General features: G+C 33.6%; 8 protein-coding genes and 1 long non-coding RNA gene across 13 annotated transcripts in view; 7 read left to right on the forward strand and 2 right to left on the reverse strand.

The window, feature by feature from the left end:
- The first annotated feature begins 2436 nt into the window (after positions 1-2436).
- On the forward strand, positions 2437-4352 carry LOC140958323 (protein FAF-like, chloroplastic). Of its 2 annotated transcripts, none has more exons than XM_073415738.1 (2): positions 2437-2630; positions 2779-4352. In XM_073415738.1, the coding sequence occupies exon 2, from the start codon at positions 2809-2811 to the stop codon at positions 4264-4266; it is 1458 nt and encodes a 485-aa protein (XP_073271839.1). In that variant the 5' UTR covers positions 2437-2630; positions 2779-2808; the 3' UTR covers positions 4267-4352. The 2 variants fall into 2 exon arrangements, with proteins under 2 accessions (XP_073271839.1, XP_073271838.1); XM_073415737.1 differs by having other exon boundaries at positions 2438-2618; positions 2766-4352.
- A 1244-nt stretch (positions 4353-5596) lies between these two features.
- LOC140960199 (J domain-containing protein spf31) lies at positions 5597-9959 on the forward strand. 3 transcript variants are annotated; one of them, XM_073418361.1, is made up of 10 exons: positions 5652-5781; positions 5852-5934; positions 6658-6748; positions 6848-6908; positions 7995-8072; positions 8434-8507; positions 8857-8970; positions 9047-9154; positions 9504-9571; positions 9642-9959. In XM_073418361.1, exons 2-10 carry the CDS (start codon positions 5876-5878, stop codon positions 9790-9792), a joined length of 804 nt encoding a protein of 267 aa, XP_073274462.1. In that variant the 5' UTR covers positions 5652-5781; positions 5852-5875; the 3' UTR covers positions 9793-9959. The 3 variants fall into 3 exon arrangements, with proteins under 3 accessions (XP_073274461.1, XP_073274463.1, XP_073274462.1); XM_073418360.1 differs by lacking the exon at positions 5852-5934 and having other exon boundaries at positions 5597-5781; XM_073418362.1 differs by lacking the exon at positions 5852-5934 and having other exon boundaries at positions 5597-5781; positions 9504-9542.
- A 7242-nt stretch (positions 9960-17201) lies between these two features.
- LOC140960284 (dnaJ protein homolog) lies at positions 17202-20473 on the forward strand. Its single transcript, XM_073418496.1, has 6 exons — positions 17202-17492; positions 18789-18954; positions 19067-19205; positions 19334-19610; positions 19684-19885; positions 19978-20473. Exons 1-6 carry the CDS (start codon positions 17343-17345, stop codon positions 20295-20297), a joined length of 1254 nt encoding a protein of 417 aa, XP_073274597.1. The 5' UTR covers positions 17202-17342; the 3' UTR covers positions 20298-20473.
- Positions 20474-20824: 351 nt separating this feature from the next.
- On the reverse strand, positions 20825-22870 carry LOC140960285 (uncharacterized). The gene is made up of 3 exons (XM_073418497.1): positions 22593-22870; positions 21745-21895; positions 20825-21567 (listed from the first exon to the last, which is right to left on the reverse strand). Exons 1-3 carry the CDS (start codon positions 22668-22670, stop codon positions 20966-20968), a joined length of 831 nt encoding a protein of 276 aa, XP_073274598.1. The 5' UTR covers positions 22671-22870; the 3' UTR covers positions 20825-20965.
- Positions 22871-23661: 791 nt separating this feature from the next.
- On the reverse strand, positions 23662-28938 carry LOC140960576 (uncharacterized). Its single transcript, XM_073418881.1, has 6 exons — positions 28577-28938; positions 28068-28150; positions 26955-27191; positions 25778-25936; positions 24722-24811; positions 23662-24093 (listed from the first exon to the last, which is right to left on the reverse strand). The coding sequence occupies exons 1-6, from the start codon at positions 28894-28896 to the stop codon at positions 23900-23902; spliced, it is 1083 nt and encodes a 360-aa protein (XP_073274982.1). The 5' UTR covers positions 28897-28938; the 3' UTR covers positions 23662-23899.
- Positions 28939-37343: 8405 nt separating this feature from the next.
- On the forward strand, positions 37344-39804 carry LOC140960091 (uncharacterized). Its single transcript, XR_012172105.1, has 2 exons — positions 37344-37533; positions 39612-39804. It is a non-coding gene; the product is annotated as an uncharacterized lncRNA (long non-coding RNA).
- A 2810-nt stretch (positions 39805-42614) lies between these two features.
- On the forward strand, positions 42615-45010 carry LOC140959969 (histone deacetylase 8). 2 transcript variants are annotated; one of them, XM_073418048.1, is made up of 4 exons: positions 42615-43331; positions 43754-44334; positions 44461-44575; positions 44660-45010. In XM_073418048.1, exons 1-4 carry the CDS (start codon positions 42974-42976, stop codon positions 44755-44757), a joined length of 1152 nt encoding a protein of 383 aa, XP_073274149.1. In that variant the 5' UTR covers positions 42615-42973; the 3' UTR covers positions 44758-45010. The 2 variants fall into 2 exon arrangements, with proteins under 2 accessions (XP_073274149.1, XP_073274148.1); XM_073418047.1 differs by having other exon boundaries at positions 42620-43331; positions 44461-45010.
- A 15838-nt stretch (positions 45011-60848) lies between these two features.
- On the forward strand, positions 60849-64259 carry LOC140958470 (receptor protein kinase TMK1-like). The gene is made up of 2 exons (XM_073415921.1): positions 60849-63277; positions 63498-64259. The coding sequence occupies exons 1-2, from the start codon at positions 60946-60948 to the stop codon at positions 64007-64009; spliced, it is 2844 nt and encodes a 947-aa protein (XP_073272022.1). The 5' UTR covers positions 60849-60945; the 3' UTR covers positions 64010-64259.
- Positions 64260-68392: 4133 nt separating this feature from the next.
- LOC140958315 (transcription factor E2FB-like) overlaps positions 68393-70203 on the forward strand; it is a 4049-nt gene continuing 2238 nt past the window's right edge. The window contains exons 1-5 of the mRNA XM_073415730.1: positions 68393-68808; positions 69504-69684; positions 69803-69862; positions 69961-70046; positions 70119-70203. The exon at positions 70119-70203 is cut by the window's right edge and continues 4 nt beyond it. Coding sequence (XP_073271831.1) covers positions 68647-68808; positions 69504-69684; positions 69803-69862; positions 69961-70046; positions 70119-70203 — 574 coding nt within the window. The 5' untranslated portion in view covers positions 68393-68646. The remainder of the gene's footprint in view (positions 68809-69503; positions 69685-69802; positions 69863-69960; positions 70047-70118) is intronic.

Genomic DNA, 70203 nt, shown 5'->3' on the forward strand with positions numbered 1-70203 from the left:
TGAATGGTAACCAAGGACATTGTAGGATGAATCAATCTTAGGCATTTGTATAATTTTATGGTAATAATATGGTGTATATAATATTAGTCATGTTTAAATAATTATGTATATCATATCACATTATTATAATGAAGTGTCGTAATGTATTTTGTTTAAAAATCTTATAGGCTTTTATGCTTGTCGTATCCCTTACCGGGAGTGTGGGATGTCGTCTTAACATCCTCCTAAGATTTATAACAAGTTTTTTGAAAAATTTATTTTTATTATTTCTGATCTTTATTATATAATAACATTATATTATTTAAATATATACACAATAAATAAATAAACAATAAAATAAATATTATTACTTTTGTTACCTTTTTCTTCTGTTTTGGAGCTTGGAAAAATATGGAGGACTTTTAGAGCTTCGTGCTGATAACGTGTTGTGAAAAAGTAAAAATTTACGGTAAAAAGTAAAAATCTCAAACTCTCAAAATTATCACATTACACACTTTATAATATTTTTCTCTCAACTCAATTGTGATTTTCTTCACAAATGAGAGATCTATTTATAGAGAATTTTGGAAATAATCCAAAAATAATTACATCATTACATTTATTATCACACACTAATTTTAAATATTTACAACTCTTATTTTCAACATTCAACTTTTTTATTTTCAACATTCAAATATTACAACTCATATTTTTCAACACTCTTATTATTTTTCAACAGATGCAATCACTTCTCAGATGATTTTTCGCACATTATTATTATTCTTTGTTAACATAGATTGATAATTTTTTTTAATAATATTATTTATGCTTTATTTGTTTTGTATATATTCATAAATAAAATTATTCTTATTTTTTTAATCGTAAAGTGGACGGTTGATATAATTTTTTAGGAATGCATGATTGCATGCCTATAGTTTAAAAACGAGTATTTTATTTTATTTTATTTTATTTTTACGAATTTGACGCATGTATCTATTGCATTTTATGATTCTCACACGTGATAAAGAGAGCTAAGAGCAACTCCAACACTTGCTCCACAATGGAGTTGCTCCATTGTGGAGCAAGGTTTTTCACTCCAATCCAGCACCAAAAATGGTGCTGGACTGTAGTTGTCCTAAAACCCACTCTAGATGTGGCGCAGCTCTTTTATTTTTTTTTTAAAATTTTTTTATTTGTTTTTAAATAATTATAAATATTTAATATTTTATTATATATTAATTATATAATTAATATTTTTATTTTTTAAAATTTTAAAATAATTTCCTCTTGAAACTTAAATATTAATTTAAATTTTTTTAAAATTTTTTTTAAAATTAAATAGATATTAAATTAAATAATTATTTTATTTATATAAAATAATTAATCGATTTTCTAATAAATAATGAAATAATATAATTATATTTATTATGTATAATTGTGTAATGGAATTATAAATAGTTATTATTGAATTAAAATTAATATTATAAGAATATTCTGAGAATATTTTTTTTTTAGTGTAGAATGTAGTGTAGATAGGTTGGAGATGAATTTAGTGTTACACTATTGTAGTGCAGAATATAGTGCAAAATGTAATGCAGTAGATTGGAGATGGTCTAAGTGTCCAATACTCTACGTCTATGAGACGTAAATACAAAAAAACCATGTTTAAAAACTATGGATGTTTAAAAACTATGGATGGAATTTGAATGATTGGATTTAAATGAAAATGATAGAATGTTAATTCAATAGTTATTTATTGGTTATAACTATTTAATGAATTATTATGCAGTTGGCATGTCAATATTCGATTGTGGCATTTGAAAGTAATAATTTTAATGAATTATTATTATGTAGAACTCAAATATAAAGCCAAAGATTTTTTTTCCCAAACGGTAAGAAAAGAGAAATGAGATGTTACTCTAGTATATTATCATAATATTCTATTTAACGATAAATATTTATCAATACATATATGGTTTATTTAGTTTCCAATGATCCGCACATTAGTTATTAAATATCCACAATTAGATGAACTCTTATGTCACATATTACATATATATAGCCGATGACTTATAAATCATCTGAAATCAAAATATAAGATTTCGAGACCGAGTTATAACAAGTCCCCAACTCGAAAGGAAAAAAATTCTGATTTTATAAAAAAGACTCTTACTAGTACAACTTTTAACAAATTATTAATTATTAAAATTTATGACTAATTTCAATCAAGAGTGATTGCCACCACCTGGTGTAAAAAGAAAGAAAGAATCTTTAGAGAAATGTTCAAACAGCACAAACCATTATACTATAGTAAAGAAAGAAAAAAAGAATCTTGGTAAAAACGCGAAATGACAATAACGATTACAGTTTAAAAAACGTGGAACCCGAAAGCGCGCTAAAAATGAAGTCAGTCAAGTTTACAGAATCCAGTAAAAAAGGTGTTTTCATGGTGGCGTAGGGGGTGTGGGGTCCATAGCCAGATTCCCATGAGCTCCTACAAATAGTGAATTCCTTCCCTTTGCATTTGCAATCAAGCCAAATTTCTCACAGCCTCTCGCTGTTACGCTATCATCCTCATATCGTATCCATTTTCTCAATCTGTGCAAAGACACTTGGATACTGTTTTTGGATTGATTGAGGTATGATTGATTGTTTCAAGATATTTATGTCATTGGTACTGATTTTGCTTGCATTTGTGGTTGAAATGCTGATTTTTTATCTGGGATTTTGTTTTGTACACTTGTTTATCATCCGAACAATAACGGGAATTATACTGATATCTGTAGAGGGGAAAGCAAGCAATCGGTTTTGATCTTCAATAGTGAAGATATGCCGATGAGGAACAAGAGTTTTCATTACCTTTCTTCTTCTTCACCGATAAATGAACTCGAGGAGGAGTCACCAACAAAACAAGGCATAGGCACTATTCTTACCTCAGATTGTGAGAGAACTAAAAATTCCTCTTTGAGAAGAACTCTATCGGCCGACATGTCTTCCAAGAAGTGGCTTGAACAAAACGGCTTTTTCTCCCCTGTCAAGAAGATTGCATCCTCTGGGGAACTAGGTAATTCGGTAGAGTCTTCTTCCGTCTCATCATCGGAAGATGAACAAGGATACGAAAAATGTCCGGGGCAAGACGAAGTTTGGGCGTCGATTTTGTCGCATAAAGTGCGAAACGGGATTCAAAAGCCAGAGCAGATGGATGTTTGGGGTTCAATTCTGGTTCAAAAGAGTGAGACTTGTTCTAGTGTTCCACCACCTTACGTCCATCCACTCGTGAAGAGATCAAGCATCACTTTGAGTGAACAAAGTCTTGATATGTGTACTGAATGTATTGGATCAGAAACTGGATCGGATGGATTTTGTTCAGAAATTCTGAGTGATGTAGGCCAAGAAGAGGTGAAAGAATTGAACTCTGTTGGAGATTTCCATCTCCCAAATTCTAGAAAAGCAATGGCCACTCCTTTACCGCCCCCACTATCTTTCATTTCTAGTGATGGTGCTTCGATTTACATGCGATCCCACCGCAAGAACGGTAGGTTGATTCTTGAAGCTGTGTCTGTTCCTTCAAGAAACTGTTTTCAAGCTCACAGGGGAGATGGACGCCTTGTTTTATCGTTTATGGATGATCACACCCCACAAGAAGGTAGCGAGGATATGGAGGATAATGAAAGTTGGATTGATGAAGTGTTTGATAATACGGAAGAAGCTTTTGATCAAGGAATTGTGGATAGTGGCAGTTGTGATGGTGGTGAGGAGGAGAAGGAAGAGGAACGGGTGGCAGAGGAGAAGTTTCAGGTTAACAACGCCGGGAAAGTAGTGCACTTTGTGGCTGATCAGAGCTCAACATCATTGCCAAGATTGGTAAGTGTGCAGAAATCAGGCCTAATGATGAAAAACATGATGGGATTAAGGAACAAAGCAATGAACTTGGAGGCTGAGGTGCCGGTGGAGGAGCTCCAAATTCCTGAGCCTCTCCCACTACGGCCTCGTGTTCCTCGTTCAATCTCATATCCGCAAATCCCCCCTTCCTCATTCAACACTTACGAGTACTTCTGGCGGAACAAGGCCGCCGTTTGTGATGGTGTCGTCAACTCCATTATCGCCACCACACAGTCCACACCCATCAAAACCAACAACAATTGCAAGGCAAAAGGCACAAAGAGTCAAGATTTGGTGCTAATGAGAGGAAACAAGACAGAGTATTTTGTTCCATATTTGAAGGGATGCAAGGAGTTTCCAAGATCTTTGCTAATATGGGAGCCATGTAGCATTGTCACATCCTAGTTGTTTAGCCAAGTCCTTAGTCCCTCTGTATTGGAATTGCCTATCTTTGGTAATGAAAACTCCAATCTCAAAGCAAATGGTAACATCGATTAACATAGATACACTGCAAAAAGTTAATTGTTTTAACTTTGATCAATTATTTTTTTAAGAAAATGATTTCTCTGTTTAAAAATTAATATGATACCATAAATGATGTCTCACATGACTTTCCATGTGAATAATTCACAAAAGCCTCCACCTTCGATTTTAAAGAAAATTTGGGATAAACAGGAATATATATTGAACAACAAATCCACAATTAGATGGACGGAATGATTGATTAGGAGCTCGAAGTTTGCAGCAAAGGATTTACCGAACACAACCGACTCAAGAACTAATGAATCAGTTATAGTATGCCTAATTTTTAAGAGTAGTCTCTTGTGAGACGGTCTCACGAATATTTATCTGTGAGACGGGTCAACCCTTTCGATATTCACAATAAAAAGTAATATTCTTAACATAAAAAGTAATATTTTTTCATGGATGACCCAAATAAGAGATCCATATCAAAAAATACGACCCGTGAGACCGTCTCACGTAAGTTTTTATCAATTTTTAAAAACCGTACACGAATGGGACAAATATGTCTAAATTTTAAAAACATGGGTTTCAAATAATTTTAATTGATATGAGATTTTATGTTTTTTTTAAAAATTATTTTATAGGGGTGATAAATGTAATTTATCTTGGACAATTTAGTGAATCTTTTGTTAACAATTGTTTCGGAGTTGGACCTCATTCAGAATTAGAGCGATAAACAAGTCGAGTCAGTTCGCGAACTTTTTGATCCGACTCGATAAATATTTAATTTGTATCCGAACTCGAGTCGAACTCATTTTTCGAACTCTTTTCAAGCCGAACTCGAGTTTTAATATTTTATAAATATAATATTGTTATATTTAATATATATATATATATATATATATTTCGAGCCTTTCAAATGTTATGAGCTTTTGAAATTCATTTTCGAACCTTAATATCCGATTAATAGTTCAAAGGGCTCGCGAATAAGTTCGAACATTTCGAGCCGAACATGAACTTCATTTTGAGTCAAACTTGAACCACAAAATTTTAAAATTTCGAACTTCGAATCGGACTCAAACTCGAATATACTTAATTCGAGCCAGATTCAAATTTTTTATTAATATTCGACTCGATTCGATTCATTTATGCTCTTATTCAGAACCTCAAAAGGCCAAATGGAATTAGATGTTACTAGGAGTTTATTTTGGGCCTAGTTCTGAACCCCTTCCAAGCCCAAATATTATACATAGTAGGGTCATTTGTCCATATCTCAAGGCAAATAGGCCCATTTATTGGAGGCCTCTACTAACTACCTCTTCCATATTTGGTGAGAAAAATCCCGATGGGCGAGACTGCCACCTCCGCTGCTGCTCCGACACCTGACGAAGATCAGCTGCTTAAAAATTTCCTCGCGGAAGTCAGCGAGGTCGAGCGTGACAATGAAGTTAACAGGTTATTTATAATGACTTATAAGTATCAATTTCGTAAAATTATTTTATTTTAATTTGTTTCCTTTGTTTAGTTATAGGTTTGTGTTTATCTGGATATGTGTTTGATTGAAATGATGGCGAGGAGGCAAAGAAATGTCAGAGTGGAATTTTGTGGGTAATTTTTTAGGTTTCAGGGCTATATAAATTGATGTGCGGCCGTGTTTGCGTGTATAATTTTTAGATTTGTTTTTGGGTGATACACAATGATTAGGTATTGATGATTCGACCGTAAAATTGGGAATCATTGAATCCATTTATGCAAATAAAGGTAACTTGTGGGTAAACACGAGCTTTAAGCTTTAAAATGCAGAGGTATAGGTGAGTGCCATTTGTTGCTGAGAAAAGTTTGGTTAAGGCAAGATACTTATCACTCTATCCTGTTTGATTACATGTATTTTTAATATTCTTCATCATGTAGTCTATTGATTGACCATTTGTGTCGTGAATGGTGTTCAATTACAACTATAAAAAAATTAAGTACCGATGACTCTATTGGATTATTCTATGCTATATCTGAAGTATTTTTCCCCTGTAATGTAGTCAAATGTTAGTCGTGGAATCATCAACATATATGTCAACTTCAATAAAAATGTGAGGGCTCATAGGCTAACCTGACTCTACTTGGGACTCCCTTTAAGAATAAAATATTCGTGAAAAATCTTTTTGGTTTCTTTGATAAACTCTCCTCCTTCCCTTCTTTTTTTAATTCCTTTTATTTGTGATTTTTGCGCATGCTACTGGCGCAGAACCAAATGTTCCATACTAATAAACTGGACTTAAATGAGGTTTTGCTTCTGCTGCTGACCTTTCTTATCTTGTTAATTCTTGGCTTCTGTAGGATTCTTTCATGCTTCAAGTTAAATTCATTTGAACATCTTAACCTACCATTTGATTCATCACCAGATGATGTAAAAAAGCAATATCGCAAGGTGATCTTTTGCATTTACCAATATATTCAACTATATATTATTATTATTATCTTTGATTTTGATGAAGGGAGTTTTTAAGGTTACTTTCTCCTCTTTCAGTTATCGTTGCTAGTTCATCCTGATAAATGCAAACATCCACAGGCAAAGGAGGCATTTGCTGGTAACAAACTCTGACCAAAATATGTAATTTTCTGCACGCAACATTTTACACTTTTATGCATTTGGTGACAAGTTTGTTTCATAGCTTGATTCTTATTCTACATTTCATTGGTTTTATAGAAGCATTATTGTTATGGTAGTTTGTTAAGATGGTATCTATTTGAAATAACTTGAATACTCTATGCCCATTGGATCCTGTTAACCCATTTGCTTCATGTAACATTATATACCACTACTCTTTTGGCAACATCAGCATCCCCGAGGTTTGGTCTTGTTCGATAATAACGACAGTATGACAACTCCCTGATCCTTGAGGTATTTGGGGTGTGTAGTAGTTCTGGCACATAATATTAGTAGAACAGGACTTAAAAGATTATAAAGTTGAATCTTTCATTTTGAGAAAAAGTGAATGCTTTCGAAATTTTTTTCATAAAATTTGAATTTTTTTATTCAACGTGAACGACTACGTCTGCTCATTCTCGTCTAATTCCCCCTAAGTAGTCAGTATTTGGTCTTTTTGGTGGAAACAATTTTCGTTCTAATTATATGCCTATAATGGCACCATGGGAGGAACTATGGCCGTGTTTATTATAAGCTCCCTCATGTGAAATATGGTCGTGTTTAGTATAAGCTCCTTTGTGTTTAGTAATTTACTATGTTGTTTGAAAATTATCCAATCCTTCATCCTGTTTTGAGCCTAATATATATCTGAGGATGTCTAGATTTCAGTATAGAGGAAAATTCTGTATTTCATACAAGGGAATTTAATAATTTTACGATTGGAGTATCATTGCAGATTTATATGTTTCCATGGTTTCTTGTTCGATTGTGAAGCTCCCGCTTAAGAAGGTGGATAAGGTTACCTTTCTCATGGGATTTGGCAATCATCTTTTAAGTAGAAAGCAGTTTAAATCAATTCTCCTATTATTTCTCAAACAATGTGTTGTAACATTTTGTGGGTTATTTTTTTTGGTTAAAAATCACTGCATACTTGGTTTATCAAATGAAGGTTTGGTGCTCTGGTTAACTTCATGCTTAGAATTTTGATTCACATATTTCTTTGAAATTATTTTTCCCTACCTTGTAGCCTTGGCTAAAGCTCAACAACTACTACATGACCCACAGGAGAGGGAGTATCTTTTGAACCAAGTTAATTCTGCAAAAGGTTTGTGCTTAAGCTTCTTTTTTCTTAAGGACCTATTTCCTCCAATTTTTCTTGCCTATATATAGTTATTTAAAAATATGATTGTTTGATTATACCAAAAAAATGGTTTTTTAAATTAAAATTGCTTGTGGTTAGCTTCAAATAAAAAAAAAATCTTGTAGCTTGATATTCAGTTCTACAAGTGGATCAACTACCAATTCACATTTTTCTCTTTCACATCTAATATTTTTGCTGCATTCTTTTATGGAATGTCTTTTATGATAATAGTATAGAGCTATAAAGAATTTCCGTCATATGCTTATAAATATGACCTTTCTACAGTACATCTGTAAAGCACTTATCTGTTCTTAATGTATTGCAGAAGAACTTAGAGCAAAGAGGAAAAAACAGTTGAAAAAAGACACTGCTACCAAGTTAAAGTCATTAGTAGATGAGGTAAAGGTTCTTTTTTTGCATCCACTTTCTTGATAATTCTTGGTGCATGTGTTGTTAATAGTCCCCTGTCCGTTGAAATTTGCAGAAATAATATTTCCTTCTTCTTTCTGTGGATGTCTTTTTCATTTCTTCACCTTCCATCCCATTATTTGTTTCTGTTGATATGCGATCTTTAATCTTTTGGTCGGTTTGACCTCATCTTTTTCCTGTGCATCACACTGTTTGCTTCTGCTAAAATGTGAATGAAAATACATATATTCCCTTCATGATTGAAATTTGAACTTAATATCAGTTGATATGCAGGTGAAGAACAGATTATAAGTTTCCATACTTTTTAATAATGATGCAGGGAAAGTATGAACAGGAATATGAACGATCAGATGAATTCCAGCAGCAGCTCAAGTTAAAGGTTCGAGAACTTTTAACGGATCAAGAATGGAGGAGAAGGAAGATGCAAATAAGGGTATGCGGCATCACTTTTTCTGTGCCGATTGCTATAATTTCTCTCTTCACATCCATGCTATCTTTGAAACTTGTAGATATCAGAGGAGGAAGGTAGATTAAAGAAAGATGAGGAAGAAACTAAAGAGTTGTGGAAACGGAAGCGTGAACACGAAGAGCAGTGGGAAGGCACAAGAGAGAATCGGGTTTGTTGTTTATACATGTCATCTGACATAATGACACTTGTTAGGCGTGTAGAAAGATGGATGGATAGGTCGACAAAAGTGAGAATGAGAATGTATTTTAAAGTCTGGTGATTTTAAGTCATGAACATCAAGCTACATAATCGATATTTTACCCCTCCTTTGAGCTTGAAATTGGAAGTACAAGTGCCTGTTGGAAACTCTGAGAAATTTAGTGTGGACAGTTTCGTTAAAACCAGCCATGTGATGAAAAGTTGAAGACACCAAATTTTTAGTTTATTGGTTTCATCGTGCACTAAGAACCTCGTTTTCTTGTACTAACATTGCTAACAGCTGATTTGGGATCTTTCAGGTTTCCAGCTGGAGGGACTTTATGAAGGGTGGAAAGAAGGCAAGATTTCTCTGTTTCATTTTGTTACAGTAAGATGTATTTTTTTTTTTATCTAAACCCCAAAAGTGCAAGTCGATGCAATTTTTTTGACATTTGTAGGTTAAGAAAGGCGAGCTTCGACCTCCAAAGCTCAAGACAGAGGATCCTAATAAATCCTATGTCCAAAGGCCGGTGCAACGGTGAACCAAGGCTTTTATTGTCGATCAATCAACTATATTGTTGGCACAAAATCTGTGAAGGCATAGGTTGAGCAGGGTTGGTGTATGGCGATGGCGTTAATTTGTATCTGTTATAAGCTCAAACTTATACTAATACAATCAATCGTAGTAGTTAAAGCACCAGTAATTTCAAGTTATGTGAAGCTCAGAGCACGATCGGATTCGAAAAATTCTCTCTTATTTGAACCAAATTGCTTTACGACGTACTAAGCGGAAACACAAAATTGCAGGAGGTGAATGACCAAAGAATTCCCAAAAATTCAAATAAAAAATTCAAAAATCAAAAGCCAACACTCTTCAATTATCGAAGTTTTAGGGATAGGAGGTGTGGAAAAATCAAAAGCCAAATTCTTCATAAGACATCGAAATAGGTCAAGTTGTGAGTATTTTAACCATGAACTTCATTTGTAAGTTGAATGTTAATGCTCGATGATAGCTAGTTGAGGAGCACACTGAGGATTGCCTGACAGTGCGATACATCAGGCCATAGTTTAAGGGGGGAGTATGGTTGATAGCGCGTTGCAGAGCATTATACAGAGATGATCCGAGCTAGTAAGTATATATGCGGTAGGTAAGCCGAGTGTTCCAGTCACTTATACTAGCACATATATGCCCCAGAAAACACCACCACCAAAGAAACCAAAGTTCCAGCAAGAGCCTAAGCACCACCACTAAGAAGCGAGGAAAACGACCCAACTGCAATAATAGAAGGTACCGTCAATTTACTTTAAAAAATTAGGAAAGTTTTATTTGACCATGGGGCTACACGTTCTTTCGTTTCTCCTATTTTTGTTCATGATTTTTCATTGCCATCAGAACACTTACCTTATCATCTATAAATCAGTCTGCCAATGGAAGTAAGGTAACCTCAGACATCATCTACAAAATTGTCCCATAAGGTTTCATGACACGAATATCCAGCAAACTTGATCAAATTACATCATATTAGGCATGGATTGGTTGTTTATGCAACAAACTCAGTTAAATTGTTACACAAAGAAAGTGACACTTCTAGGTCTCACCTCATCAAATTTCAATGATACCAATAATCACGAAAGATCCGTAGAAACAATGTCTGCTTCTCAAGCTAGGAAAATTAAGAGAACATGAGGGCAATAATTCTTAGCTTGTATCATAAACAAACCAAAAGAGCAGTCTAGGTTATCAGAAATTCTAGTTGTTCAAGAATTTCATGAGATCTTTCCTGAAGAAATCAGTTCCTTATCTCCTGATTTAGATAGAGTTCACTATTGAACTCACTCCCGGAGCCACTCCAAATCCAGAACCACTTATAGAATGGTATCTGCTGAATTAATGGAACTAAAGGTACAACAAGAAGAGTTGATCAAGAAGGAATACATACGACCGAGCTCATCATTATGGGGCGCTTTAGCTTTATTTGTAAAAAAACGGTACATTAAGAATGTGTATCGACTACTGGGAACTTAATAATCTTACTGTAAAAAACAAGTATCATCTGCCTCGAATAGATGAGTAATTTGATGTTTTGCAATGATTCGAGGTATATTCCAAAATTTATTTGCGCTAAGGATACTATCAACTGAATATTAGAGAAGAGGACATACCAAAACGAGTTTCAACACTGGTTACAGACACTAAGAGTTTGTGGTATTGTCATTTGGTTTGACCAATGCTCTAGCGGCTTTCATGGACATGACACATCGAGTGTTCCAACCATTTTTAGATAAATATGTTGTGATTTTCATCGATGATATCCTAGTGTACTCAAAGAGTCGGGAGGAATACATGCAACATTTACAACTTATTCTCCAAACTTTAAAAGAAAATAAGCTTTATGCAAAGTTTAGCAATGCAAATTTGGTTAGAAAAAGTAACATTTTTGGGACATATAATTTCCAAGAATGGTCTGGAAGTGGATCCCGCAAAAATAGAAAATATTGAGCAATGAAGGAAGCCTAAAAATGTCACAGAGATATGAAGCTTCCTAGGATTAGCTGGATATTATCGAATATTTATCGAGGATCTCTCAAAAATAGCTTCCCCACTTTCACCTTTAACCTGTAAAAATCATATGCATGGAAGGAAGAGTGCGAAAAAAGTTTTTCAGAAATTAAAGAAACTATTTACGACTGCTCCATTACTCACTTTACCCAAAGGAACACTTGTGTTTGTGGTTTATACAGATGCATATAAAGAAGGACTCGAGTGTGTGCTGATGCAAAAAGACAAATTCATTGCTTATGCATCTCCGAAATTGAATCTCATCCATGATATGGAATTAGGAGATACAATGTTTTCCCTAACCAAATGACAACATTCTCTATACGAGACAAGTTTTAGCATCTATACAGATCACCAAAGTTTGAAGTATATGTTTACAACTCAACATAAAATAACAAAGATGGATGGAATTGATGGAAGATTACGATTGTTCCACACTCTACCAACCAGGTAAAGCTAACGTGGTAGCAAATGCCGTAAGCCGAAAAATTAATCTTGCTAGTTTTGGTATAAAAAAGGATAACAATTATAAGGGCATCACATCTAAGGAGGGTTACACATTTTATCCTATGGGTATCTAGCGAGTTTAAAAATTGAACCCGAATTCTATGTCATAAAAAAGCTAGTCCAAAATACAGATTCTGACATTGTAAGGTAAAGAGAATCGGGAGAGCAACAACTCAACTTCACCACTAATTCTAGTAATGTATTAATGTTCGAAACCGTGTTAGTGAACCTCATTCCATGAAAAAAAAAATCATGGAAGAAGCCCACAGATCGTAATTTATCAACCATCCAGGAAGGTCCGAAATGTATAAGAACTTGAAGGATCAATTTTGGTGGAAAGGAATGAAACGAGATGTTGATTTTGTGAAACAATGTCTTTCACGTCAGATGATAAAATCAGAACATCAGAGATCGTGGGGGCTTTTACAACCTTTATCCAACTTGAGTGGAAATGAGATCCTATTACGATGTATTTTGTAATGGGACTCCCAACACTCCAAGGAGGCATGACAGTGTGTGGGTAGTGGTTTTTACCAAAACAGTTGACTTCATACCTACTTGCTAGAAGTATGACGTAGAAAAACTAGCGGAAATCTATCAAAAAGAAATAATCTGCTACATGGAATTCCTATCACCATAACCTCATATCCAGATCCAAAGTTTACTTCAAGACTACGGAAAAAATTACAAGAATTTCTAGGGACCAAGCTCAATTTCAGCATATTCGCACATCCAGAAACCGATGGTTAATCTGAACGAACCATTCAATTTTATAAGACATGTTGCGAGCATGTGTATTGATTTCTGAAAAAATTGGGAATAACATTTACCTTTTGTGGAATTTTCCTACAACAACATTCATCAAACCACATTCCATATGACCCCATATAAAGTTTTATATGGACGGAGATGTCGATCTCACTTGAATTGGGACACATAGAGATGGCGAAGTACCAAAAACGGTAAGGAAAGATTAATATCGCGTGAAGTCATACAAGAAGCCATTGATAAGGTAAAAATCATCAAACAAAGATCAAAATTGCTCAAAGTCCGTAGAAGAGTTATGCATATAGAAGACTGAAGGATTTGGAATTTGAAATTAGTGATCATATACTTCTAAAGGTATCGCCGAGAAAAGAGATTATATAAACAGAAGAAGAGGAAAATTATAGCCACAGTTTTTGGATCTTTTCGAATCATCGGCCGAATAGGGCATGTGGCATACAAGTTATTAATACCAGAAAGTATTTCAGGAATACATGATATTTCTCATGAATCACAAATTCGAAAGTGTTATGTAGATGCAGATAAAATAATTGACCCTAAACAAGGTAAATTAGAATGTGATATGTCTTACATAGAATGACCAATAGAGGATATCAGAAGAATAAAGAGCTTCGCAACAAAAAGATTCACCTGATAAAAGTGTTATGGCGTAATTACCACATTGAAGAAGCTACTTTAGAAAAAGGGAGAGAAAAGAAGAAAGCTCTGCCCCAAGCTATTTGCAAAGAACCAATATTGGGACCAAATCCTTTAAAAGGGGAGAGATTATATATATTAATAATAATAACAAACATAAATAAATAAAATAATAAAATAATGACAAGAAAACAGATTGAAAGTTTTACGCATAGGAAAATACTCATTGGTGGTGGCTAACCAATGAGAAATAAACTTTTAGTCAATTAAGCCAAGTATGCATCAAAAGCTAAAGTCACACTTGTCAAATATATGGAAAACTTTCTTATGCAATCTGTCCAGTCTATAAAAACTCAACTAAATCATCAGACATAGGCCGTAATTTTTGTGATCCACAAGTTAGTTTATAGGAATAAGTTTGTAAAAAATGAGTGCATTTTGAGAGAATTATTGTGAAACCTATTCAAATTTTCCCAAAAATTCCCAATGCTCTTCAAATATCTAGAAATCTTTTGGAACAGGAGGTGTCGAAAAATCAAAAGCCAAATTCTCTAGAAAAATTTGAAACCAGGTCAAACTGTGAAGGTATTTTAACCAAAAATTCATTTGCAAGTTGAATGTTCATGTTTTCATTTTATAACTTTGCACATGATTTCCGTTTTTAGATATAAAAGAAAAGTTGATATTTATATTCTCTAGTAAGGATGACAATAGGGTAGGGTAGGGAGGGGCTTGGCAGGTTCCTGGAGACGGAGATAGAAGCTAGTGAGCGGGGTAGATTGAGTTTTCTTTGTTTCAAACACTTCAACAAGTTACTTGCAGGACTCATAAAATCCAAAATTTCATATTCATATCCATATTCATATCAACATATTCATCACATCATATTCATATTCATGTTTGTTGAATTCAGATCGTGATTGGATGCGCATATGCGCGAGAGGTGCTGAATGAAAATTGTGACACATGGCAAGCGGCGGGGGCGGGTTTGCCATCCCCATCCTCGAATTTCATCCCCACACTCCTATTGCCTCGATCCTCGTTTCCTCGAACCCGAAACTGAGGGGTTCAACTTTTCATCTCCGTCCCTATCCCCGTTTCAAAAATATTAATAGGACAAGACGAGGACGAGTTCGGAAATTTTCTAAAACCAAAATTTATTATTATCTATTATTATTATTGGTAATATCAATATTAATAGTAATATCAATATTAATAATAATATTATTACTAATATTTTAAAAAATAATATTATTATATTATTACTAATAATAATAATATTATTTTATTACTGATATTACTTTCGGGGTGGGTTTGGAGATAGGAATAGTAATTTTATACCCACCTTGAACTATTTCGGGAATTTTAAAAAAATCCCCGAACCTGAATCTGAACCTGAACCCGAACCTGAACCCGAAAAATTCGGGGATCCTTGTCCTTGTTTTGGGTTTTTCCCGCGAGGCCCCAAACCCGTGTGGAAATTTGCCATTTATATTTTCTAGTTCATCCCAATGTTGTCCGGTTGCCCAAAATGTCACAGGAAGTAGCCTTTTCCGGCAACTACAAACTTATGAAAATCATTTAAAAAATACACCATGAAAATAATTTCAAAAATACACATTATGGGCAGTATCGACTAAGATTTTCGAAAAACAACATAACGTTCCACAGTGGTTTCACCTCAAAATCTTGGCTGTGCTTGGTCGCCGGGGAACACCCTCCCGCTGTCATGGTGGCGTGTGCTTTCCACGCGCCACGTTGTTTTTAAAAACTTACCATGGCCGAGGATTTCTACAGTGCTTTTAGGCTTCCGTCCAAGTTTCAGAGTTTTTAAGTTAGTATATGATTTATTATGAATTTGTTTTGAAAACCAAATGTCTATCACTTGTTTTTTTTAAAGTTCTAGGAACTGTTTTAATAATTATATTTTACTATCATGCACATTGTTTTTGGATATAAATATAAAATAAAATTTTTTCACCATGATGTCTAGTACACAAATTTCCGACCTATGAATGGAAACATTCACGGAAATCACCTTTTTTCGACAACCAAAACCCTTTGGTAGTGTCTAACCAATGAGAAATAAGCTATTAATCAATTAAAAGCAATTAAGCTAAGTATGTGTCAAAAGCTAAAATCACACTTGTCAAGCATTTGGAAAAATTTCACGTAATCTAGACTATAAAACACAACTAAATCATCCATCATACATGGGCTGTAATTTTCGTGATCCACAAATTAGTCTATAGGAACAAGTTTGTGATATTATATTGCACGGTTTCTTCTTACTATATAGCTTTTTGGCATTTAGCTAGACATTTATAATAAAATTACCATTCTCTTTACTAAATATTGCATTGCATCATATTAAAACTTCACATTTATGATATTGTAATGCATGTTTGATACCGTGAGAATACTATTGAATTTCAATCATTCATGAACTACTGTCAATGAATGGATGAATGACTGTTTATTGGAGTCCTGTACAACGATCATCGTACCAAAAATTGAGTATGCTGGACAATGCGTCTTTGGCCCAGAAAGTGAGTCCAATGAAAAACGAGTGATCGACCCGAGTATATTGTTCATTTAAACAACGTGACTTTGGTCCAGAAATGTGAGTTAACTTTGGCTCGAAAATGATTAAGTATACTGAATCTGTGTCAGCACGCAAGGAAAAACGCTACACCAGATATTGGTGAGAACCATCTCTTTAGCCTATGATATTCATTCTAGAAACCAATATAATTATTACATTATTATTGATTTCACATTGATTTATAGGAATTTTACCATTTTCATTTCATTATACATCATATTAAAATATTACGCAACTATATCATCTTTCGACTTGTTATATTAAATAAATCAAATTTATGTCCTCATTAAGTTCTAAAAGAGTTCACCTCTATTATCTTTTATGTTATTATAAAAGTCAGATATCGAAGTACCGGAGTTTGAACTAGAGAAAATAGGAAAATGAAAAGTATTATTAGTTTGATCTTTTGTGATATCATATCTAGTCCAAAATTTGTACCTTATTATATCAAAGTTATGGATTGTTTTATTAGTATGTTTGATTGTACTACTATAGTTAAATAAATTGCAGTAATGTTTTCTCTATTAATATTAATTATAATAACGTTGTAATTATGAGTCGGGAGCTCACAAATTTACATTCGAAATAATAATAATAATTTCTGATATATCATAAAATTTAGTATGATGTAAAATATTTTTTTTTTTTTGAGCATGTAAAATAAAATATTGCTTCTTGTGAAATGGACATTCTCATATTGGGAATGTTCAAGAAATTTGGGAGTGTTGTTTAAATTGGTAAAGTCGAGTAAGAACGAAATAGAAATCGTGGGTTAAAATCATGGAAACATCTGGAAGGAAAATCTAGTCCGTCAGTTTTCGAATCGACGGCTCACATCATCCCAATCACCAATTTCACAACCGACGGTCAAGATCTTATCACCACTCAATCTCTATCGTTTGCGATCTGTATTTATAAACCCTAGTTAGTTAAGTTCGCCCTCTTCGAACGTCTCGCTGGTTCTCTTCGCTGCCCCGCTCTCCAAATATCCCACGGAGGATTGATTGATTTGCCGACCAATTGAATCTGTTGATCTGGGATTAGGGATATTTGAAGGAATTCAAGATGTTTGGGAGGGCGCCGAAGAAAAGCGATAGCACCAAGTATTACGAGATCCTCGGGGTGCCGAAAACGGCGTCGCAGGATGATTTGAAGAAGGCGTACAAGAAAGCAGCCATCAAGAATCATCCTGACAAGGGTGGAGACCCTGAGAAGGTACAATTTAGAAAATCATGAATTGTTTTGTGTAATTTGTGGGGTGATTAGTTTGGTGAAATTTCTAGGTAAATTTTCTTGGATGTCTTGCGAATTTTATATTATTGTCTGGTTTATTTTCATGGATGATTGAGTGAAGTTACATAAGATCTGATGCCACTTTATGAGGAGGCTTCAGAGTCTTATAAATCAGTTCTTCTGAGAAGAAACCCATTTAACTTATAAAATTTGGGGTTTTTTAATAGTCATGGGAACAATGCAATCTGTTGAAGGAACAATTTTGTTATGATAATGATAAAATTTGTAACTTTGAAAGATATGTTTAGTTTTCTCTGGTGAAACGAAAGGGTACGAACTAGATCAGTGTTATTGGGCGGTGAATAATGAATATAGAAAGGATGGAAATTTATGTTATGTAGTATATAATGTTGATTTTCTAAATTATATGGCGATTTCTCAGTTCCGATTATTAAAATAATCCAATTTTGATTTCAAACCTATTGCAATTGTGGTTTGTAGTGGAGAGTGACCACTGTCTTCCATTGTTGTATCTAAGGTTGCACTTGGACGGAGGGATTTAAAGTTATGGATTTCAAATCCATTGATTTTAAATCTGTTTGATTGCTTTGATGTATTTATGTTGGATGAATTTCAAATCCACTCTCTATAAATGTAAATGTAATGGTAATGGTGATTATGATGACTTTGAAATCCACACAAGACGAGTGTCGTTTCAAATTCCTCCCTGAATCAAATCCCTCATCCTATTCAAATCCTTCCATCCGAGCACAATTTGACTGTTTGGAGCTACTTCACACGGTTTGATGAGTTTCCATAAGAATCTGTTATAATTGCTAGTTTTTGAGTTGGATTATGCTTGTTTAATCTGTAGTTTTCTCTTTACTCTTATTTTGAATCAAGTGATACTTCATTTTGTTTTCAAGGGTTGTTGAAAACTTTAGGTTCATGAAGTTTGATGTAGCTATACTGTCATATGTAATGATTATTAACTTTTTTCGTATGTTGAGTTGGTTTGTGTAAATGAATTTGAGTTTACCCCAATTCATGTCCAAGTTATGGATTAGATAGAGTTCTTGACTGAGTCTTTTAGATTTCGGGTGCTGTTGATTGTTTCATATGATGTGAAGTTAAGAAATTTGCAGAATGCTTTTGCTTTTGTATATATATGAAGTACAAATACGACCGTCTATGTGCACTGTATTTTGTTCAAGCATTGCCTGGTGATGCATTGTTTCTTTGAATAACTAAAAGCTTATGAACCGGTTTCTGCTGCAGTTTAAGGAACTTGCTCATGCTTATGAGGTTTTGAGTGATCCAGAAAAACGTGACATATATGACCAGTATGGTGAAGATGCACTTAAGGAAGGAATGGGTGGAAGCGGTGGCATGCATGACCCATTTGACATTTTCTCATCCTTCTTTGGTGGAAGCCCATTTGGTGGTAGCTGTTTTAACTTTAATCAACTTTTTTCTTAATTTAGGTTAGTTGCCTTTCTCGTTGACCCTTGTTCGTAGAATATAACTTGATTAAGGAGTTGTTTGTTGATTACCAGGAGGTAGCAGTAGGGGACGAAGGCAGAGAAGAGGAGAAGATGTAGTTCACCCATTGAAGGCATCGCTTGAGGATCTATATATTGGGACCACCAAGAAACTGTCTCTGTCACGTAATGTAATTTGCTCAAAGTGTAATGGGTAGGTTCACATCCGTGCCTCATGTTATGTATAGTTGATAGCTTGTTTTACATTCCTGATTGTTTTGAATGTTCTCTTTTTCAGTATAATTTTCCTCATTTGTTTGGCTTGTGCTACTTTGTTGGCAGTAAAGGATCAAAATCTGGAGCTCAATTGAAGTGCTCAGGGTGTCAGGGATCTGGTATGAAAGTTTCGATCAGGCAGCTCGGCCCTGGTATGATCCAGCAAATGCAACACCCTTGCAACGAGTGTAAAGGGACAGGAGAGACGATCAATGATAGAGATCGATGCCCACAATGCAAAGGTGAAAAGGTGGTTCAGGAAAAGAAAGTTTTGGAAGTCCATGTTGAAAAGGGCATGCAGCACGGGCAGAAAATCACGTTCCCTGGGGAAGCTGATGAGGCGGTATGTCATACCCTGACAAATAAGCAGTAATTAATGGATCCATGTGTTCTTAATGTTATGTGTCATGCTGCAGCCTGACACTGTCACTGGAGACATAGTTTTTGTACTCCAGCAGAAGGAGCATCCAAAATTCAAGAGGAAGAGTGGTGATGACCTTTTTGTGGAACACACACTTTCACTCACCGAGGCATTGTGTGGCTTCCAGTTCGTATTAACTCATCTAGATGGCAGACAGCTCCTTATCAAATCCCAACCTGGAGAAGTTGTGAAGCCCGGTCTGTGTTTCTTTATACTTTTACTATCTTGAATCAGCGACCGACCCATTTTTGCAGTCCTCTAATGTTCTTTCCTTGTGTGAAAATTTTAGATTCCAACAAGGCTATCAACGATGAAGGAATGCCCATGTACCAGAGGCCATTCATGAAGGGTAAACTCTATATTCATTTCAATGTAGAGTTTCCAGATTCCTTGAGTTCAGGCCAAGTTGGAGCCTTGCTGAAAGTTCTTCCTCCAAAGCCACAATCAAAGCAGACTGATGTAGAAATGGAGGAGTGTGAGGAAACAACCCTGCATGATGTCAACATTGAGGAGGAGATGCGAAGGAGACAGGCTCAGCAGCAGGAAGCTTATGACGAGGATGAAGATACGCATGGTGGAGCTCAAAGGGTGCAATGTGCCCAACAGTGATTGGTTCAAGTCCAATGTCTCTTATTTGAGGTGGTTTTATTTGAAATATGGAAAAGCGTGGAAGGTGCTTTTTGTTTCTAGGGTGATGTTACCTACTGATTTAATTTAGTTTTATGGAGTTATACTTGGAGATAAGATTGTTCTATATTTGGAAATTGCATCGTCTAGTTTTGTGATACATCCAGCGTTTATTTTTGTGCTTTTGAGTATGCTCTTATCTATTCTGTAAAAATATACTTTCGTTTACCCCCCAACCTTTTTCATTTTAGGGTATGATTATCATCTATGCTCAGACTGCTCAGTCGTGACCTTGTTTTATAATCTCATCTATTTCTATTCTGCTAAAATACCCTCATTTTAGCCCCCAAAATCTTTTTCATTTGAGCGTATTATCTATCACCTACGCTATACATGAATAAACACCCTAAATACAGCTTATATAATTGGAAACATGGTTGTATTTATGCATGTATATGTTGGTTTTGGTAATATATGTGTAATTTAAACAATCAAAACCACCCAATGGCTAATACATCACATGAAAGGTATAAGCATCATGTTGCAAGAAATCACAAAATCTACAATTACCAGTTAAAACGTTCACTAAATTATAGATGCTATATTGCTATATTAGTGACTGCAAAAAAATCCAGCAGAATCAGGAAGGCCTAGTTACCTACAGCTGGCTTATCTGGAATTTCTGCTGCTTGTTTCTCCTCTGCATTATTCTGATTTACATCAATCTTTTCTGCATCATCAACCTTCTCATCCGGTGTTCCCTTTTTGGCATGGTATGCATCCTTGATTTCGTCACCATTTGCACCTGCGAACTCCTTAGATTCCTCAGTTTTTACACCTATCACCTCAGTAGTTGCTTTCTTTGATCCCTCTGCATGAGCATCCGCACTCTCAGTAGCTGTATTTTTTGTAATTTCCAAATCTGGCGGTTCCTCCACAACATCGTCTCCCTCAGTTTTCTCCTCTGTTATTTCAATATCAACCTTCTGTGGAAGAACTTCATCGGTGATAACCTCTGCATTACCAGCATCTTCTCCGCGTGCCATAGAAATTTCACCGCTTTCTTTAGCTTCTTCTGCAGCAACATTGTTGTTTTCAATGGCTTCATCTTCTACTTCTGCATTATTATTCTTATCTTTGGCTTCTTTCTTTAGACTAGATTTTCTTTGCTTTTTCTTGGGAGATTCACTTTCAGCTGCCTCTTCTGCCTTCAATTTCTCACTCAATCTTGCAGAACGCCTTGGGCTGTCACCTGCAAAATACAAAAGCTGGTTGATGTCTTATAGCGCCTAAAAACATTCAGATGACCAAGCAGGCAAATATTTACCTACTTCCTGTATCCTAATTGAATACATCCATTTGTTTTAGCATCACTTCACAATGAGAATTCTTCTGTGTGTGAGAGGAAATAACAGGCAATTGAAAGTACCTAAACCCCAATCAAACTCAGAGATAGCGGGACCGCCAGTATGAGATTTGAGGTATCGCTCCAACTGCCTCTTATGCTTGATCTCTTCTCCAGTGGGGGATATGAAAACAATGTCATTTCTTCGAGGTGTACCACCTTTCCTCGGAGTGAACTGATTATTTTAGAAACGAGAAAAAAAATGTACTCATAGATACAAAAATTTCTTCAAATCAAAGTGTTTTTTCCAATCCAAAAGATAACAAAGTAAGTTCAGAGTATTCAACCACAGTGAAGGACAGGCACTTTGGTGTCCGAATATCAGTTTCACTCTACTCAGCATTCTTATCAACTTTTGATTCAGTTTTGACCATTCTTACCACTCAAACTTCTACACATTGATTGTGGTATAGATATAATCTGGTTAATTTAACTTTCATAATAAAATTTTAATCTGTAGGAAGGGAACACCACAAAAAAGGTACTAAAACCAAAGCTAAATATTCTCAATCACACAACATGACAGGCAATCTTGATGATATCCTCCTACACTGAAACATATTAATTTCTGATACATTGATCGAAAATAGCCTTCACTTAACGCAGCCATGGAGTCACAACAATCATTCCAGATCACTAAGAAGTGAAATTCTCAGTAACCAAAAACCTAGTCCATCGTCAATCACCAATCTCGCACTCAAATCCTCACAGCATGCGGCAACAGCACCAACGAACCACATTTCAGGATTAAACTCGAAAAACGATCAATCCCGTTCAAAATACACCAAAAATCCAAATGCATAATAAATCAAAATTCCAGGAAAAAGAAAATAGGAAGAACAATTAACGATAAAAAGACGAAAAACGCAGACCTTCTTAATCCAGCCTGGTGGAGCAGGAAGCTCTATCACAAGGACGTCAACTTGCTCGTTCTCCCGAAAACTCGCCATGTTCCGAAGTTTTCCACTCTCTGTCTCTCCCTATCTCTCCTGAAAACTCGCCGTATTTGATATTTCTCAACGAGTAGAATGAAAAATTCATTTCTATGGCGCACTGGATTCCGAGCCGGGGGGGAAAGCGTGACAGGTGGACGTCACAGGTTTATTAACTGATTTAATTATTCCTTTTCGCGTCCGCATTGATTTTTGTCGGCTTTGGTTTCTCAACACAATAAGTTTAGTAAGTTTAGGACATCCAGTCATTTAAATGAATTGGAATACTCTCCTGTTTGAAATCGTCTTACGTATTTTTTACGCAAGGTGATCATATTTTAAATCTTATATATAATGTCAGATAAATTTGAAAAGTTGTAAGATGAAACGAGATGAATCTCGTATAAAAGTGCACATTACTAAGTGTTATGTTTTCAGTCACAGTATAAGAACTAAATCCTATTTAAATATACTATTGAACCCGTGTACGCGTATACCATTTTTTTTAAGTAATTTGATTGATATTAAAATAAGAGTTGAAAAGATAAATATTGAACACGAGTAATAGATTTTATTTGAATAGTACTATCCACTCGACTTAAAGATCAATATGCTAGAACTTCTTTCGAAATTGTAGATCGTTCTCTCGCGAAAACAGTTGCAATGCTTCAAAATTTCGCAGAATGAAAATGGTGTCACTGACTGAAACTTGTTGCAACATAATGTTATCAGTTCAATTTTTTTCTTTATTTCTCGCACACCAAGAATGACGACTCAATACTTCGATATATCCAAAATATTCAAGGTTGTATCTCCAACAAAATTGGCTAGATTTTCCTGAACATCATCATCAAATTTAAAAGTTGTAGTTTATAGCTGACTTTTTCAGTTTTTCGATATTCGAACACGTTGACTTTTGAAGATATAAATTCATATAATTCAAGATCAGTGTTCGTGAGACAGTCAACCAAACGGAGACAGCGGGTGTGAAGCTTCAGAATCAAATGAAAATCCTTCAATCGAGTACAAAACAACAAGAACTTGATCGTCTATCTTTTGATTTTTGGATTTTCCATCAAAAGTTTTTCACATCACTTGCACGTAAAATTACCCTTGATTTTCCAGGGTAGAGCCGTATTTAAAACTGTAATTCAAAACAATATATTATCAATCAAGAATCAATTCAAATGCCCAGAAATCAGTGAACAAACCCATCCTCTATTTTTAAGATTAAAACCACCACCTTTCTAATTTTCATCAGCTCCCCAGGCATCATCCCTCATATTTTGCCTTGAAAGAATCCGGTTTTTTCGAGCCACTTCCTGTTTCCTCAGTTCAGTTGACCCGAAATTCGAATGCAACTTTATTCCCATTCCCTGTGCGATCATTCTTTGTGCGGTTCTTGCAGACGTTTGAGGCCTTGGGCGTGGAGGCTCCAACTCTACAACAAGATATAAACTCTAAGGATCAAATATGGATGTTTCCCTACACCTGGAGTTCATCCTAATCATGGTTTAATGGGATGCAATAATCATCGTTGATCGTTTCTCTCTATAACAAGATTTCATCACAACAAATGTTTAATACAAGTATCCGAGGCGTATCAAATAAGAAAAAACATTATGGGTTGTATCTCCGTACCAACATTTTCATCACAATCATCTTTAATCAGAATATTTTACCATGGAAGGCATGGTAAATACGAAACAAGATACATCGTATCCCTTACCCAGATTTCATCCTAACCTATAAAACAAAATGGGGTTTACCCAGATTTCATTCTAATCATCTTTTACCCGAAGATCATCATTCGATGTGACTGTAAACAAGGAAAAACATACAGATCATTTATGTCTATAACAGGTGATCAAGCAAAACACATTTACCATAGTAAAATGCGTTGGATTCATTGGAACTAAGAATTATACGTGTTCGTTTAACTAATAAGGAAAATAACCATTTCCGTCTTAACTAGTTGCTACAAAAATTCTATGACTGCATGCATAAATATCGAACAAGGGATGTTCCATAGTTCATAACCATCTAGAAAAATAATTAACAACTGTTACCTTTTGGCTGGATTGAGCTGAGAAGTTCGCTGCTCTGATCAAGTACGTTTACAGTAAACGAGCATTGGATTGAATTGTTAGCCTCAAGAGCTACATCAAGAAACAGAAAGTATAACTCACCAGTATTAAACTTCCCACTCAATTTTAAAATTAGGAATTTGCTAATTTAAAAAATATATATATTTGTACTCCTAGGGGAAACTATTTGCAAGAGTATATTTCCTTATATATCCTCGAAGCAATAGCTGAAACAAAGGTTTATTTGAATTTTGAACACATCATGTACAAGGTCAGCATGGGAAACTGTATTTAGGAGCTGAGGAACTAGCATGGGGTTAAAACATATTTATTAATTTTATAGAAAAAATCTAAAATTTGAAATTCTTCTCCACCAAAATCTCTTTTATATCCCCCGTGATCCAATCTCATGCTCTCTCCCTAATTCCTAGACCCGCTTCTAAAAAGAGAGAGATCTATCGAACATTAATAAATAACTTGCATGTACTAAGTATGATGGCATCATATGGTTACTAGTTTTGGTTAGTAATACATAACTACTATACTAGGAGACAGACGTGCAAAGCAAGTAAAATGCATTGCTTTTTTCATTCATAAGGTATGGGTAGATTATAGCCAACAACCGGAAAAATGTATTTTATTTTTGAAATTTCAAAGGCAAGGTTTGATTGAAGGGTTAGAAATTCAAATACTGACGACGCACTTTGTTTTACATCAAGGAAATGTTTTTGTGGATGGACATAATAAATTCGACATTCGACATTATAATACATAATGAAGAGAGAATGCAACAAAGAAGTAAATACTCGAGCAAATGACGGTATGCTTGTGTTTAATACATTTTTAAAAAATGTAGGTGGGTATCAGATCAAGGAACATCAAAGTTCACCAAAATAATACATACAAAACCCCACTTCCAAAATTCCCCAACAATGTGTTTGCCCTCTAATAAACTAATTTTTTCCCCTGAATCCTAAACATTTAGTCAATTGAATACCACAAAACTCAAAGAGCCTTAAGATGCATGAATGTCATTACCGGCAGATGGTGTTCCGAACACTGCAAGAGCTGTTGTATCGTTCACCCAACGAATCACAAAACGATCTTTGAATTTTTCAAAAGCCTTTTCTAAGTCTGTTGTCCTAGTGTTTGGAGAGAAGCCAGCAAGAACTAGAACATGACGTGTACCGTATATGACTGAAACAAAAAACCCCACGTGGCGAGTTAGAAACAAGAGGGTACCATTATCAAGATATATTAACAAAAACATACCTAAAAAACTGAACAAGGAACAAATAAAAAAAATCGTAAATGTTTATAAGTTGAGTGGGGTTTCCAAGCCATTCCAAATTTCATAGCTCAACCAAAGCTTGATTAATCATAGTTCAAATTCATGTCCAAGCTTTACTTTCTCTTTCCCTCCTTCGTCATGTACAACCCTACTTTCCAAAAAACAAAAAGTTCCCAAAGAAAAATAATTGGACAATAAATTTTGGATTCTCCATTAGTGTGCTGAGATAAATTTGTTTCATTCAGATTTCAGGTACTTAGCAAAGAGATTCGTTCAGATTCCAGGTACTTAGGAAATAGCTATTAATAATATGGATGAACTCATTCAAGCATCAATTATCATTAAAAATGATCATTCAAGTATCATGAAAGAAAACTGAAATCCGGTACACATTTAATTAGTTTAATACACAAAACACCATTCGGTGATACATAACATAAAGTAAATTGATAAAGAACATGGGAAAAAATAATCAAGGAAACAACGCATGATACGCCAATGGAACGTCAAATATGATACCAAGCCACAACCTCTAACAATTCACATCCATTAGCCTATATGACTAGCAATATTAATACATGAACTCCCAAATGAGTATCATGGGATACTGAACAGATAAAAGAATGTTCCTAATTTCATGATTTGAGAATGTATCCATGCCACACCCCTTTTTTCAGATTTCCCATTATTCCAAAAGAACTAACCTTTCAATGGATGGAATCAATCAGTCGTGATTCAAAAGCAATGCAAAAATTGGAAAAACAAAATGCACTCATAAATGACAAACTGAAGAACCATTTAACATATTTTGTAGAGATAAACCCAAGAAACGACAAAAGGCGACACTAAAATAGAACGGACTTATGACAGCTTAGAGAGTTTGAATTTTTAAGTACAACAATTATGAAATTCCAATAGACGCACAGTTTTGTTCTTCAAAGTTTGTGACAGTGTTTGAGGAGTTAGTTTCTGGGTCATCAAAAACAGTTTCATCAGATTGGTTATCACTGTACAGTCCCTGTTTCTTGTATGAAAATGTTCCTCTTCCACGCCTCTTTGCAATTTGAACTTTTGAGTCTTCTAAAGAAAGTTCCGATACTCCGGGTAAATTTAGGGGGGTAAATAACTCCTCAGGAGCACGATCTGCAATAGCTTCCCAGTCTATAAGAAACAAAAGTATTAGATGCAAATCCAAACTGCACAAACACCATTTAAAATATAAAGAACACCTGATAATCTATGCATTAACAACACTCTTGATGCTTATCAAGTCCAGATGAACTTTGCAGGCACAAACAGCCAACAATAACCCATTACTTCTTATTTCTCAAGCAGAGCAGCACAGAAAAGATAACAATCATCAATTTAATATAAGGTCCATTTTGTATTAAGGTAATTGAAGTCTTTCAAATCTATATGATTGTCTGGATGGATTTATATTGGAAGGATTTCAAATCCATCTTTTTTACTAGTTTAGTTAAAGGTAATGACGATTGAGATTGGTGGATGTATTTCAAATCATTCCCCAAATCAAATCCTTCCATCTAAATGCAACCTTTATAATTGGTCCGTATATTTGCAGTAAGTCAAATGTCTAGCAATCAGTCATGATGTTCATTGGCCACTCATAGTCCTTTAAGCAGAAACTAGTTGAGATCTACCAATCTCATATTTTCTTGGATTATAGAACAAGAAGAAGCAAGCATTGCAGTCAGGTGCAACAACATTCAATAACAATTAAAAACAAGAGGGCCATGTTGCTCGAGGAAATATGGTATATATGACCATTCTGACTTCATTTATATCTTATGTGCAACAAAAGTTTCAGTCCATAAAGAAAGATAGGGCTAACATTCACCTAAATATGTTAGCTCAATGAATTAAGATTAAATAAGGATATAATCACCATCCAAACGACTCGGCTGTGCAAATCAAAATTTGTTAGCACAACGGGTTTAACTATGAAATGACAAATGAATGCATGATAAACATATAAACAAATGACTTTCATAGCGTTAGGAAAGAAAAACAAGCCACCTTCTGCAATTCCATCCGAAGCAATCACCGGATTTGCAGAAACGCCAGCTTCTGAATTTGCATCAGCAGCTGCCTCTTTTATCCTGGATATCCAATACAAAAAAGTAATTGCATACAAAAATATATAAGTCCAAGAAACCAAGATTTCTTACTTAATCAGTCATCTGCGACTGTGATCTAATCTCACTATATGAAGATTCGAATAGCACACGAACAAAACAATTTGAGGTGCACTTATTTCGATGTGGTTCCTTCAAAATACTTGTACAACTACAAAAATGAAACAAATCGCACATCTTCTTCACTCACCCAAAATACATAAAATCAAAGAAATTAACAAATAAAAGCAAAACTATCCTTGAACCTCGTCTAAAAAATTCCTCCAAAAAAATTGCTAAATTGCAAGAGCGAAACAAAACTTCACAGTGCACCTTATGCAACATCATCAGCGCATTTCAAGAATCCATTCAGTCCCCTGTAATAACTACCTAACAAAAAAAGGGACTCACCCTTTTCGTTGTTTGATTTGTAGAGCACGAGAGAGAACTTGATCGGCCCTGAGAGAGAGACCTTTGGCGGAATATAGCTTGTACAAGTCTTGAAACGCTGCGTATAACTGATCGTCTTTGGAAGTAGATGAGCTGCCAACAATATTCTGGAATTCATGTTTTCCAATTTCTTTTTCAAGCCTGGCGACAATAGGTTCAAGAATCGAAATTGCTTGGTCGATTTCTCCGGCATGCACAAGATCCTCCACCGCCTCAGTCCAGTTGAGAGTGGTAGCTCCGCTGCTGTTTCTAGTTTCCATTGTCACCTGTGACCAGAGCATACGCAAAGGGAAACGGGATTCGATTGATGATGATGGGATATCACGATTAATAATTTCCGCTTATTTATAAGAAATTGCACTTTACCCCTTAATATCTTTTTAATTTGTATGATTATTGTATTTGTTATTTATAAAATCTTAATCGTATTTGCAAAACTTATTTCAATTATTATTGTCAAATAATATAATTGTAAAATTTTAATAATATCATATTTATCATATGCTCATTGTTTGGGTGAGAAGGGATGTCTAGTGCAACTCACATCCGAGTATCATCATATATTGATTGATGAAATTAAAATGGCTTAAAAAATGAGACAGACGTGAGATGAATAAAAAAAATATATGTTTCATCTCACCTTATCAAGTACATCAAACAATACTTATTCTATATATTTATCTTTCTGCGATTTTAGTCATCTATATAATCAGATTTCAGTCTTGGTCTAATATATTTGTTATTTTGCAATTTAGGTCCCTGTTCAACGTGATGCTGATATGGCAATGTGACTGTAACATGATATTGAAGTGTTCAGCGTCATATCAATATTTTCGACTAAAAATGACTAAAAACAAGAAGTTGAAATATACATAAGTAATACTGAAATAGGACAAATATATAAACCAAAATTGCAGTTTCCAAAAAAATATGTATACTCTTCAAATGCTACCAAATTCTATTTTTTAAACACAATTTTTTAATATTGATTATAATTTTTTTTTGTTGTTTATATTATCCGTTGGCATCATTTCTCGAATTATTGTTTGTTTTTAGTTTCTGAAAAAATATAATTATTTTTTGGTCAATGAATAAACATCTTCAAAATGGAAAAATTCAAAATTTCATGTTAGGTGATAATTCACTTTTAAGAGCATTTACATTGGACGAGAAGACATGCGACCCTCTTGTATCGAGGACTTCGCACGCAGGTATTTCCACGTGCAAGTTTTTAAGGAAAAAAATATGGTCAGATTTTTCTTGTCTTTGTTAAATTTTATTTTGTAAAAAATATTTAAATTATTTTTTTTAAATGAAAAAAAATCCAAAATAATAAAAATAAATTATTAGAAAAATATTCAAAAATTATAAAAATATCTAGATTGATATGGGCAAAAACTTGTGTGAGACGGTCTCATGGGTCGTATTTGTGAGACGGATCTCTTATTTGGATCATCCATGAAAAAGTATTACTTTTTATGCTAAGAGTATTACTTTTTATTGTGAATATGAGTAGGGTTGACCCGTCTCACAGATTAAGATCCGTGAGACGGTCTCACATGAGACCCACTCTTAATATGTTTGGAGTTTGGATGGGAATGCAAAGTGGAATTCATCAATTTTTTTTATCATGCGTAATTTTTAATTGTGTTTTAAATTTTGGTAACGTGTAGTTGTATTTTTTTTAATTATTATGTTTTTTAAATACAAATTTATTTAATGAAATAAAAAATTATATTTCGACATTATTTATGCAACTTAATCTCATCTTTGCTGCTTGCAAGAACATGTGATGAATGTACTAACGCTGACATCAGCATTATCAATCCTTGAATAAGCCCTAATAAATTGAATGGAAAACCGGAAATGAACTTTATTGGTGATATTTTATATCAAGTATTTTGCAAAAAAAAAAAAACAACAACAACAACAACATATCATATTCTTTAATCCTAGCCAGAATTATTTTAATTTTGATTTTAATATAAAAATTTAAGGGAAACTTATTTTTAAAATTTGAAGTCCAAACATAAATGTATGTTAAGTTTTTGCAAGAGAAAAACATTTTTGAACTATCTGATTCAAAAAAAAAAAAAATCGCTCTCTCTGGACTCACATATCTTTGAATGGATAAAAATAGGTACAAAACATTGAAAATATGGTACTAATATATGATATTTGAGTATCAATTGTTTTAGATCTAATACAAAAGATAAGATCTTGAGTAAAAAATTGAAACAATTATATTAATATCAACACTTGCTACACTTGTTTGGGTATTGAATATCATATATTGATAACAGATCTGAAAGAGTTGATATACAAATATCATATATTATTATCACATTTTTAATGTTTTGTACTAATTTTCATCATAGAAAAAACATAGGTCATCCATGCTGATATTTGTTATACATGTTTGGATACTCAAATTGTAATGCCCATGGGCTGTTCCCGATCCAACTGGCGGGAGTCGGTTATCCCATGACCCATTACTCAATGACTCCTCCAGCCCAGGCACTGGAGTTTGTACCTCCCCAGACTCGAACCTAAGATCTCCTGGACATATAGATACTTAGCACAAGTCTGGTAGCAATTGAGCTAGGTATCGATGATGCAGGGACCGAGTGCGGGGACCAGTGAGCTAGCTTAGGTCGACAGTAGTGGAACCCGAGGACCTCATATTTTTAGCATTTACTATTTTGACTCAAACAAATTTCTTCGTTGTTGAATTGTTTTAAATTATTATCTTGCAAACAAACATTTACTTCCGCTGTTATTTTGAATGGTTAAACTTTTATCAGTTACTTATTTATGAATGAGGCATTTTAATTAATTAAAAAGAAAAATTTTAAATTTTCCGCAAATTTTCAAGTACGTATTTAGAGGCCTCTACAGCTGGTATCAGAGCCAATGTTCTTGTAAAGGGTTGTACTACTACTGACCACGAGAAGCTCATGAAGTCACGTCTTCGGTCTGTAAGTTTTACATTCATGCATTTTATTTAAAGCCGGAATTATTTTAACTGCATGTTCTCATGAAGTATTTTTACGTTTAGATTTTAATCGTTCAGTATTTATTTACATTTAAATAAATTATGGAATTATGCATGTTGGTTACGTATGGGTTATTTATGGAACAGTATGCCTCCTAGACGCCAAGTTGGACGCCCGAGAGGTGATGATGAGCCTTGTCATGAGGAAAGGGAGGAGCAAAGATAGGAGGGGAACGGACCTCCACCCCCTCCACCAAATATGAATGCCCAGATGCTAGCTGTTATGACTCAGTTCTTCGCACAGTTTGCGGGGAACAATGCTGGGGCGACCAGGCCGACAGGGCCTGAGGCTGTCTACGAGAGATTCATGAAGATGTGTCCTAAGGAATTTTCAGGGACGATAGACCCCATGATTGCCGAGGGCTGGATCAAGTCCCTTGAAGTTATCTTCGAGTTCATGGAGCTTGGAGATGCAGACAGAGTCCGGTGTGCCAGCTACTTATTCGGAGGAGATGTCTGCTCATGGTGGGAAGGAGCATCAGTAGCCCTGAACTTGGCTACGCTGAGCTGGACACGCTTCACGGAGGTATTGTACTCTAAATATTTTACTGATGAGGTGCGTTTGCGTTTGACCAGGGAGTTTATGACCCTGAGGCAGGGAGAGCTGATTGTTACGGAATTCATCCGTAAGTTTGAGAGGGGCTGTCACTTTGTGCCCTTGATTGCGAATGATAAGGGTGCCAAGCTGAGGCACTTTCTTGACGGACTGCGGCCGATCTTACGCCGCGATGTTAGGGTTGCTGGCCCTACTACTTTTGAAGTTGCCGTTTCTAGAGCTCTTGCCGCAGAGCAAGATCTGATTGACATTGAGAGGGATCGCTTGGGTAAGCGACCACTCCAGGTACCACACTGCTCTCCTCCTCAGCAGCATCAGCAGCAGAATAAGAGGCCTTTCCATGACCCGCCCAGAAACAGAGGCCACCAGCAGCAGCAGCAACAGCAGCGGAGACGCGCAGTCCCTAAGCCTACCGAGCATCCGATCTGTCCTAAATGCTCACGCCGCCATCCTGGAGCATGTATGTTTTGTTCGGGGAAGTGTTATAAGTGTGGTAGTCCAGACCACTTACTTCTGCAATGCCCTCAGAGGAATCTGCCTACCCAAGGCAGAGTTTTCGCTCTCCATACTACGGAGACGACCCCAGAAACCATGCTTATGACAGGGAGGATTTTTATATCGGGTTCCGCTACGAATGCCTTGATAGATTCAGGGGCCACTCACTCATTTATATCGGAGGTCTTTGCTAATTTCCTCAAGGTCAAGACAGTTGGGCTAGATGTAGCCTATTCAGTAGTATTGCCGTCGGGCGAGGAAATGACAGCTACCAATGTAGTCCGAGACATAGACTTGGAGCTGCATGGAAATCTTGTATATGCGGATCTTATAGTATTGCCGATGCCAGAGTTTGACATCATCCTAGGGATGGACTGGCTATTGCGGAACAGAGTTTTGATTGCCTTCCAGCGGAGATCTGTTCTAGTCCGACCGCCTGGAATGACGCAGTTCTTATTCGAGCCGGACAGGTACTTTCCTTTACCGCGAATTATACCTTATGTTCAGGCTAAGAAGCTCATGCATAGAGGGTGTCGGACGTTTTTAGCAACTTTTATATTTGTCCCCGAAGCACCCAGTCAGTCAGCCGCAGATGTTCCGATCGTCAGAGATTTTCTAGACGTTTTTCCTGAGGACGTCTCTGGTATGCCACCCGAGCGAGAGGTGGAGTTTTCTATTCAGCTTATGCCAGGTACGGCCCCGATCTCCAAAGCATCGTACCGACTAGCGCCGACAGAGATGGCAGAACTGAAGAAGCAAATTCAGGAACTTCTTGACAAGGAGTTCATTCGCCCTAGTTTTTCTCCATGGGGCGCGCCAGTCTTATTTGTGAAGAAGAAGGATGGCTCTATGAGGCTTTGTATTGACTACCGAGAGTTGAACAGGGTTACAGTGAAGAACAAGTACCCACTTCCGAGGATCGACGATCTGTTTGACCAGTTGCAGGGAGCTTCGATATTTTCCAAGATAGATCTGCGTTCCGGTTATCACCAGTTGAGGGTGAGAGATGCTGATGTTTCCAAGACTGCTTTCAGGACTCGTTATGGCCACTATGAGTTCCTTGTGATGCCGTTCGGTCTGACGAATGCGCCAGCGATCTTCATGGATCTCATGAATCGCGTATTTCAGCCGTATCTTGACCAGTTCGTGATAGTATTCATAGACGACATTCTCGTCTACTCCAAGAATCAGGAGGATCATAGCAGACATCTGACCACAGTGTTGCAGACCTTGCAGAAGCACAAGTTATTCGCAAAGTTCAGTAAGTGCGAATTCTGGTTAGAGAGGGTGGCGTTCTTAGGCCACATTGTTTCTAGCAGTGGTATTGAGGTAGACCCAGCAAAAGTTGTCGCAGTCAGAGATTGGGTTGTGCCGCAGAACGCATCAGAGATCCACAGTTTTCTTGGGCTAGCAGGATATTATCGGAAGTTCATTAAGGGATTCTCCTCTATTGCCGTTCCACTCACATCATTGACTAAGAAGAATGCTAAATTTGTGTGGAGCGAGGAGTGTCAGAAGAGCTTCGATACTGTGAAGCAAGCTCTTATCTCAGCACCAGTTTTGGCTATGCCGTCAGGGCCCGGAGATTTTGTCCTGTATACCGATGCTTCGAAGCTCGGTCTGGGCGCAGTGTTGATGCATCATGGGAAGGTGATAGCATATGCTTCTCGACAGTTGAAGACTCATGAGAAGAATTACCCTACCCATGATCTAGAGTTGGCAGCCGTTGTATTTGCTTTGAAGATCTGGAGGCATTATTTGTATGGAGAGAAGTGCCAGATCTTTACCGACCATAAGAGCCTCAAGTACTTCTTTACGCAGAAAGAGCTGAATATGCGTCAGAGGCGTTGGGTGGAGCTTGTGAAAGATTATGATTGTGACATTAGCTACCACCCGGATAATGCTAATGTAGTCGTGGATGCATTGAGCAGGAAAGTTGCAGTGATGACCCATCTGACGATTCAGAGACCTCTTCAGTCTGAGATGCAGAGGTTTGATTTTGAGGCATATCCTCAAGGTAGAGTTCCCCGTCTATCTACCTTGACTATCCAGTCTTCTCTCATTGACCGTATTCGCAGTAGTCAGCCAGCAGATGAGCAGTTGGCAAGATGGAAACAGATAGATGAGGCCAAGGGCAGTGTCTTGTATACAGTTAGTGACGGTATTGTCAGATATCGAGACAGGATATGGGTTCCTAGCAGTGATTCTATCCGATCAGATATTCTATCAGAGGCCCATATGTCGCCGTACTCGATCATCCAGGGAGTACGAAGATGTACAAAGACTTGCAGTTATTGTACTGGGGGCCAAGAATGAAGAAGGATATCAGACGTTTCGTATCCGAGTGTCTGACTTGTCAGTTAGTGAAGGCAGAGCATCAGAGACCAGCAGGTTTGCTCAAGCCTCTCCCTATTCCCGAGTGGAAGTGGGAGAATGTTACCATGGACTTTGTGACCGATTTACCGAAGTCAGTCAGAGGATCTAATGCTATCTGGGTGATTGTCGATCGTCTTACCAAATCAGCGCACTTCTTGCCTATCAAGACGACTTTTACCATGGTTCAGTATGCAGAGTTGTATATCCGGGAGATAGTCCGACTTCATGGTATTCCAGTTTCTATCGTATCTGACAGAGACCCCAGATTCACTTCCTCGTTTTGGAAGAGTTTGCATTCGACGATGGGTACGAAGTTGCTGTTCAGCACAGCTTTCCACCCTCAGATAGATGGGCAGTCAGAGCGAGTCATTCAGATTTTGGAGGATCTTCTCCGTGCTTGTGTTATCGATTTCTCCGGGAGTTGGGAGTCGAACTTGCCATTAGTGGAGTTCACCTATAACAACAGCTTTCAGTCGTCTATAGGAATGGCTCCGTATGAAGCATTGTATGGTCGCAAGTGTAGATCTCCTGTTCATTGGGATGAGGTAGGAGAGAGAGCCGAGCTGGGTCCAGAGATTATTCAGCAGACTGTCGATGTAGTAGCCCAGATCCGTGACAGGATGAGGACTGCTCAGAGTCGACAGAAGAGTTATACGGACCAGCGGAGGAGAGATTTAGAGTTCGCCGTAGGCGACCATGTCTTTGTGAAAGTGGCACCTATGAAGGGTGTCATGCGATTTGGGAAGAAAGGGAAGCTTAGTCCGAGATTCATTGGACCATTCGAGATCCTTGACAGAGTTGGGACGCTAGCTTATCGTGTTGCTCTTCCGCCGAATCTGGCCGGAGTACACAATGTGTTCCACGTCTCTATGCTGAGGAAGTATATGGCAAATCCTTCGCATGTCCTGAACTTTGAGCCGTTGCAGTTTACTCCGAACCTGTCTTATGAGGAGAGACCATTGCAGATCCTAGACAGACATGAAAAGAAGCTTCGGAACAAACTGGTTAATCGAGTTAAAGTCAAGTGGCTTAACCATTCAGAGGAGGAAGCTACGTGGGAATCTGAGCCAGAGATGAGGAGCCTGTACCCAGAGCTATTCGGTGAGTTTTAATTTCGAGGATGAAATTTCTTTTAAGGGGGGAGGATTGTAGAACCCGTAACTTGAACTGCGTATAAGCCAAGTATTTAAATTAAAATAATTTTTATTGCATGAGCATTTAAATTCTTTTCTTTAAATTTATTTATTTTACGTAGTAGTGTAATTGTCACCTTTTCAGTTATATAAGTGAGGCCGGACGGGAGATTGAGTATTGAGATAAGTTAATAAAGACTTATTTAAGAAGTGGTAATTTAGCATGTTAGTAAATATAATTTAAAAAGTTAGCATGCATGCAAGTTATTAAATTTCTTTGGTATTTTATTAAATTATTTTAAAGCTTTAAATGCATTTTTATTTCATTAATTTGTGTTTAAATATTTTTATGCATTTTATGCATAATTCATGCATGGTAGAATTTAATTCATGAAATTTTAAAGTTTCATTCATTAAAAATTTTTAAGTTTCATTTCGCGCTCGAACGAGGAAGGGAGACCGGAGAATTTTCAGGAAAATTATTTTTATTACACGATTAATTTTTATTAATTAATTTAAGATGTTTTAAAGATATTTTTCAAGAATTGGGAATTTATTGGGTATTTTTACCTGGAGGATTTTTGTAATGCCCATGGGCTGTTCCCGATCCAACTGACGGGAGTCGATTATCTCATTGCCCATTACTCAATGACTCCTTCAGCCTAGACACTGGAGTTTGTACCTCCCCAGACTCGAACCTAAGATCTCATGGACATATAGATACTTAGCACAAGCTCAATTGGTACCAGACTTGTGTTAAGTATCTATATGTCCAGGAGATCTTAGGTTCGAGTTTGGGGAGGTACAGACTCCAGTGCCTGGGCTGGAGGAGTCATTGAGTAATGGGCCATGTGATAATCGACTCCCATCAGTTGGATCGGGAACAGTCCATGGGCATTACAATTTTAATATTTAAAGGTACGCAATTTTTATGGAATCGGGGGACTTTTTGAAGGTTTGGTTAATATTTTCAAAAACTTTTCAACACAAAATATTTTACGGGAGAGTGTTTGAATTTAATGAACCTACTTTTAGGTTTATTGGAACTAAAAGTCTTTTTAAACCTTTAATTGATAATTTGATGCCCATTATCTATTATTAAAATATATAATTACCACCTAAACACCTCTCCACCTAAACCCAATTGGTTCAGCAGCCGACACACCATTATTTCAGAACCTTCCTTTTGGTTTCAACACCCCAACAGCTGAAAGCATCGGCCACTTCAATTCCTTGCAAAAGAAAGTTTCCGGCGCCTCCTCGTTGCTCCTTTCTTCATCGCTTTGTGTAGGAATCATCAAAGGCACGTTCGTATCTCCCATTTTCTCTCATACACGCCATATTATTCTGAAAATTTTGTGTGTGCATCAAAAATTATAGATCTTTCTTGTGGTGATGTTCTTGTTTTAAAACTTGACAAAATCTTGCATGGTTTGGCATATTACTCATGTTTGCTGTGAACTGTGGTGTAAAGGGGCTGCTGGTGTCATGATTTAGGATCTTTTATGTCAAGGAATCAGGTGGTACAGCTGCTGGAGTCACTGATGGCCGAGGGAGTGAGAGTTATAGGTGGGATCGGTGGTTCTTTGAAGGATGTCGAGTAGATCGAGAGTCGGGTAGGGAAGCCGCCGGCGTCGGGGTGATTCCAGGCTTGGGAGCTGCCTCTAATGGGTTCGAACCATGGTCTGGGAGAGCTCTAAAGCTGCTGGCCTGACCCTTGAGCAGCACGAACGAGTCTAGAGCAAAGGAACTCGCGGTGGGGGTGGTTCGGCTCCTAGCATGGAGGCTTAGTGTGTAGGTTGCATGGGACTGGAACCATGGTGTCTTTGGGTCCAGAGGAATCCTAGGATGGGCTAGGGGCAGCCGAGGCGTGGCTGGTCTCATAAGTGGCAGGTTAGGATTGCAATAAGGGGAGAATAAGGTGCTAGGGTGGTGGATGTGGGAGATGTAAATTTCAGCAGCTGGTGGGCTAAGGTGCGAAGGTTATAATGGGTTGATCTTGAAGGTTTTAAGGCTGCAAATGTGTTTTTAAGGTATGGAAAAAAGTTGGGAAAGTTTTGGTTAAGTTTCGGTTCCATTCGGGTTAAAACTGGAACCCCGGTCAAGTTTTAAAACAATTCGGTTACGTTATGAAATGAGCTCGAGATGATTTTAAATATGTTTTGGGACATTTTTAAGAATTTGGTAAGTTTCGGATCAAAATAATGAGTTTTTGATTTATCCGAGATTTAATCGCCGCACGATAAGTTAATTAAAGAATTAGTTGAAACGCCTAGATTTAAGCTTAATAAAATTATAAAAAATTATATTTAAGCTCAAATAATTATTAGAAGTCTAAGCTTTTAATTTGGGAATTTTATGCTAAGGTTTGGTTTAATTCGGGATTAAAACGCATTAATATATTATATTTAAAAATTGATTTAAAAGTCATCGATTTAAGCCAAATAAAAATATGGGCAAATTTATGTAGGCTTAAATAATTATTTGAGACATGTTAGAGTCAATGGAATTAAGAAAATGTCAAAAACGTGGAATTTTACGTCTAGGGGAAAAACGGAAATTTTTGTGTTCCAGGGGCAAATTGATCATTTTGCACCCGGGGTGAGATTTTAGTCCTAGCAGCGTTCTGAGCACAAATCATGATATTTTAAATGTTCATGCATCATGTTTACAATTTTTTTCGCTATTATAATAAATATGGTGCATGCTTGGTTTAAAGAAATTAAGAGAGAAAAAGTAAGAAAGTGAAGAGCACTCCGTCTCTGCCGCGCCGCGTCGTTATTTCGTTTGTTTTCTGTCAAAACAAACCAAGGCATGTTTATATCTTCTTTCACTCTTCAATCAAGCCACATATGTATTTTAAATATCGCAAGTACATGATTTTAATGCAAGAAAATCGAAATTTTTCATATTCAATTATGTTATTTAATTATATTACGGTCAAAATATTCATTTTGAGATTTATGCGATATTGCTTGTGGTCACTTTACTATCATGGGATTATTACTTCACCCGGTCTCCAGTTACCTGTCATTGGATTATTACTTCACCCGGTCGTCAGTTACCGGTCATGGGATTATTATTTCACCCGGTCGTCAGTTACCGGTCAGTTCAGTTCAGTTCAGGGGCCACTTGCGTAGACCATAATCTCACCAAGAAATTTATTACAAGTTATTTCACTACAGGGCTCCAAGGAGCAAACATTTTCACTATGATTTTCAGTTCAGTTATGCACGTATTATAATTAATCATGACACGATATTTTACGTTATGCCTCACGACATGATATTTTCACTTGCATGCAATTTTATTATTTATTTCCTCGTTATTTACGATATATGCATGCTGAGTCTTTAGACTCACGAGACTTGTTTGTTGTAGGTACCGATGATGCAAAGACCGAGGGCGGGGACCAGTGAGCTAGCTTGGGTCGGCAGTAGTGGAACCCGAGGACCTCATATTTTTAGCATTTACTATCTTGACTCAAAAAAATTTCTTCGTTGTTGAATTGTTTTAAATTATTATCTTGCAAACAAACATTTACTTCCGCTTCTATTTTGAATGGTTAAACTTTTATCCGTTACTTATTTATGAATGAGTCATTTTAATTAATTAAAAAAAAATTTTTAAATTTTCCGCAAATTTTCAAGTACGTATTTAGAGACCTCTACACAAATATATATATCAGTACCAGATATGAAATATTTGGTACTCAAATATCATATATCAATATCATATTTTTAATATTTTTGTACGAATTTTCATATGAGAAAAAAGTGTAGGCAAAAGGAGTGCATAAATATTTTTCGTGGATCAGGAAGTGCAAACACATAATTTTTCTAAAAAAAAACTAACAACAAATAAAATTATATAGTTTGGAATTTATTGATTTAATTGAAAAAATTAATCAGTTGAGTATTTATTGTTTCCCGGTCAGGCTGACTTGTTTACGTTAGTTTACTGAAAATAGATAATATTTTTGTTACTTTCGATGTTGTTGAGACGGATAAAATTCTTCATATTGTTGGAACTGATTTGATTGTGCTCGTTAAATGTGAATGATTTGAATGATGGGTTTGTGGATAATGAATACATTTATGGTAATGAAAAGGATTTGTATGACTATTTTGATTGAACTTTTGTCTCTGATGATCATTGTAGCAACAATGAGGTATTCGAATATGTAAATAATATTTGTTCAACTCAAAATATAGAAATAAATTATGTGCTCAGTCGGGAAAATGATGTAGAGCACATGACTATGGTGCATGTGGATGATAATGACCTCATTCAGCAAAATGATATCGAGGACATTATGATGGGCACTCGGATGATACTGAGATTCATGTGCAGGCTAGTAATGATACATATTCATTAACTGATGGTTCTAACCTCTATATTGGTCAGAAATTTTCAAGCAAGACTGACGTGAAAAAAGAGTTATTTAAAATTGATGTGAACTCTTCTTTTTATGTTTAAAAGTGTCAAATCTTCCCCAAACATATATATTGTTGTTTCGTAAGTAAAGGTTTCAAGTGGAGAATTTGGACTTCAAAACGTTATGACACAACATATTTTGAGATTCGTACATACTATAACACAAAAACTTGTGACTTGACAGCAATGCGTAAAAGACATCGAAAATCAAGCTTGTCTGTCGTTTGTGATATGTTGAGAGAGAACTTTTGGGGGTAACAAGTGACACCTCAACCAAAATCTATTATGAAAATAAATAAAGTGGTTGATATTACCTATTACAAAGCCTTAAAAAGTAAACAACTTGCCCATGATATCTTTAGAGGTCATCCGGAAAAAGTTTTGTTCTTCTATCTTCTTATTCAAGATGGTCGAGAAAATGAATCTATGTAGCATAAAAGATTTAGTAGTATATGAGCATAGTAGATTTAAGTACATGTTCTTAATATATGGTGCTTGTGTGAGGATAAGTATATTAATATGAGATAGAATTAGAAATAATTTTTTAAAAAAGACATACTATATTTATTTACTTACAAAGAATGAATAAAACCAATAATATGAAAGTTACCGAACCCATTGAAGTTTGGATCATTCTTATGTTGTTTAGACAAATTTTTATAACTTCTAAACTTAGTTTCAAAGTTTTTTCACAACACATAAACTACTTCTTTGAAAGCTAATTGACCTCATTGATAGTTATTAAATTTATCCAAGTCATCAACTAATCTAATTCAGTTTAGATCTGGCGTATCTTGTTTTCTTTTACGTTGAGAACCTCATACAACTACCACAAAATAAAAGTTGGTCAGTTTCAATTTTTCAACATTCACTTATTCACATCCACCATTTTCGTATTCATCAATATCACTTTTCAAATCAACCAAACATGAGTTCGACATCCTACTAAAAAGTTTAAGCCTAAATCCATCTTTCTCATATATGATGGGATAAATTTTAGAGCAATTGAGGTCAGTAAGCAAACTATACTCCAACAACGAAATACGAACATGTCTCTTGCAATACACCATCTAAAATTCATCACTCCCACTATCATAGATATGTTTACTCATCAAAAACCACAAAATCTTTTTCGAATTTATTTATTTTTGGAAAATCTAATTAAATTGGCTAATTGGGTTTGTTGGACCAACTGCTCAAACTCATTTTCATTAAAAAAATAAACGTATTTTGTCAGACACCTCAGTGTCGTGAGACCCCAATGTCATCTTGTAATCATAAAATTGATTTCTTTCAAGTTTGGTGGGAAAATAAATATGTACAAAACAACATAAAGAAATTGTTATTTGGCATGAGAAAAGGGAAAATTTTGAAATTTGGGTCGAGTTTTTCAATCTGGGTGTGTGTTCGTTTTGAGTCGAGCTCAACCCAAACGCATAAACTCGACCCAAAATACAGGTCATCCTATTACTAAAACTAATATTAAAAGCTGGGTCGTGTGTTCGTCCATGTCGAGCACGACTTTTACTAAAACTGATATTAAAAACGTAAGTGTGATGTCAAAAATCGTTTCCTATAACTTTGTTGGCAATCTATGGGTCGAGTGTTTATGAATCTAAAATGTGATTCTGACTCATAAAATCTCAAGCCAAATTCATGACAACTTGACCCCTACACACAACCCTAAAAATTTGGCAACAGTTTTTACTAAAACAAAACTCAAAAACGTAAATGCGACTTAGGTTTTTCTCGGTCGAGTTTTGATAAATGGGTCACGTTTTGATGAAGTGACTCGGATTCATTAAGACCTGACCCAAATTGCTAGGGCTCAAGTGATATGAGAGTCGAGTTTTAGAACACTATCCAATTTTTTTTAAAAAAACCTACTGTAATAATAACAACAAATTGAAATGTTTTAGGTTGTATGAATACATGATCCATCAATATCTTCACTTCCAACCGAATCTTGAAAATTTTGTTCTTCATTATTATGGAAACAATGAGTTTGTCGTGGACTTAGGATTGGTGCTTCGTTGAGGTAAAAAAAAAAAAAAAAAGACACATTTGAGAGAGAATGGTGATGGAACTAGTGAAGTTGAAAAACAAACCACAGAACAGTCTTTACTGGAACGTGATGGAGTTGAAGAATGGAAAAAACTATCAATTGGGTAAAATTTATCAATTTTGTAATGTTTTGATTAAATTAGATTGTAAATATTGTTTTGATTAAACTTGGTTTTAATTATCCTGATTGTATTGATTTGGTTACACCGAGAGTACGGGAGTCCCAATTTCTCATTTCCCCCATGGCAGAGGTCCCCTTCGAAAACGAAACACAAAAAAGCAATACGTATGCAGGATGGCGGAATCTTCAAGTGACCCATCACCCACTTCATTCTCCCTCAAATCCACCTTCTGCCGGAAGACAGAATTTGATTAACGTGTTCTGGCATGAGGGAATGCTGAGACATGAGACGGGCGGTGGGGTTTTCGATTCCGGTGAGGATCCGGGTTTTCTCGATGTGCTGGAGAAGCACCCGGAGAATGCGGATCGGGTCAGGAATATGGTTTCGATTCTCAAACGGGGACCCATTTCGCCTTTCATCTCATGGCATAAAGGGAGGCCAGCCCTCGTCTCTGAATTGCTCTCGTTCCATACCCAAGGTACTGCTTTTGTTTTTTTTTAATTTTCTTCCACCCTCTTTGTTAGAGTAGTCAGCATAGACTTTTCATTTGAAATGATGTTTTGGTTCATTCCTTTGTTGAGTTTGCTTGCCTGAAATTCATGTTACATAGCTCATGTATGGGAAGAAAGTGAATATTTAGCTATTCTGAGTAATGGTTTATTTATTGAAAGCTAAGCTGTTTGAAGTTGTGAACAATACATTTGTTTTTATCATCAAAAAGATAATTGGTTTTTGACAAAATTAGGAATGCTGTGATTGGGTTGTCTCATTTCCTTGCCACTTATTAGACCAAAATTTCTATTTTGATGCCACCAAATTTGACACGTCAATCAGTTGGTTCTAGAATCGAATTTGGAGTGACTTTTGGCCTCAAAATTTTTTACTTCCCGGATTTCTCAGAGTACATAAACGAGCTTGTTGAGGCAGACAGGAATGGGGACTATATCATCTGTCCTGGTACATTCTTGAACCCTGGATCATGGGATGCTGCGCTACTTGCTGCGGGAACCACTTTATCAGCAATGAAGCACATACTTGATGGACAAGGAGAAATCTCTTACGCATTGGTTCGACCACCAGGTCATCATGCTCAACCTACTCGAGCTGATGGATATTGTTTTCTAAATAACGCAGGTCTAGCTATACAACTAGCTCTGAGTTCAGATATTAAAAAGGTTGTAGTTCTTGATATCGATGTTCATTATGGAAATGGAACTGCTGAGGGTTTCTATTGTTCGGATAGAGTTCTTGCTATCTCACTTCACATGAATCATGGATCATGGGGGCCTTCGCATCCACAAAAGGGAACTGTGGACGAGCTTGGTGAAAGGGAAGGCTTTGGGTATAATCTCAACATTCCTCTGCCAAATGGAACCGGAGACAAGGGGTATGAGTACGCAATGAACGAGTTGGTCATCTCTGCTATTGAGAAATTTGAGCCTGAAATTATGGTTCTTGTCATTGGCCAGGACTCGAGTGCTGTAAGTGTATACTTAAATGCGATAGCATGCCACATTAATTTTTGTTATCTTGTTGAAAATTCAGTGAAGTGTTGCGTTCTTTCTTGAAATTCTGGCATCTTAATTCAGTCCTATTTATTCTCTTAGTTTGATCCGAACGGCAGACAATGCTTGACAATGGAAGGATATCGAAAAATCGGGAGTATAGTTCGTGGAATGGCTAATAAGTATTGTAATGGCCGCATCCTGATAGTGCAAGAAGGTGGTTATCATGTTACGTATTCAGCGTATTGCTTGCATGCTACTCTTGAAGGTGTGCTTCATATTCCTACTCCTCTATTGTCAGACCCAATCGCCCACTACCCCGAAGACGAAAGCTTCGCCGTTCTTGCTGTTGAATCCATGAAAAAGTATCATCAGGAGTTCGTTCCCTTCTTGAAGTAGTCGTCACCATCCCACTGTTTTACAGACTTGAAATCTTTCGCAATATTTTTTGCCAAGTCAAAACTAACCGGAATGGTGGACGGCGGGTGTACCGCCAGTTGCTGTAAGATATCTTTTTTTCTATTGTAACTTGTATATTTTATGAAATAGTTTTGGTTTGGGATGTAGTTTTGGTTTGGGATGACAATTAGTCGGATTTGGGTAAAATTTCATATGTACATCTTCGTCCTCATTTATTATATTAATTTTCATCTCTAGCCCTGTCGATTGTTCAATTTTCATCTTCATCTTTGTACTCGTCGGAGGATCGAATATTCATACCCGAGGTCAATATCATTCAATATCATATTATCACCTGCAATTATATTTTTTTTCAAATTTGAATTATTTATATTAATCTATACATATTTACCTAATTTTTAATAGAACAAGAAAAAATGTTAAAAATAAAAATTAACAACCTAAATATTACAGAAGAAATAATAAAATAATAAAAATAATTTATCTTGTAACACTATTTCATACAAAAATAGCATANTAATTTAATCAGATATTTGGATCGGATATGATAGAATGTTGCTAGACATGTCTCTATCACCGCCCGGAGAACCCACATACCCGATTACTTAATTATTTAATCGAGTCAAAAAAATACTTTCATACTTCGGGTCAAGTATCGGATTCACTAACAGATTTGGAGAAAATCGTCATCCCTAATTTTAGTGTGTATTATGGATTGTATGTTTTGTATGAATACTTTCAAATCTTTTCTTTTTTTTTTCCTCAAACATGAAGTTATGCAAAATTGCTAAGTAGAGTTTTAATGTTTCTTAAATGAGTGAAAGATAGCCTCCTTCGCCATCCAATTGACCTATTTATCTATATTATTGTAGAAATAGTGTGTTTGTGTTTTTTTTTTCCTTTAATAAATTTATAAACTATCATTTTCTTTAATCATTGATAAAATATTGGATTCTAAACCTCAAATTTAAAATTTATTAACTGATCACATATTGCGATCAATTATATTTTTCTAAAATTATTGGTTGAAGTATGTCTCTTGTGAGTTCGGATATCTATATCAATGAGGTGACTCGATCTAGTTCATACTTGCAATGAAAATAATTCTTTAGACATAAAAAATAATACTGTTATGAGTGACCTAAATAGAAGACTCGTCTCACAAAATTGACCAATAAAACTGTCTCACAAGAATTTTCGTGACATGTACGCTTAGTTATAATCAATAATATATCACTAAAAATAGAATTATAACTTATAAGGTGGTCGTGAATTAAATTGTCGCCTACTGTATATTTTATTTTATGATGCTAATATATAAAATTTGTCAACTAAATTGTTTTCACTTTGGGTGAATTGGAGAAAAATACATCTGTCAATGATTTATTTAAGATTCAGTACCCATCAGTTTTTTTTGTATTTTAATACCTGACAAAAGACTAACTTAGCTTTTACTACATGTTTTTATGTATTTTTACTTTTTTACCCTTTTAATTAATAAAAAATTATATAAATACCAATTTTTGTTGGTCATCTTCTCTTTCCTCTCATCATTCCCAATGCATTTGAATGACATATAAATTAAATTTAAATATTTTTTATTTTTAAAAAAAACAAATTCTCAACTAATTGAAATTTTTGAAATACTTAGTTTTACTTGCGAAATACTTAATTTCAATTTTAAAATACTTGATTTAGTAAATGAAATACTCAGAATGTGTATTAAAATACTGAATATTCGAATATGCAACGCAAGTTCACCAAATGCTCGCATTTCCATTCAAGATCCATTTGGATGACATGTTCATTTCATTTAATTATTTTTTTATTATTAAAAAAACAAATCCGCAACTAAGCATTGAACTTTTTCAAGTACTTAGTTTTACTTGCGAAATACATAATTTCAATTTTAAAATACTTGATTTGGTAAATGAGATACTCGTAATGGGTATTAAAATACTGGATATTCGAATATGAAACGTATGTTCACCAAATGCTCGCATTCCATCCAAGATGCATTTGGATTACATGTTCATTTCATTTAATTATTTTTTTAATTTAAAAAAAATTCGCAACTAAGTATTGAACATTTTGAAGTACTTACTTTTACTTGCGAAACACCTAATTTCAATTTTAAATATTTGATTTGGTAATTGAGATACTCATAAAAATTAATAAAATACTGGATATTCTAGTAGACAATGTAATTTCATCAATTACTCGCATTTTTATCCAACATGCATTTAGATGACATGTACATTTCATTTAAATATTTTTTTAATTTTTAAAAGAAAAACAAATTCGAAACTAAGCATTGAACTTTTTGAAGTACTTAGTTTTACTTGCGAAATACCTAATTTCAATTTTAAAATACTTGATTTGGTAAATGAGATACTCAGAATGGGTATTAAAATACTAGATATTCGAATATGCAACGTAAGTTCACCAAGCGCTCGCATTTCCATCCAAGATGCATTTGGATGACATGTTCATTTCATTTAATTATTTTTTTATTTTAAAAAAAAATTCGCAACTAAGCATTGAACTTTTTCAAGTACTTAGTTTTACTTGCGAAATACATAATTTCAATTTTAAAATACTTGATTTAGTAAATGAAATACTCATAATGAGTATTAAAATACTGGATATTAGAATATGTAACGTAAGTTCACCAAGTACTCGCATTTCCATCCATGATGCATTTGGATGACATGTTCATTTCATTTAATTATTTTTTTATTATTAAAAAAACAAATCCGCAACTAAGCATTGAACTTTTTGAAGTACTTACTTTTACTTGCGAAATACCTAATTTCAATTTTAAAATACCTGATTTGGTAAATGAGATACTCAGAATGGGTATTAAAATACTAGATATTCGAATATGCAACGTAAGTTCACCAAGCGCTCGCATTTCCATCCAAGAAGCATTTGGATGACATGTTCATTTCATTTCATTATTTTTTTATTGTTAAAAAAATAACTTCGCAATTGAACTTTTTCAAGTACTTAGTTTTACTTGTAAAATACGTAATTTTGGTTTTAAAATACTTGATTTGGTAAATGAAATACTCATAATGAGTATTAAAATACTGGATATTCGAATATGTAATGTAAGTTCACCAAGTGCTCGCAATTCCATCCAAGATGCATTTGGATTACTTGTTCATTTCATTTAATTATTTTTTTATTATTAAAAAAACAAATCCGCAACTAAGCATTGAACTTTTTGAAGTAATTAGTTTTACTTGTGAAATACCTAATTTTAGTTTTAAAATACTTGATTTGGTAAATGAAATACTCATAATGAGTATTAAAATACTGGATATTCGAATATGTAACGTAAGTTCACCAAGTACTCGCATTTCCATCCATGATGCATTTGGATGACATGTTCCAATAGGTCGAAAGCTATGAGATTTAATAAAAAGACATGCAATTCACAATTGATAAATAATTAAAAAGATTTAATTACTTCACTAAGTTGAATTAGTTTGGCATAGCTTGAGAGGGCATGTTCAATTGGATATGAAATCTCGTCGAAAGCATAGATAATTGTCGAATGAATTAAGTAGATTAGCGAGGGGTAGGTGAACCGAGATTCCCAACAAATTCAATTCTCATTGAACTTTAATCAATCATTCTAGCTTATTTATTTCATCATTTAATCCTTGAACTATTTCATTGAGTTTTTATTTAATAATCGTAGTAGTAAACAATCATCTGAAGTTTCGCTGCTAAAAATTGAATAACTAAGAATAATAATTGAGAAATACAGTCCTTGGACAATGAAAGTTTTGCTCAATCCCTAAGCATGGAACATTTTGACATCGTGCACCTGCGATTATTGAAAGTCCATGACTATATTATTACTTGACATCGTGCACTTGCGATTATTTCGAGCTTGAATATTATTAATTTTTACTAAGAATTTTACAATGAAAGTTTTGCTCGATCACTAAGCATGGATTACATATTCATCTTATTTAATATTTTTTTGGTAAAAAAATTCTCAAATAAGCATGAAAATTTTAAAGTACTTAGTTTTACTTGAGAAGTACCTAATTTGAGTTTGCAAATACTTGATTTCGTAAATGAGATACTCACAATATGCATTAAAATACTGGATATTCGAATATGCAATCTTTCCATGGAAAATTCATTAGGATACTTATTCATATCATTTAAATAAATAAACATAGTTCATTATTCATCATGGTAATCATTCATTATATGCATCAATATTCTTTCATTATACTTATTATCAAATTTGAGTTTTCAAATGGTAAAATCAATTATCAGTGGAATCTAATTATATAATACTTGTAACAATTTAGGTATCACATTTTCATTTCACGGATCTCATCATCAAAGGCAACTCAATATTGACTTCAAATTATATATTTTGACACCATCAAATAATCGAATTTGAGTTTTAAATGGTAAAATCAAGTATTTGTGGACTCGTATTATGCATTATTTGTATTAATTTAGGTATCACATTAGATACTTCTCACGTAAAAATAAGTATTTTAAAATTTCAATACTTAGTTGATAATTTTTTTTTTTTTATAAAAAATATTAAATAAGATGAATATGTCATCCAAATGCATCTTCCAAGGAAATATAAACACTTGGTGAGCTTACGTTACATATTCGAATATCCAGTATTCTATTACATATTATGAGTATCTCATGTACCAAATTAAATATTTGCAATATCAAATTAGGTACTTCTCAAATAAAAACAAATACTTTAAAATTTTTATGCTTAGTTGGGAATTTTTTTTTCTTTTACAGAAAAAATATTAAATGATATGAATATGTCATCCAAATGCTTATTCCATGGAAATATCAATACTTGGTGAACTTACGTTGCCTATTCGAATATCTAGTATTTTAATACATATTGTGAGTATCTTATTTACGAAATCAAGTATTTGCAAACTCAAATTAGGTACTTCTCAAGTAAAACTAAATACTTTAAAATTTTCATGCTTAGTTGAGAATTTGTTTTTTTTTAATTATTAAATGATATGAATATGTAATCCAAATGTATCTTCCATAAAAATACCAATATTTGGTGAACTTACGTTGCTTATTCGAATATCCAGTATTTCAATACATATTCTAAGTATCTCATTTACAAAATCAAGTATTTGCAAACTCAAATTAAAATACTTGTCATTTAGGGAGTAAAATAAAGTATTGATATACTCGAATTAGATATTTTTTGTACTAATTTAGGTATCATATTTTGACTTCACAAATGACACATAAAAAGTCACTCAATATTACTTGAAACTATATTTTTTATATCCCAAAATAATCAAAATCGAGTCTTAAAAGGGTAAAATCAAGTATATGTGAAATCAAATTAGGTACTATTTGTACCAATTTAGGTAGCACATTTTTTATTCACAAATCTCATCATCAAAAAATATTCAATATTATCTTCAAATTATATATTTTGACATACTCAATCGAATTTGAGTATTTAAAAGGTAAAATCAAGTGTTTGTGAACTCGAATTATGTATTATTTTTATTAATTTAAGTATCACATTTTTTCTTCACGAATATCATCATCGGTGTCACTTAATAATAATTTCAAATTATATTTTGGCACCCTCAAATAATTGGATATGAGTATTTACGGGGTAAAATCATGTATTATATACTCTAATTAGATATTTTGTGTACCAATTTAAGTATCACATTTTAACTTCACAAATGACACAATCAAAAGTCACTTAATATTACTTGAAACTTAAGTATTTTCTTACACATTTGAAGTATTCAAATAGCCAAATCAAATATGTGGAACCCAAAAATAGGTATTTTATTGATCAAAATAAGTAATTTTTATAATTCAACAATGAGTGAGAAACTGTATTTTTTAAAAAATTAGATGACATGAATAAATCATCTTAATGTATTTTCAATGAAAATACCAATAATTATTGAATTTATTGTGATAGCTCGAATATCCAGTATTTTCTTATACATTTGGAGTATTCAAATAGTAAAATCAAGCATTTAGAACTCCAAATAGGTATTTTGTTGGTCAAAATAAATACTTAATCTTATTTCATGTTGAGTGATGACCTATGTTTTTTTTTAAAAAAAAATAAAATGACATGAATAAGTCATCATAATGCATTTTTCATGAAAGGACCAACAATTACTGAATTTATGGTGAATGCTCGAAAATATAATATTTTCTTATATATTTCATGAAGTATTCAAAAAGCGAAATCAAGTATCTGAAACCCCATAATATGTACTTTGTATGTCAAAATAAGTATTTACTTTTATTCCATGATAATTGAGAAACAATATTTTGTTAAAATTATATTTTAAATGGAGAAAAATGATATAATTTTTGTGGATAAAATAATATATTTATTTAAATAATAAAGGGTAAAAATGTAAAGTTTGCTTTATGGGTAGTTAAAACTAAATGTATAGATTTGTCAGGTACTGATTTCTAAAAAATAATAGCTAGGTATTGAATTTTAATTGAAACATTGACAGAGTCATTTTTTTGAAATTTACCGTTTCACTTTTAGCTTTGTTTTGAAAAGACTGGTATAATTCCAAGCATGACATAGAATCCCGTGACATGGCCGTGATTTGTTCAGTTTGTCTGCCATAAACAATGTTCTTTTTTTTCTCGGGGAATGATAGGCGGTAATCAGTAAAAATCCGAACTCATTACAAATTGCAATTCTTTAGTGGATGAAGGACGTATGGAAAAAAAAACATAAAACTTTCTATCAAAAATAAATGGTCTATGACTCTGTTTTTTTTTTTCTTTCTAAATTTAAGCAGAAAACTATTTATGAAAAATAAATTATCATATTTAATTTTGTGTTTTTAAAATTTAAGTAGAAACTCTTTTTTTGTTTATTATTTCTAATTTAAGCAACAAATAATATTACTACAAAATAAAAATTTAATTATTTCTAAGTTATGATCAGACGCTTACCAGTATGTCAAAAACTATAGCTGTTAGTCAATACGTAACTTTATTTTTTTATATTTGTGACAGTGCAAAGTGCACCTACTTGGGTGCTAATGAGTCGGGCTGTCAAGTCTATAAATCTGTGGATGCGCGTGTCCATCTGCTGATGCAGTCTTATCATTTTCATACCGTCAGCACTGTCTCCAGCAGAGATATTATTATCCGTTAAGATCTGACATACGTATTTTACGGCTCACTTAGCCAACCAGATTAAGTGGTGCAACATTAACAGTTTGACATACGGGAACTTCCTAGGAGGTCACTCATCTCAGTACTCATGCATGTTTAACTTAACATTCTCTTCTCCCCTCAAGAAGTATATAAATATGCTTCTTGGGAGATTTGAACTTATGACCTTGCTCTGATACTAATTAATAAGATCAAGCGCTTACCAATAGGCTAAAAACTATAGATGTTAGCTAGGACGCAATTTTATTTCCTTACACTTGTGGCATAGTATAGTGTACCTACTTGTTGCTAATGAGTCGAGCTGTTAGGCTCATGAGTCTGAGGAGTTGAGTGTCTATCTGCTGGTGTTGTCTTATATCTCTTAGATATCAGTCTTACCCTCTCATTACCGCTAGTTGTCCCTAGCAGAGATAATATAAGCCGTTAAGATATGACGTTAGTATTTTACATATCATCTAGCCAACTAAATCAAGCGGCAAAATGCCAACAATTTGACGTACAAAAGCTTCCTAAAATATTATCTATTCCGGTACTACTCTTACTAATACAAATTTAACTTAACATTCTCTTCGTGTCATTTGCCTAATTTGGATTAACTAAGTTTATTGGGCGCACAAGTAAACTATAGTCAACCAATCGACTTATACTGGTTTTTTTTTATTTATTATTTTCGTTAGTCAATAATCCAATTTTTTAACAAAACAAATAATAATGGAAAATAATTAGAAATATAAATTTTTAGATTTTTCATTAACTTAATTAAAAAAATATATCTTATTTACTCTTTTTTCATTTTTTAAAATAAAAATTGGACACAAAAGTAAACCAAAAAAAGGGTTTTTGGCTTAAATTTTAAAAACACAAGGTTCTATATTATCATTTATTTTACATAAAAGGGTTTTATCAAGGATAATAAAAGGACGGGTGTAAGACGAGTTTGGCAAACCCAAGGCTTATTGTGTCATGTGAAATCTCATATGAGATTGTCTTACCGTTGAATTTTGTGAAACGAATATTTTTTTCGACTCGATCTATGAAAAAATATTATTTTTTTTATGTCAAAAATATTAATTTTTATCTTAGTATGAATCAAGTTGACTCATTTCATATATACATACATAATGGAATCCGTCTCAAAATAACCTATTCAAACTTTAAATATGGTAATATTCACGGTTGTTCCATTTTGTTGTACTATATACGTTTTATCTCATATAATAATAATAATAATATGAATATTATGAAATATTCAATAAACGAATAAGTTCATGTGATTTGGTGCAATAAAATAATCGATACTATATTATTAAATTTGAGACCCTTATAGTAACTAACTTTTAGTGTCATGGTCTGTTTTAATAATTATATATAATAATAAAGTGTTAAAACTTTAATATAAGTCACATGTAATTATTTAGTGGATAGAGTTTTTGTATCATAAACATCAAGTTCTATGTTCAAATCCTACTTTACTCTTTTTTTTCTTATATTTTTTTATTTTTAAATTTATATATCAAAACTACCGTGTATTCACTCACTTATCTTATTATTACATTTTGATGTTCATTTAAATATAAACCAAATGAATTGTAAAAAATATTATACAAGCACGCAACGTGTGCATCGATACACTAGTAATAATAATAAAGGGGAAAGCTCCTGAAATTTGGTCCCATTTCAACCGTAGGTCAAACCAGATACTATTTTTAATTCGAGGACACAAAGTTGCAATTCGACTGAGATCATATATGACACATGAGGTATATAAATTGTTCTACTATTTATTTTGATTGAATAGAGTTGTTCTTTTGTTAGACGATCTCATAAATTTTTATATGTTAGATTATTATGAAAAGTAATACTTTTCCGTGAGTTGAGTCGTGTTAGAGATCCGTATCATAAAATTGACATGTGATACGATCTCACAAAAATTTTTGTGTCTTTTTTTATTGTTTAAATAGCTTAAGTAAAAAAATTTCATATCATCATCCACATATTTACATTACAAGTATACGGATCATAATGAATTTTAAATTCATATAATATTTCAGTAATTTGAAATGCACCGTGATTTAGTACAACTACAACATAAATAAGTAGTAGATATATTAGAATTTTCTCTGGTTAAGTTATACGAACAATAAAAATACATATGAAATCTTGAAGTTCAAATGACTGAATCTAAATGTGCTCTTGTTTTTAGGGGAAACTATAAAAATAAAAGAAATTTAGCAGTATTAAAGCCTACAGCTGCGAGACATTTTAATATATCCAGAAATTTGACTTCTTTTCTAAAGTTCGTGTCCTGAAAATGTGTAACACAATCATCACGCGTGCCCATTAATTATTAAAAAAAATATAACTACATTGATTAAAAATAAATAATAATAATTATTTTATGGGTAAGTTTGAAAAAAATACATCTGTACATCTTTCATTTAAGATTCAGTACCTAGAAGATTTTTTTTACAAATCAATACCTGACAACACTACAAACTTAGTTTTAGCTCCCTACAAAGATAAATTTACATTTTGCCCTTTTATTATTTAAATAAATATATAATTTTATCCATCAAATTAATTGTGTGTTTTCCATCTACCAAAATATTAGTACCTATTATGAGGTTTCAAATACTTGATTTTGTTATTTGAATACTCCAAATGTGTAAAAAAAAATACTACATTTTTGAACAATCAACATAAATTCTGTCGTTGTTAGTTTTTCATTAAAAATGCATTATGATGACTTATTCATGTCATTTTATTTTTAAAAAAATATAGTTCATCACTCATCATGAAATAAGATTAAGTACTTATTTTGACATAAAAAGTATTTATTCTGAAGTTTCACATACTTGATTTAGCTCTTTAAATACTCTAAATGTGTAAGAAAATACTGAATCCTGAACGATCACCATAAATTCAGTCATTGTTTGTCTTTTCATGAATTGTGTATTTGGATGACATATTCATCTCATTTCATATTTTTTTGTAAAAATATCAAATTCCCAACTAAGCATTTAATTTTAAAGTAATTAGTTTTACTTGAGAAATGTCTATTTTGAGTTTGCAAATACTTGATTTCGTAAATGAGATACTCACAATATGTATTAAAATATATACTAGATATTCGAACAGACAACGTAAATTCACCAAGTATTGGTATTTCAATGGAAAATGCATTTGGATGACATTTTCATCTCATTTAATATTTTTTGTAAAAAAAAAATTCTCAAATAAACATGAACATTTTAAAGTACTCAGTTTTACTTGAGAAGTACCTAATTTGAGTTGGCAAATACTTGATTTCGTAAATGAGATACTCACGGTATATATTAAAATATTGGATATTCGAATAAGCAACATAAGTTCTCCAAGTGTTGGTATTTTCATGGAATATGCATGCATTTGGATGAGAAGTACCTAATTTGAGTTTGTAAATACTTGATTTGATATAAGAGATACTCATAATATGTAATAGAATACTGGCTATTCAAATATGCAACGTAAGTTCATAAAGTGTTGGTTTTTCATAGAAGATGCATTAGGATGACATATTCATCTCATTTAATATATTTTTTGTAAAAAAATAAAAAAATTCTCAAATAAGCATGACAATTTCAAAGTACTTAGTTTTACTTGAGAAGTACCTGATTTGAGTTGGTAAATATTTGATTTCATAAATGAGATACTCACAATATGTATTAAAATACTGGATATTCGAATAGGCAACGTAAATTCTCCCAGTGTTGGTATTATCATGGAATATGCATTTGGATGAGCAGTACCTAATTTGAGTTTGCAAATACTCGATTTGGTACAAGAGATACTCATAATATGTAATAGAGTATTGGATATTCAAATATGCAACGTAAGTTCACCAAGTGTTGGTCTTTCTGTGAAAGATGAATTTGGATAACATATTTATCTAATTTAATATTTTTTTGTAAAAAAAAAAAACCAATTCCCCAAAGAAGCATGAATATTTAAAAGTACTTAATTTTACTTGAAAAGTACCTAATTTCATATTGCAAATACTTGATTTGATACACGAGATACTCATAATATGTAATAGGCTACTGGATATTCGAATATGCAACGTAAGTTCACCAAGTGTTGGTCTTTCTGTGAAAGATGAATTTGGATAACATATTTATCTAATTTAATATTTTTTTGTAAAAAAAAAAAACCAATTTCCCAAAGAAGCATGAATATTTAAAAGTACTTAATTTTACTTGAGAAGTACCTAATTTCATATTGCAAATACTTGATTTGATACACGAGATACTCATAATATGTAATAGGCTACTGGATATTCGAATATGCAACGTAAGTTCACCAAGTATTGGTCTTTCCATGGAAGATTCATTTAGATTACATATTCATCTTATTTAATATTTTTTTGGTAAAAAATATTCTCAAATAAGCATGATAATTTTAAAGTACTTAGTTTTACTTGAAAAGTACCTAATTTGAGTTTGCAACTAATTGATTTCGTAAATGAGATACTCACAATATGCATTAAAATACTGGATATTCGAATAGACAATCTTTCCATGAAAAATTCATTAGTATACTTATTCGCGTCATTTAAATAAATAAACATAGTTCATTATTCATGATATACTAATTGGGAGATGCATTATGAACATAGTTCGTAAATGAGCTTGAAGTTTGCACTTTAAGCATAGCTATCGAGTCTAAGATTAATTATTTATAAAATACTCATCAATATTAATTTACAATACTTTTTGATATTCATTAAATGACTTATTTGACAATTATACTTATTTGACATAATACTTATTGGTAATTATTCATTATACTTATTAGTATTTTTTTTCTTTATACTTATGAGTATTAATTTATAATATCATTAATATCCATTCACAATACTTGTTGGTATTCATTAAATGACAAGGCAATATTTCATTTGATATCATCTTCATTAGTATCCATTCATAATATTTATTGATAATCATTCATTATATGTATCAAAATTCTTTCATTATACTTATTATCAAATTTGAATTTGTAAAGGGTAAAATCAATTATCAGTGGAATCTAATTTTGTAATACTTGTAACAATTTAGGTATCACATTTTTATTTCACATATCTCATCATCAAAGGCCACTCAATATTGATTTCAAATTATATATTTTGACATCATCAAATAATCGAATTTGAGTATTTAAATAGTAAAATCAAGTATTTGTGGACTCATATTATGTATTATTTGTATTAATTTATGTATCATATTTTTACTTCACGGATGTCATCATCAAAAACCACTCAATATTAACTTCAAACTATATAATTTGACATCATCGAATAGTTGGATATAAGTATATAGGAAGTAAAATCAAATATTTGCGAACTCGCATTAGATACTCTTTTTACCAATTTAGCTATCATATTTTAACTTCACCAATTTAGATACTCTTCGTATCAATGCATCTTCCATAGAAAGATCAACACTTGGTGATCTTACGTTGCATATTGGAATATCTTGTATTTTAATACATATTGTGAGTATCTTATTCAAGATATCAAGTATTTGCAAACTCAAATTAGATACTTCTCAAATAAAACTAAGTATTTTAAAATTTCAATAATTAGTTGAGAATTTGTTTTGTTTTTACAAAAAAAGTATTAAATGAGATGAATATGTCATCCAAATGCATCTTCCAATGAAAGATAAACACTTGGTGAGCTTACGTTGCATATTCGAATATTCAGTATTCTATTACATATTATGAGTATCTTATGTACTAAATCAAATATTTTTAATCTCAAATTAGGCACTTCTCAAATAAAAATAAGTACTTTAGAATTTCCATGCTTAGTTGGGAATTTGTTTTTTCTTTTACAAAATTTTTTAAAAATGAGATGAATATGTCATCCAAATACTTATTCCATGAAAATATCAATACTTGGTGAACTTACGTGGCCTATTCGAATATCCAGTATTTTACTACATATTATGAGTATCTCATTTACGAAATCAAGTATTTGCAAACTCAAATTAAGTACTTCTCAAGTAAAAATAAGTACTTTAAAATTTTCATACTTAGGTGAGAATTTTTTTTTAAATATTAAATGAGATGAATATGTCATCCAAATGTATCTTCCATAAAAATACCAACACTTGGTGAGCTTACGTTGCTTATTCGAATATCCAGTATTTTAATACATATTGTTAGTATCTCATTTACGAAATCAAGTATTCGCAAACTCAAATTAAGTACTTCTCATTTAGGGAGTAAAATTAAGTATTGGTAGACTCGAATTAGATACTTTTTGTACTAATTTAGGTATCAAATTTTAATTTAAAAAATGACACATCAAAAGTCACTCAATATCACTTGAAACTATATTATTTTATATCCCAAAATAATCAAATTTGAGTATTAAAAAGGTAAAATCAAGTATATGTGAAATCAAATCAGGTACTATTTGTACCAATTTATGTATCACATTTTTTATTCACATATATCATCATCAAAGAACATTCAATATTATCTTCAAATTATATATTTTTACATACTCAATCGAATTTGAGTATTTAAATGGTAAAATCAAGTATTTGTGAACTCGAATTATGTATTATTTGTATTAATTTAGGTATTATATTTTTACTTCACGAATATCATCATCGGTGTCACTTAATATCAACTTCAAATTATATTTTGACATCCTCAAATAATTGGATATGAGTATTTACGAGATAAAATCATGTATTTATAGACTTTAATTAGATACTCTTTGTATCAATTTAAGTATCACATTTTAACTTCACAAATGACACCATCAAAAGTCACTTAATATTACTTGAAACTTAAGTATTTTATTACACATTTGAAGTATTCAAATAACCAGATCAAATATTTGGAACCCCAAAATAAGTATTTTATCGATCAAAATAAGTACTTTTTCTAATTCAACAATGAATGATAAACTATGTCTTTTCAAATATTAGATGACTTGAATAAGTCATCTAAATGTATTTTCAATGAAAAGATCAACAATTATTGAATTTATTGTGATAGCTCGAAGATCCGGTATTTTTTTACACATTTGGAGTATTCAAAGAGTCAAATCAAGCATTTGAAACTCCAAAATAAGTATTTTGTAGGTCAAAATACATACTTAATTTTATTTCAAGATGAGTGATGATCTATGTTTTTTTTAAAAATAAAATGATATGAATAAGTCATCTATTGCATTTTCCGTGAAAAGACTAACAATGACTGAATTTATGGTGAATGCTCGAATATAGTATTTTCTTATATATTTGGAGTATTCAAATAGCAAAATCAAGTATCTGAAATCCCATAATAGGTACTTTATATGTCAAAATAAGTATTTATTTTTATTCCATGATAATTGATAAACAATTTTTTTTAAAAATTATATTTTAAATGGAGAAGACACATGTAATTTTGTGGCTAAAATAATATATTTATTTAAATAATAAAGGGTAAAAATGTAAATTTTGCTTTGTGAGGTGTTAAAACTAAAAGTATAGATTTGTCAGGTACTGCTTTTTAAAAAATTATGGCTAGGTACTGAATCTTAATTGAAAGATTGACAGGTGCATTTTTTTGAAATTTACCGTTATTTTATTAAGAATTATCAACTACGATTTGGTAGCTTTTATTAAAAACAAAAGTTCAAACAAAATCATATTATTTCGATTTCATTAAATTTTAAACCAAAATCAGGAAATTTTTTTTATATTCAAACCAAACCATTAATTTCGGTTTGATTTAGGAGTAGGTCTCTTATGAAACGGTCTCACGAATCTTTATCTGTGAGACGGGTCAAACATATCAATATTCACAATAAAAAGTAATACTTTTTTCATGGATAACTCAAATAAGAGATCCGTCTCACAAAATACGACCCGTGAAACCGTCTCACACAAGTTTTTGCATTGATTTATTTTAAATGATTCAATTTAAAATTTAATTTTCTTAGTGAATTAGTAAATGAAATATTGTAATTGAGAAAAATTAGAAACTGATAATTGTTAAAAATTGAATGAACATTGTATTTAATAATAAAATAGAAATATTATAAGTAAAAAAAACTATAAATACAAATAATTATACAATATACAACATTTTGCAAATTATAGAAAACATAAATTTGTATTAATGTATTTGTGTTTATTTGGTCTAAAATCTGTAATCAGTAAATCTTCAACATAATTGTATTGTTATGATATGATACTCATTAATATTTAGAATACAAACTAAAAATTCAAATAATATATTTCTATATCCAAGAAATATAACACCAAATTAACAAAACATATTACATAATTTTTTATATTAATGTAATCAATTTGAATTGATTTATTTTAGTTTATTTTAATCCAAAATTTTAATCGAACCAATTTTTTCGGTTTAGATGATTTAAAATCAATCCAAATCGTGATTAACTGAAAATCGATCTAAGTTTAGTTTAATAATTATTATTATTATTAGAAGAACAAAATATTATAGTCAAATCTACCAAACAAAACTGTCCCTTAAATTAGACAAATATAGGGACAGAAAACAGAAGAACAGAAAGGTTGGGAAGGAGAGATACGATCGAAGTTTTGTCATCGTTTGAATTCTGCTTGTCTTTAGGGTTTGATCCAACTGCAAAGCATTGAACCCTAAACCTAAGGCGGAGCTTCCCCAGTTTCCTCTTCTTTGTTCAACCCCTTGCTGAAATATCCCATTTTGATCTTGAAAAAGATTATTATTTAGCCCATTCTTGAATTTGCCAGCTCCGTTTTTTTTTTTTTTTTTTTTTTTTTTTTTTTTTTTTTTTTTACATTTTTCTCCTTTTTTTTTTTTTTTTTTTATCACATTATCCTCGTGTTTCTTGGGTCGTTTTTGTTTTGTACCAATGTTATTTGAGGATGTGGGATTTGACGGGATTCTTGCCATATTGTAATGTGTGCATGGAACATGGAAGCTGATTCAAGGAGACTGATTCACGTTGTTGTTGTTGTTGTTTTTCTTGTGTATATTTGCCTCTTGGGAGGTGTTAATGGCGTCACGGATCCGAATGATTTCGAGATTCTGAACGATTTCAGAAATGGTTTGGAAAATCCTGAGCTTTTGAAATGGCCCGCCAATGGGAATGATGCATGTGGCCCTCCTTCATGGCCTCATGTGATCTGTTCTGATGGCAGAGTCACGCAGATTCAGATTCGGGGGCTTGGATTACAGGGGCCCTTGCCTCAAAATTTGAATAAAATGGATAAACTCCAAAATGTGGGATTTCAGAAGAACAAGCTGAATGGGAAGTTGCCAACTTTCAGTGGATTATCTAACTTGCAATTTGCATACTTGGATTTTAATGAATTCGATACGATCCCTTCTGATTTTTTTCACGGGCTTGACAATATTCGTGTCTTGAATTTGGATGATAACCCCTTCAATCAGAGTTCTGGATGGAGTATACCTGGTGATTTGGCAGAATCTTCACAGTTGGTGAATTTTTCTTGTTCAGGTTGCAATATAGTAGGACCTGTGCCTGACTTTTTGGGGAAATTACCTTCGTTGAGTATGTTAAGATTGTCATATAATCGGTTAACTGGTTATATACCGTCGACTTTTCGTGATTCAGGGCTGAACGTTTTATGGTTGAATAACCAAGATGGAGGTGGAATGAGCGGTTCTCTTGATGTCATTGGATCTATGGTTGGGCTAACTCAGTTATGGCTACATGGGAATCAATTTACTGGACCATTACCAGATAATATTGGTGATTTAATATCGCTAAAAGAACTTAACCTCAATAGGAATCGTCTTGTCGGCATGATTCCACCAAGTTTAGCAAATATGAACCTTCAGGTCTTGGATTTGAGCAATAATATGTTTATGGGTCCAATACCGGATTTTAAAGCTGCCAATGTTGATTATGATTCGAATTCATTCTGCCAAAATGATCCTGGCGATCAATGTGCTCCCGAAGTGATTTCCCTTTTAGATTTTCTTCATGGTCTGAACTACCCCGAAAAACTTGCTTCGCAATGGATAGGGAATGATCCATGTAAGGGGCCTTGGTGGGGGATCACTTGTAATTCAAGGAATGAGGTTTCGGTAATAAATTTACAGAAGCTCGGGCTCACTGGTACACTTAGTCCTTTAATCTCAAACTTACCATCACTACTCGAAATTCACTTAGAAGGCAACCATATACATGGCACAATTCCTGCGAGTTTAACTCAGTTGAGATTTTTGCGGTTGTTGGATGTGAGTGGGAATGACTTTGATCCACCGCTGCCAAGGTTCCGCAATGATGTGAAGGTAATAACTGATGGTAATCCTAACTTTATGGGCAATGGATCCAATAAGTCGCCATTACCATCCGATGGCAACTCAGAATCACCATTCGGCAATCCTTATCAGCCACCATCATCAGAAGTAGATGGTACAGGTTCGACATCTAATGCACCTATGACGACAAAATCTAGATTAGCGGCTGCTGTTGCTGCAGCTGCCGGCTTTACATTTTTTATAATTCTCGCTGTAGTATTAGCTGTCTATCGTTTTAGGAAAAGGAAAAAGACAAAGCAGGCTGCTACAAATCTTGTAATCCATCCAAAAGATTCCGTAGACCATGATAACACGGTGAAAATTTCTGTGGTAGATAGCTCGGCCTCGGAGACTCAAAGTGGTAGTGTTACCGAGAATAAAAACCTCGGAATTTCTCTTCAGGTTCTTCGTAATGTGACCAACAATTTCTCACAAGAAAACGAGCTTGGGCGTGGAGGTTTTGGGGTGGTTTACAAAGGTGAGCTCGAAAATGGAACGAGAGTAGCAGTTAAGAGAATGGAATCTGGGGTGATTAGTACCAAAGCATTGGATGAATTCCGAGCAGAAATCGAAGTGCTTTCAAGGGTTAGCCACCGTCATCTTGTGTCCCTTTTGGGGTACTCTACTGAAGGAAATGAGAGGCTTTTGGTTTACGAATACATGCCCCATAGAGCTCTTAGTCGACATCTTTTTCGTTGGAAAAGTGTTGATTTAAAGCCTTTATCCTGGGCAAAGAGACTTGTTATTGCTCTTGACGTTGCAAGAGGAGTCGAATATCTTCACACTTTGACACACCAAACGTTTATACACCGTGATCTTAAATCAGCCAACATTCTTTTGGATGATAATTTTAGAGCCAAGGTTTCAGACTTTGGCCTTGTGAAATTGGCTCCAGATGCGGAGCGGTCCATTGCCACTAGGTTGGCTGGAACTTTTGGATATCTTGCGCCCGAATATGCTGGTAAATGTTGTTTTCTTTTTTGTTCAATAGACTAATTTTGTAATGTTAGTTGATGAAGTTTCTCGGTAAACTCGGATAACAAGCTCATGCAGGTGGCTCGAACAACAGCATAACAGCTCGGTGGTGGAGCGGATCCCTTATAATTGAATCATTCCTTCTCAAAATTAAGAATGTAAATTGGTGCTTAGCTTAGTTCTCAATCGTTTTGTCTCATCTTCAGTGACAGGAAAAATAACAACTAAAGTCGATGTCTACAGCTTTGGAGTTGTACTGATGGAACTTTTAACGGGCTTGGCGGCATTGGATGAACATCGCCCTGAAGAGCAACGATACTTAGCCGAATGGTTTTGGCGGATAAAATCCGAAAAAGAGAAGCTTATTGCCAACATCGACCCTGCCCTCGATGCCAAAGAAGACATTTATGAAAGTGTTTACACTATAGCTGAGCTGGCCGGGCATTGCACAGCACGAGATCCGTCTCAGCGCCCTGATATGGGGTATGTTGTAAACGTGCTAGCTCGGTTAGTTGACGAATGGAAACCATGTGAAGAGGATATAGATAAAGATTCGGGGATCGATGCAGGATTACCCCTTCCACAAATGTTGAAGGGCTGGAAAGAAGATGAAGTCACTAGCGATTATAGCAAGTCGAGTACTCAGGGCAGCAAAGGAAGCATTCCTGCTAAGCATTCAGGATTTGCTGATACGTTCACTTCGAATGATGCTCGTTGATGGGACGTCTTTTTGGTTGAAAATTATTGGTTTTGGTGATGTAAGAAATCTCTCTTGTTCTTCTGCATCTTGTGGGAGTGATGAGAACCAAAAAAAAAAAGAAACTGATATTTTTACAAGAATTATAAGTTCATACATTTATTACTCCTTTATTTTGACGTTGTTTTAACAGTATTTTGTTAAGCCAACATTCATCAAACATCGCAAGGGACTGACAGTTGGTGAAAGTGAAAGAGTTTGTGATGTATTTGAAAATTCATATGTTTTAACTAGGCATGGTTAAGGTATTAAATCAATATGGAACATATTCGAATTTGGTCCGGTTTAGTCTGAAATCAATAATTGATTTCAAGTTGAATTGAATTCAACATCAATAGTGAATCAGATTGGATTGCTTCAAAATGAATCCGAAATCATTTTAATTTGGTATGTTTGAATTCGATGCGGAACTAGTCCGAGACTTATTTTATATTACTATATTAGATAACATATACACTATACAGAAATATATATTAGATAATTAATGAATAAATTAAAATTTGACGGGATACTTATATCTAATTCTTAGTTATTCATTTTTTTTTTTAAAAAATAAATATTTCAATTTGATCTCAATATGATTTCAATTCATCTTAATTCGATTTCAGTTTTGGATTGAGTTACACTTCTATCCGATAAATTCGAGATAATCCAATCCGATATCATTTAGGATTGGTTCAGTTTCATCTCCTGACGATCTAAAACTGGTTTAATCTGATCTGGTTTGGTAACATGCCTAGTTTTAAGGAATTTGAAACAGAAGGTGTTGAATAAGTGAAATGTCTACTACTAAAATAATGCTAGAAATTTTTTTGAAAGCTCTTTTCGAAATATAATCAAACCCATGCATGCAATAAAAGCTGTCGATCCATCATTTAAAAAGTCATTCAACTACTGAATAAAAGTACTTGCAGTTAAATAAAAATCTAGATATCATCAAATCCCTAGACTACTGTTTTAAAAGGACTTTAATGCAATATTCGAAATCCTGCCAAAATCCTCAACATAAAAAGAAGCGAAATGAAAAAATACATAATGTATCATCCCCGACTCAAAAACATATAATACGGAACAACGTATAGTCTCGGGTTAATGTGCACACACCCAGCTCCGCCTAATCAGTCTTCAGCACCTCCAGTCTCCACATCATCACGCTCACATGTATCATTTACATCTAGTGAGTCTAAAGACTCAACACATGACCTGAACCATTATAATGAATATATATACATGACATGCAACAGTGAAAAGTACTGTAATTAAAATAAACTTCATGATCTTAAAAGCGTGAACTTAAACATAACATAACAAAGCATAAACGTATCCATAACATATCTCATCATATCAACATATACGTGTTCATTTTCTTTAATAGAATTCAGATCATTAGTTGTGACATTTATACCGATTCTAATCGATGGATCCATCTAAGTATAATCGTGGTACCCGACGGTGGGGACATTTAATAGTCACGTGCTGCTAAATAATAGAAAACAAGTACAATTTTTTTCAATCAACTTTACAAATTTTGAAAATTGCACTGAAACCAAAACAACAATGAATTTTTTTTTATCTTTCAACATTTATGTTACCCTGACTCTAATCATATTTTGGAATTGCTCTCAATTTAATTATATTTAATTTCAAACAACTATGAAGATTTATCATGTTTTGGACATCATCATTTTTGTTCAGGGTTACTACAATCTACTCATGGGGGGTGCTCTGTATTGCAATACCTTTAATTCAAGATTAATAGCATCACATTTTCGTTCTAAACTCTGAAATATCTCTAATAAAGTTGCACCATTAGGAATTGAAATCAAATAAAGATAATTGAAGTAGCAGCAACTTCCAAGAAACGCAAAATTAGCGCTCCCAGATCGGGCTTCCATCAATAAAATGATTGTGAAATATCTGAAATATTAAAAATTTATTTTGTCGGTTTAGGAGTCAATAACGATAAACATCCAAAAGAAAAAATGATTTCTACAATTTTTTTATTTTTATAATAACTCCAATAATTGAGATAATTTAATTACATAAAATAAAAACACAACTGAACAAATCATCATGTGTGCTCAGACAATATTGAAGCATAAACTTTTTATTCACATTATATTTCAACAAAATCTTCCAAATATTTCGGTACTGATCTTATAAATTTTTACTACAAAATCATCCTAATAATTCAACAATTGTTTGGTAAAAGGTAATTGAAGTCACAAAAAAATCATGAAAAAAAGAAATCAATTGAGAAGCATAATAAAAAAGGCATAAGATTTTTCAAATTAATTTAATTTAAAACAAACTCATAATCAATAAAAGTTGTATGGTCAACACTGCCAACCATGACGGAATTTTTTGTGACTTCTCGAAAATCAATTATTGTTATACATATTTTAATATTCAAATGACCAAAGAAAGTATCTGGAAACTCAAAGTAGGTACTTTGTAAGTCAAAATAAGTACTTATTCCAAAAAACTTATAACAATAAAACACAATCGGTTGATTTGTTTCTAACAACTAAAACAGATAATCAATCACATAAAATACATGACATGTGAGCAACAATACACTCATATTCATGCAAACACAAATCCACTATTTGTTTGACCATATAAGTTAGAACACAAATATCTCAAGAATTCTAAATAAGTAGATAGGTCGAACAACAACACTATCACATTCATTAATTACATATAAAAACGATAATCAGAATATCATTTTTCTATAAATTGAATTTCATATCCATTTAAACTTGATTTTCAAAATTACTAAAACGAAAGGAACTGACTTATACTACTGATCTTGACCTTGAATCACCTTTTTTTGAAGTCAGAAGAGAAGATGATAGATCGAACAGATGGATTTGCTTGGTGTAGGGGCCAATGGATTTGCTTGAGAGGACCGATGAATTTGGTTGAAAGACATTATGTTTATATATTTATGTAAATAACAAGGGGTAAAAACACAAATTTGATTGTGTAGGGAGCTAAAACTATATTTTGATTATTATATATATTAATTCCCAAATTATATTTCATAGGAATCGAATTCTAAAACAGACATTGACAGAGATATTTTACTTTAAATTTTCTTCATTACAACGCTTAAAGTAAATCCACCAGGTGTATGTCTACATCCGAATGTATTTTTAAGAGTATTCTTGAATCATTCATCCTTCAAAATTCCGGTGTTCTTTGAGACCAGATTACATCTATCTGGTTAACACATAAACGAAAAGTCTTTTAAAAAATAGATTTTTTGTTTTTATTTTTTCAGCATTCGAAGTAAATTGAATTTCATTATAAAAATAAAATTCAAAATATAACTGGAAATAAGTACTGGGATCCGGCCCATCTATAAGCTCTAATTCGGCCCAATTATTGGCCTGCTAACAAATGGCGGACACCTGGCCCATATTAGTTAAAAGNTAAAATAAAGTAAAATATATAATTTTGTAATTTAATTTGCCAATAATTATTTCTCCTAAAATTTAACTTTGTTCAGTATATTATGTTTTAATTCAAAGCCAATTCAAGATTCTATTCCTTCTCGGGCATGGACAAAGATTATGTTTTTAAATATTTTTTTCAAAGATATATTCAAGTTCGAGCGAATTTTTTTTAAAAAAATTGCGTCAATCTCCTCTGAAACGAATTCGACTTGGTTTAGATTCAAAACCGAGTATGAACTAAAAAGGACTAAAAAAATTATTTTTCCGTGAACAAAAAATAGACTCAAAAATTTTCCCGTCATATTATCTTCCGGAAATTTACTTAATGTTGATTGATAGTGTTAATGCTATAAATTGTAGCGACTCTAAACTAAATAGTTAGATTGCACGTTTTATTATATGCATATGAATTATATGTCATATTTTGAATTTGACTTATCTTTCCACAATTAAGCAAAAGTTGTAAATCTAAGTTTTCCATTGATGAAATTTGTGACAAATATAACCATAATAATAACATAACATTATTATTTTTCACAAGTCCGTTTCACGGATAAAGATATATGAGATCATATCACAAGAGACATAGTAATTATTATTAACTAACTAAAATAAAGAGTAAATTTCCTATGTTCTCATAAATCTATATCAGTCAACTCAATCTATCTGGATTAAAAAATCATTTTTTTAGTATAAAAAGTGATTTTTTTAATATAAATTTTAGATTGTTTAGGAGATTCGTTCTACAAATTGAGTCGTAAAACAATTTAATATGAGTTTTTGTGTTAAATAAATAAGTCTTTCCATCCCAATAATAATAATAGTTAGTTTAATAAATAAACTAAATAAATAAAGTGCTTCCCTCCACAATACATCCATATCTGAAACCTCCCATATTCCTCCTCTTCTCTCTTTCTCCCGCTTCTACTTCCTCCTCCCCAATCAGATCTTCGATCGATTCCGACTTCGATTCTTCCCCCAATTCCTAATTCATCTCCTGCAATTTGTTTTCCCATTTCGAAAACCCCAAAAAATTCGAAACACGACGGTTTCTGGAAATGAGAATGAATTCTGAGTTCCAATAATTCATTCCCTCTCTGTTTCTTTCAGTCCTCGAGCCTTGAGAAAAATCCAATCATGCAACAGCAGAATTCGAGGAAAAAGTTCCCATTCTCCTCCATGAAGCCGCCGTTCGGAGGAAGCGGTGGCGGCGACTACCACCACTTCGATGATGTTGACGCTCATCGTCTCCAGCCTGATCAAGATTTCGATGAAGCCATCGTTGTGAAGACACCACTCGTGAGCCCTTTCATCCTTTGATTCCTTTACACAATTATGTTCAAAAGCGTTTTATCTTAGTTTGTGTGGTTTAAGTGGAGATAAGTGAATAAGGTCCCCCGTCTGAAATTACTGTGGTGCCATGATTTGTCTCTGGTTGTCGAATTTCAGATGATGAAATTTGATGTGAAATTCTGGGTTAAGTTATGATTTCCCGATCAAGTTCTTTCAAGTACGAAGGAGTCATATTTTTGTTGTTCAAGGGAATATCGGTAACCGAATTAAAATTGGGTTCTTTGGTTCATTAACTGTAAAGGTCTATACCAGTACATTTTGGTTTGTATTGCCTCGAGATTTCACTTTTTTTTTTGTTATTAGGCAGAACATTGAAGTGGTTTTTGGTCGGATTCTTCTATTGATGAGTACGGAAATATTTTTGTGCTGGTTTACTGATAACTCTAATTGCTTGGTTCAAGTGACATGAAAATGCAATCTTTCTGCTATTATGTGGAATGAGATGACTTTTGACATATTGTTTAGTTAAAAAAAATTTCTTTTGCAGCGAGTTTTATTGTATGAGGTGTTAAAAAAAGTCGAATAGTCCTAAGTCGCTTCTTTTATCATGAGGCGCATGAATCTGCTATAACTGAAATGGAGAAATCCATGGTTGTCCTTTATGTATCTTGATTGTGGTTTATTTATTTTCACTCCTCTAGCAATTAAAGCGAAAGAGTGGAACAGCGGACTTTGAAGCTAAATATGCTGAGAAAAACACGGGTTCTGGCAGTGTTGGGGTTGTTAAAGCACCATTACAGACTCCAGGAAAGGTGGGAAAAAATCCAAAGGTTCCGAGGACAATGAAGACCAATAAATCCGGATCTCCAATGACAAATATTGGTAATATTTACAACCATCAAATATCATGCTAAAATCAAATTTAGTAAATTGTAGTTCCGCCAATATCTCTCTTTTTGGAGCTAGAACTAGACCATATCGTGGTATATTTACTATGCAGGTTCTCCCTCGCACAATAATCTCAGTCAAGTTGGTCCCTGTCGATATGATAGCTCTCTGGGTAATGAAACTGTCTTTACTAATGCCAAGACTTCCTCTTTAGTTCCAATTTATTCCTAGATACACTCATATCTTTTCATATGTATTTTCTCAAACCAGGTCTCTTGACTAAGAAGTTCATAAATCTGATTAAACACGCTGAAGATGGTATTCTTGATTTGAACAAGGCTGCGGGCACATTGGAGGTGCTTATTCCATCCAATTTAAAGCTTCACTCTCGACCAACTTTGGTAGCTGAAATTTTGTTGTTGCAACAGGTGCAGAAAAGGCGCATATACGATATAACTAACGTTCTTGAAGGCGTTGGGCTTATTGAAAAGAAACTCAAGAACAGAATCCAGT

This window comes from Primulina huaijiensis, chromosome 15 (assembly GCF_012295235.1).
Source record: "Primulina huaijiensis isolate GDHJ02 chromosome 15, ASM1229523v2, whole genome shotgun sequence".
Taxonomy (NCBI): Eukaryota; Viridiplantae; Streptophyta; class Magnoliopsida; order Lamiales; family Gesneriaceae; genus Primulina; species Primulina huaijiensis.

Excerpts from the sequence above, each read along its gene's own strand:
- LOC140958323 (XM_073415738.1), top strand. The coding sequence starts at position 2,809 with ATGCCGATGAGGAACAAGAGTTTTCATTACCTTTCTTCTTCTTCACCG.
- LOC140960199 (XM_073418360.1), top strand. The coding sequence starts at position 5,672 with ATGGGCGAGACTGCCACCTCCGCTGCTGCTCCGACACCTGACGAAGAT. Across the intron at positions 5,782-6,657 it reads CGTGACAATGAAGTTAACAG|GATTCTTTCATGCTTCAAGT; the intron begins GTTATTTATAAT and ends TGGCTTCTGTAG. Across the intron at positions 8,971-9,046 it reads GAAGGAAGATGCAAATAAGG|ATATCAGAGGAGGAAGGTAG; the intron begins GTATGCGGCATC and ends TGAAACTTGTAG.
- LOC140960284 (XM_073418496.1), top strand. The coding sequence starts at position 17,343 with ATGTTTGGGAGGGCGCCGAAGAAAAGCGATAGCACCAAGTATTACGAG. Across the intron at positions 18,955-19,066 it reads TGGTGGAAGCCCATTTGGTG|GAGGTAGCAGTAGGGGACGA; the intron begins GTAGCTGTTTTA and ends GTTGATTACCAG. Across the intron at positions 19,886-19,977 it reads TGGAGAAGTTGTGAAGCCCG|ATTCCAACAAGGCTATCAAC; the intron begins GTCTGTGTTTCT and ends TGAAAATTTTAG.
- LOC140960285 (XM_073418497.1), bottom strand. The coding sequence starts at position 22,670 with ATGGCGAGTTTTCGGGAGAACGAGCAAGTTGACGTCCTTGTGATAGAG. Across the intron at positions 21,896-22,592 it reads CACCAGGCTGGATTAAGAAG|TTCACTCCGAGGAAAGGTGG; the intron begins GTCTGCGTTTTT and ends TAAAATAATCAG. Across the intron at positions 21,568-21,744 it reads TGAGTTTGATTGGGGTTTAG|GTGACAGCCCAAGGCGTTCT; the intron begins GTACTTTCAATT and ends TGTATTTTGCAG.
- LOC140960576 (XM_073418881.1), bottom strand. The coding sequence starts at position 28,896 with ATGCTCTGGTCACAGGTGACAATGGAAACTAGAAACAGCAGCGGAGCT. Across the intron at positions 27,192-28,067 it reads TTCGGATGGAATTGCAGAAG|ACTGGGAAGCTATTGCAGAT; the intron begins GTGGCTTGTTTT and ends TGTTTCTTATAG. Across the intron at positions 24,812-25,777 it reads GTTCGGAACACCATCTGCCG|CTCTTGAGGCTAACAATTCA; the intron begins GTAATGACATTC and ends TTCTTGATGTAG.
- LOC140959969 (XM_073418047.1), top strand. The coding sequence starts at position 42,974 with ATGGCAGAGGTCCCCTTCGAAAACGAAACACAAAAAAGCAATACGTAT. Across the intron at positions 43,332-43,753 it reads GCTCTCGTTCCATACCCAAG|AGTACATAAACGAGCTTGTT; the intron begins GTACTGCTTTTG and ends CGGATTTCTCAG. Across the intron at positions 44,335-44,460 it reads TTGGCCAGGACTCGAGTGCT|TTTGATCCGAACGGCAGACA; the intron begins GTAAGTGTATAC and ends TTATTCTCTTAG.
- LOC140958470 (XM_073415921.1), top strand. The coding sequence starts at position 60,946 with ATGTGTGCATGGAACATGGAAGCTGATTCAAGGAGACTGATTCACGTT. Across the intron at positions 63,278-63,497 it reads TCTTGCGCCCGAATATGCTG|TGACAGGAAAAATAACAACT; the intron begins GTAAATGTTGTT and ends TCTCATCTTCAG.